This window comes from Sturnira hondurensis, unplaced genomic scaffold (genome assembly GCF_014824575.4).
Source record: "Sturnira hondurensis isolate 20B ecotype Veracruz unplaced genomic scaffold, ASM1482457v3 Scaffold0013063, whole genome shotgun sequence".
In the NCBI taxonomy this organism is placed as follows: domain Eukaryota; kingdom Metazoa; phylum Chordata; class Mammalia; order Chiroptera; family Phyllostomidae; genus Sturnira; species Sturnira hondurensis.
Genome location: NW_028085694.1, coordinates 4,878,487 through 4,950,575, shown reverse-complemented (window position 1 = coordinate 4,950,575; position 72,089 = coordinate 4,878,487).

The window sequence follows — 72,089 nt, the reverse complement described above, 5'->3', positions numbered from 1 at the left end:
TCCCAGAGAAAGGAAAAGAAATTTGCATTCATCAGGGTTAAAAAGGAGAGCATTTCGTTTTAAACTCCACAATCTGAAAGTGGTCCATGCATCTTCTGTCTCTAAAACTGGAAGTCAACTTCTCCTCCTTTCATTCATGTGTGAGCTGGAGACAAGAACTTTCTCTGTAGATGAAGAGCAAATGCACTCCTCTCTGTCCAAGTAGTAAGTAAAACTCCCACGGGGAAAGCCATGAGTCTGGCCCTTCAGATGGACAGCTCGCTAGCATGTACACACGCCACTAGGCCAATAACATGCCTTGGTTTACAGACTGAATTTCATCACTTCACTGAAAGCAAAAATATGAGGGAATGGGATATAAGACAATAAAGCTTGACTGCAGGAAGGTGGATAAAGACCTAAAATAAAAGGGTACTACCTGGAGAAAGCGGATCAAAAAGTAGAGTAGAAAAAGAGTGAAGGGAGAAAATAGCTATAAAAGTTATTCCAATCTACATTCAAAATATTTTCTCAAATGCTAGTCAGTGTTTCCTTTCTGTACAAAGGACGTATAGGTTGGAAACCTTAGCCATTCCTCATGGTAACTAAAACAACTTACTGAAAAAAACAGCTGGCCAATTAACTATTTCATTAAATTAGTTACAACAAGAAAAATTACCAAGTAACAGAATGTTATTTCATGTTTTCTTAAAAACAGTAGAAAATTTCTGGCTTTTAATCATAGTCAGTGCAGCCCAAGCGACCATTATTATATCCAATCCATAGATATTTCTTCATTTTCTCACTTTGGCCACGTGGAAAAGAGCTCTAAGAAGAGGAATCCAAAGAGGAGATATTATGCTTCTTCTTCTGCATTTCTATTTTAGTTGAGAAGAATCAGAGAAGAAATGATTGGTGAAATATAGGAAAAATGTTTATGCAAGCCTCAAAATTGTGAAAAGTTGTAATTGGGATTTTCTATTCAAATATTCTCTAACTCACATGTCCAGAACTCAGTATGGGAGTGTGACTAACCAGCTTTGGAGTTCCTGAAAGTGGTTATGCTTGAGAAGTGGGAACAATTTGCCAATCAGAATGGACACGGTTAGGTAATTGGTATGTGTGTGCATCTGTGTGTATACACGAGTTCGTGTTCTTTTGAACACAACAGAGAGTAGCAAAGAGACAACACAACAGAAGGAAAAATAAGACCAAGAAGTAGAATGCATCTGTCCACAGTGGGCAAAAGGAAAAAAAAACTGCAGTGTGGTAACCATCCACTTACTTTCTTATCCTTCCAAAGTAGTATTTAAGTGCTCATGATACATCAGACACTAAGGTTCAAGGGCAATAAGCCAGACAAACCAGTGGGGAAGCAATCCAGTGGCAAAAGAGAAAAGACTTGAACCCAATGTCAAGAGAGCTGAAAAATCTGCAAGTCCTTAGGTTTTGTAACCTCATCACTGCACCCGTGAAATAGCCACCCTTTCTTGTCCTTCCAAACACTTGACCTACTTACAATTCTCATCTACATGCCATTTCACATGTCCCGATCCCTACGGTACCTTAGTTACATAACTATTTCCTTTTAGGAATGACTTCTGCCTGATAAATTCCCACTCACCTTTTAGGACAAAATTCCAAAACAACCTTTTGGGAAGATTTCTCCTGACTTTCTAGGCAGGGGTGTCCCCTTCCTTCTCTATTGTCTGTTTCTTCAGGCAAGTAACATGCCTCTGCATCAGCAGTTTGCGCCTAGTGTGCCATGACACACTCGGGCGCTGCAAGCATTTAAAAAATATGCACTACCTGACTGTTTAGTCAGGGACACTGACCTCTTTTCCCTTAGACTGTCAAATTTAAAAAATGACAACAGTCAACACAATAGCCATCCGTGTAAACGAATCAAAATTGTGCCTATTTTTGTCATATCTGCCACAGAATTTTAATCATTAGTTTATGTGTGCTATGTGATGACAAAGGTTGACTGCCACTGGTCTGTTTGATGGTCTTTTCCCACCCTGAGCTAGAACCTTCTAAGGCACATCATGATATTTTTTGTCTTAGCATCCTGAGCACAGTTCCTGGAACAATGTAGCTCTAACAACAGGAATCCAAAGAGAAGATTCTATGCTTCAGGAGTTTACAGACTAAGTCAATGATGGTTAAGAACCAACTCCAAGCAAAAAAAAAAAAAAAGAGGACGCCACCTTCCCTAACTCTGAGAGTTATAATAATATAAAAGATGTGAAGGTGCCACAAATATACAGCACCCCACACAATGACTTAACAAGCAGGTGTATACTGTGTGCCAGCATATATTAAGTGCAAACTATGCACTATTACATATGGCCACAGTTACATGGCTTGTGCTCCCTGTGCCTTTGTTAAAAAGATTGCTAGAAAATAAAGTAATCCTATCTTCTTTATTCTAAAGGTTTCCCAGGAGTCTTCAGTTTCCCTGGAATTTCTATTAATAATTCCATTTATCCCAGCAGTACAATATGTGTCAAACCTCACAATGTCTGCGAGAGATTAATAACCTAAGTTTGTCTTGACATGAGGAAAAAAAGATTGATTAAAAAAAAAAAAAAACCTCTGGAGAGAGATTTTGATGCCAAATTAGGATTTCAAGGTGAATTGTTAAGGAGCAACTGCAGAACTGGCGTGTTGCCCTGTAAAGTTCATTTCAGACACCACACTGACACGCCACGTGGCCTTAATTCACCTGCGTAGCTTGGATTCCGACTCGGACGCCTCTTCACCCTCTCCTCACACACGCAAGACCTGCCCTGCTTCCAGTTGTCTTGGTTTTTGGCCGCACTTTGCGTTCCCATTTTCGTTTATTCATCTGCCATTTGGGTTTTGAGACATATCTTCTCACAGCAAATCTAATTCTGTCCCAGCTTGTTTTCCTCAGGCTGCTTTAGGTAACTGCTCTGCATGGGACCTTCTGCCCTCTGGATTTATCTTTGCTCAGGCAGAACCGGGCAAGTTGTGAAGTGCAACCCGCAGCGTCATCATAGTGTCTATGGCTTTGTGTCCAGTGTCTGGCATGTTGAGGGCACTCCATAAACATACATAATTACATTAATTGTGTGTCCCTTTATTACATAGTTACTGTCACACTGAGCCTGGGACAGTAGGAAGTCAGCGATACAGGGTTTTAAGTCAGGATAAGAAACACCAAACAAACAAAGACCAGAAATGAAGTATAGGAGCAAGGCAAGGCAGCAGTGTGGAACAAGGAAAGAACAAGATAAAAACAGTAAAGATAAAAGGCAGAGGTGGGTTTTTGAGGAAGCTAATGTAACTGAAGTCAAAGCCCCTTATTTGCACAGGCCCCTTTTAAGGCCCTGCACCTAATGTTACATTCATAATTTTATTTTCTACTCCTTAAAGAGGATGCTACAAATTATTTGAAGTCCCACAAAATAGGATCTCCCCTGATAAAAGATAAGAATAGCAAATTATTCATATTGTCACTTAGTAAATGTTTATTGAACATTAAGAACTTTGCTAATTACAGCAGACTCAAAGTTAAATAAGGCAGTCTAGCAATCATATTACTTATTAATATTTTATTCATATCCCATATTCATTTATTACTTTCAGGTATACAAAGTACATATACTTGTATATATACTTGTCAGTTGATCATCACTAAAAGTCAGTGAGTGGATATTCCCAACGCCACAACTGAGAGCTGTTAGCCCCATTGTACAGATGAAGAAACTGAGACAGAGACAGGTAAAATTGGTGTGGATGTCAGAATAATGACCCAGATTATGTCCAAACCATCAGTTCCTAAACCTGTGAATGCTACCTTATGGGGCAAAAGGGATACTGCAGATGTAATCAAGGTATAGACTTTGAGATAGAGAGATTATTCTAGATAGGCCAAATTTAATCACGTGAGTCGTGAGTCCTTCAAAGTGAAGAGAGACTCTTCCAGCTTATAGTTAAGCATAATTAAAACTATCACACAGAATCCTGTGACAGAGCACACACACACAGATAGATATATTTTATTTCTTTATAAACTGAAACTATGAAAACCATAGGAAGGGCTAGACATAAAGGAAGAAAACACACTGAGATAGCAGAGATAGAGAATTATGGTTATTTTATACTCCGTATGTGGAGCCAGAAAAGGGATTGAATGATGCTGAAAAAATTACTAAGTAAAAAATCTATAAATTAATAGGGAATTCCGCTTCAAACCACAGTGACCTTTGTGCTTCCAAGACCCACTTGATACAAGAAAAGAGGTCATGGGTCATTGAAAACAAACATGCTTCTTAATGTGTTGCTAGAAGTCTGAGAAAGGGGAACTTCCACAACAAAATTAATGAATTAAGGATTTTTTTCAAAATCTCAAGAAAAGTGAACTGAAATCAGATTGTGATAAATAACAAAAAAACCTAGAATTATTCTTAAGCAATGCCAAGCACCACAAAACAGAAAGTGAACCCGAAACTCATCTACTGAGCCTGGGCAACTGGGGAAGATAAAACAGACCCAGATGGATACTGGCTCACTGAAACAGCCAAATAAATAAAAACAGACACATATTGCTAAGCATAGCTTAGTGAAACTACAATGACAAACCTAAGGATCTCAAAAGCCAGCAGAAAGTAATGGCAGATTTATATAAAAGAAAAAAAATGATGGACAACTGGTATCTCAAAGTCATAATAGAAAGCAAATGTCAGCATAATAACATTCTCTAAGTGCAGAGAAATAACTGTCAACTTACAACCACGCACAACAAAATTATCTTTCAAGAACAAAGATGGAAATGATATTTTCCATGAACAGAAATTGAGACTTTATCAAAAATAAAATCAATAAAAGAAACTTTAAGCTTTAATAGTACTTCAAGTGGAAGGAATACGGCTCCAGAAAGATCCAAAGTAAGAAAGAACCTAAAGGAAAAAATTGGTCAATGTGTAAGAAATCTTTTGGTAAAACTTCAAAGACTAGCTATCGAATAATAGAAATAGAACAGATAACTTCAAAATCAGTAAACAGGAAACAGAATAAAAACAAGAAATTCATTTTTAAATAAAGATGAATACAAAAAAGAAGAGACAAAAATTGAACTGAAATGGTAGACATAATTTAAAATAAATCAGTTTAAGGGCAGAGATTATTAGTTTGGATTTTAAAATTTATTTTTAAGTAACCAACCTACTAGCTATAAACAAAAGATATACCTACTATGTAAGAACACACAGAGGCAAAGTTAAAATTTGAAAAATGTATAATATAATAACCAAAAGAAAGCTGGGCTAGCTATAGTAATGCCAGACAACTAAATTTTAAGACAATAGCATTTTAAGGACAAAGAAGATGACTATATAAGGTGAAAGTTGTAATTCACTAGGAAGGTATTATAACTATAAATTATATTTGATCGATAAATTAGCCACAAAATGTACAAAGTAAAAATTAAAAAACATACAGAAAAAATACACATATTCACATTCACAATAGAGCAGTCATTTTATTAAAGAAGAGACTGTTTCTTGTCCATCATGGTAGTCTTAGCAATCAATACCTACCTGGCTTATTACAGGTACTTAATAAATATATCTTACATAATTTGAAGTACCAGAACACCTACCAAAAAAAAAAAAAAACAACAGAAATTGGAGTGGGCAAGTTTCTGCAGCAAAAGAGTGTTTCAGAGTATGGCCAAGGAAAGATGAGTAGCAAAACTGTGTCTCCAAATCCTTGCAGAAGCAAGTCTGAATCTAAACTACCTTGCTGAGTGTGAGGTCAATGTCAACGAAAGGAGGGAAAAATGACACAGTCAAGTGCTGAATGGGAACTTGGCAGTCCAAATCTTCCTCATAGGCCCTGTAGTTTGGGTCAAGTGTTATTTTTGAGGAATAGATACCCTTCTGTTCAAATGAAAGGCACAGTTCTAGGAGCCCAGCCTCAACAAGGTGCTGCGTGATAGTTTCAATCCAAGATTTATCTGGTGGAAGATGCCCTTTTACCAGCTGGCATACACCTCTGAAATATGTAATTTTTTTTTACCTTAATGATCTGGGCACAATGAAGTTTCATGATGGAATAGGCCAGTGGGTACAATAAATTCTGAGAAAGCAAGCAATAGCTTTTTTCTGCCGCCTGAGACAAGTATCATATATAATTGGAGTATTTTTTAATGTAAAAGGCACTCCTTTGTACATGAGTTGTGACTCCAAATATTTTGAGCTACATCCCAACATGATTATTTAAAAAGCATAGTTATAAAGGAATTTAATGTTAATGTAGCCAGGAATCATGACATGCACATACTTAAATCATTAAAGAAAACAGCATTTTCCAATCTTTGCATCAGGAAAATAAACTAATTTCTCCTTATTGTCCCTGGGTACCCACTTCCTGCAGTCTGTAATGCGCAGGCCATAGACAGTGTCATTTACAAGACTAATTTGGTTGAGGTTGTAGTGAAATTTTTGCAATGGAAAGTGTTGTTTTATATCCATGCAAGATGACATGAATGATGTAGCTCACGTAGGGTTGTCTCTGAGCAACATGGAGCTGGACTTTGCTGATATAAAAGGATGTTACACGAGCCCTTTCTCCTCAGAGTAGCAGATTCCAGGTCAAAATTGGCGACACAGTGCACCTGTTTACATAGAATTACTGGATGCCGAGATTTCATTTTTCTGGTCATTGAAAACAGTGGCTTGAACGGCAGATTCAATCCTTTTGGGGGGTTGGTATGTTTTTTATCCCTCTACTCTATTGATTTGACCAAATTTATAGGTAATACTAAGGTCTTATAAACCCAGTTTATATCAATTTCAAAGCAACAAAGAACCTGGGACTGTTTATTCTCCGTGCAGCTGTTAAAAAGGGGGGAGTTAATTTGCCTTCTAATGTGAGATTCACCGTACTGTCTCGTGTGGACAAACATGATGCCAAAGGGAGAGGTGGCTTCAGAGGGGACAGATTACCTGGCTTAGACAAAAGGGACATCTGAGAAGTGGGACCTATAGTCTCTCCTGGCTCTGACGCAGTAATGCCTCCTGCTGTTGGCCAGAGAGATTCAGTGTGGCTCCAACAAGAGCAACAAGCCTCGGGCACTTTTTAAGTACCAGCATTAGAAAAGCTGTGATTTTGCATGGCTGATGCTGCTTTTGCTCTACTCTAAGTCCACACTATGTAGATATAAATAACATGTCTCTGTGAATTGAACTGTGAGATGGCAGAAAGGTGGCTATTGGGACAAAGGAAGAATAAATGACCTTAGTTTGTTTATTAAAAATACATCCAGCCATGTGGAAACCTTCCTTTTCTCTCCACCCCAGTGGGCTTTCCATCTAAGTTTCACTTGCTGCCCAAAAGAAGCACTTTAAACTTTATCATTTATAAAACTCAGCTACTTCCCTCACTTATTACCATTGTGAACATATTTTTTGAAACAATACACGGTTTTGGCTTCTAACAAGTCGACAGCTTTTGGCTCTAAACTAGATATATTTTTTTCCCCAATTTAAGAATCTTCTTGTTACTAGTGACCTCCATCTCAAATATGCTCATTACCCTGAGTACACTGTGGCATGCAGTACATTGTGATGCTGTGATTACCTCTGGCTGCTGTTTAAAAAAAAAAGACTGTTTTCAGAAACCAAAATGAATCAACAATTTCATACTTTAGAGACATGGAGAACACAAGGTGGTCCTGTCCCGGTGCCCAAATAAAAGCCTTGTAAAGCATTTAAGAAGTTTATTCCTCCCAAGACATGAAAACACAACCTACCTTAGCTTTCATTTGAGTTATGCATGCAGACTGAATGGAAGGTAGATCTCCCCCCACCAGTGAATAAATCTTTTTAAAAAGGGGGGTTGGGGTTCACATAAATATATACACTGTACATAAAAATATAAAATATATATTTGTTTTAGTTTAAGGCAGGTGTGAGAGGAACTAAGTGGTGGCCAGGATTCTGAATGAGGTGTGCAATGTGTGATGAACATATGGTAATGTGTGAAAAAAGTAAGCCTATATACAGAAGAGCTGACCTTTGTGTTTACGATGTACTCAAAAGATCATTTGTTTCTATTTTCATAGCTTTTTAATCCATATCAAGGTGCCCCTTGTGACAAGGTGTTGCAAGAGGGAAACTCAATCTCAAGTGAGTCCTGTGTGGCATGAAAACTATCGAAATTTTTTATACTAGGCCAATATACTGAGGACCCCTAATAAAGTTTGTTAATTTAGTATTCATATTACAAAGCTATTATCTTCATGTAATATCTAATTAGGAAGTTCAGCATTCAAGATTTAGACTGAGTTTATGTACCTTTGTCTGTAGGCTAAGTTACAACTCATTTCAAGCTATAGACCCACCGCCCATATACCACATCCCACCTCCTCTGACCAAACAAGGGTCTCGTGTCTTTTGTGTCAAACAACTAATACATCCTCCTTAAAAAGACCCTCAACTCATCCTCCTAAAAATTTATCAAGACAAGTTTTCTGTCATGGTGCATGGTAGATCTGTGGCTGGGAACCTACTTGTTCCCGCAATAATCTACACAGAATGCAACACAGAGGGAGAAAATGCTAAATCATTGATGCTAAACTCGCCCCAAGAAAAGAGGAGATGTGTATCACGAAGCTGAAATGAGACTACAGAAAAGTGACTTGAATCGAGGAGAGTCCTCCAAACCAGAACTCACCTAAAAAATGCTACTTTGGTTCTCATAATCAGAAAAGAATGTTAACCCCACGTATTCCACAGAAGGCATCAGATACATTCACAAAGTGTATAGGAGAAGCAAGCTTCCGGAACATAAATTTTTATAGTAACAAGGTGGGGGGGGAGAAAAACAATATTATAAATTCAGTTGCTGAAGTGAAGCTGCCAGGGAATGCACACAGTGAAAAGAGAAGCTCTAGGTCAGAATCCCAAGAAATATTAATATGGCATCAAACTGGCCAGAGAAGAAAAGTTCTGCAAAGAGAATGAGAAAGGATATCTACAGGAAAAGTGGGAGAACATACAATTACAGAAATCAACACTAGAGAACTCTTTAAGAAGGGACCAAATGGCATTGACAAGTCAAGGGCAATAAGGAGAGGGAAGAGTCCACTCAACTTAGAAATTAAAGATCAAAGGAGCAAGACCTTGAGGAAAGCAGTGTTGTGACCACAAGAAGAGGGGTGAAGGGGTGGAGACCATGAGTAGAAAAGTTTGACTCTGAAGGGAAGTAAAGAGATAGAAACGAGGAAAAGTAGAGTTTGTTTATTCACTTGTCCATTTGTTTTTTAAGTTAGAAGAACCATCCCGCACAGCATGTTTTAATAATGATGTTTTGGAATCAATAGAGAAGAGATAGTGTTTGTATTAGAAAAGAGAAGAACAAAGAGCCCTGGCTGGTGTGACTCAGTGGATTGAGTGCTGGCCTGTGAACTAAAGGGTCACTGGTTTGACTCCTAGTCAGAGCACATGCCTGGGTCGCAGGCCAGGTCCCTGGTGGGGGACATGTGAAAGGCAACCATACACTGATGCTTCTCTCCCTTTCTTTCTCCTTCCCTTCCCCTCTCTCTAAAAAAAGACTAGAAAAGGAAAAGGCAAGTTGGGTATATCAAAGTTAGTTTGGTGGAAGGAACCCAAAACAGTTTCTTTTTATGATTTCTTTTGTCAGTGTACTGTGCAAGGCAAAGTCATTTCCTAAAAGTAGGAAAACCAGACCAGGTCAGAAGGCTGAGCAGTGCAGAAAAGTTCTGAAGTCACTGCTGAGAATGGAAGAGAGATGACTAGGAGAGACTCAGAAAGACTGCTAGCAGATATGAACATCTATCAACCCTGGGCAGAATGCGATAATATTTTCAAATCTTCTAGCCTCATTCTTGACGTGTCATGTATGCCCAGTAAAGACAGTTTTTTGTCTCTTCTGTCATCTGAAGTCCTGCTACAAAAGTTGCTATCATCGATAACATTATACACATTTTCAGACACAGTAGCCCAGGCAACAAATTTTTTAAAAATCTGTGTTGAATTACTCACAGTGTAAGCTTAGTGTATGCCAGATTGAAAAAGAAAATGGTTTGTACAAAATTATTTTAAGAAGATAAATGGGAGAAAGGGTCCTCTATATTTACAGAAAACAATCACAATCGTTTCCCAGCACTCTTAGGGGATGTTAACAAGTAGTCTGTTTCTGTTTTGAATCTGTGTGCCCTCAATGACCCTGCTTTGGTTTGTGTGTTCTCAGCCATCTGCCTCCTGTCTTTCTTCCATCACGACAGAAAAAGGCTCAAAAATTCCTATTTGAAAAGATATTTATAAGTCAGATTTGTTGATGTAAACTTAATACTTTTGATTATGCCTGAAAACAATAATTATGTTTAACAGATAACCTTTGTAAGGGCTAGCATGTTAACTACCAAGACTAAGTAGGAGAGTATGAAAGAAGGTTAACCTAAGTGGTCTTTAGGCAGCAATTAGCATGTCCTAGGCTATGTCCTGAGAGCAAAAGCACAGGATGTTTGCTCATTAACCATTACTTACATTGTACCACTGCCTAAACTTATGTTGTGTTTCCCTCTTCCTTTAACTCTCACCCCATCATCGGTGCCAAAGGCTGAGGTGTAGCTGAGGAGTATGTAACAGCTAGGAAGCATCTCTCTGAGGTGAAGTGACATGACATACAGAAGAGGAGGAAGAGATACATCATCAGACTTCCTGTTTTTCCATTTCTTACATGTCATTCAGTATTTTGAGCCTGGACTAAGTGTTTGGAGGACTTTGATTTTTACTTAGAGTAACATGAGAGACCACTGAGTACAGAAGCAATAGCACTGCTGGAAGAGAACAGCACAGTGGACAAGTGTGTCAGACAAAGGAGTAGCTAGGAGGTGTTGCACTAATCCAGAGCAGAGATGGTGGTTTGGACCAAGGTGTTGATGGCAGAAGTGATGCTAAATGGTCTAATTCAGATATATTTTGAAGGTAGACAATAGAGTTTTGATGGATTAGAGGAAGGTATGAGATTCAAGAATAAATGCAAAGTTTTGGGCCTGAGAACCCAGAGAGAAGATTTGTAGTTAATGTAACAGAAATACATGGAGGAACTACTTTTGCAAGTAACTTTAGGATTTTGGTTCAGGTCATGAGAATGTTATTACACAATTAAATGGAAAAACTGATTTGGCAGCCAGACAGATAAGCCTGAAATTCAAGGGACAAGGCCAGGATCAAAATACACACTTGAGAATCATGAGGATATAAACAGTACTTAAAGCCACGAGACAAGATGAGTTGGCAATGGAAAGAGTGCAACTAGAGAAGCATTCTGGGAACTGGATCCTAAAAAATGGCCCAAATGAAGGAAAAGATCAAAGCTCCAGAAAAAATACAACTAAGTGATGAATAGATAGTCAACCTATCAGATGCACAGTTCTAAACACTGGTAATCGAGACACTCACAGAAATGGTTGAGTATGGTCACAAAATAGAGGAAAAAGTGAAGACTGAAAGTGAAGTGAAAAATGCAAAGTGAAATAAAAAAATTTACAGGGAATCAACAGTGAAAGGAAGGAACCTGGGGCTCAAATCAACAGTTTTGGAGAAGAAAAAAGAAACAGACATTCAACCAGAACAAAATGAAGAATCAAGAATTCAAAAAAAAAATGAGGAGAGGCTTAGGGACCTCTGGGACAACTTTAAACATTCCAATATCCAAATCATAGGGATGGCAGAAGGAGAAGAAGAAGAGCAAGAAATTAAAAACTTACTTGAAAACATAATAAGGAAAAGTTTCCCAAGCTGGCAAAGGAAATAGATTTCCAGGAAGTCCACCAAACTCAGGGAGTCCCAAAAACGTTGGATCCAAGGAGGAACACACCAAGGAACATCATAATGACATCACCCAAGATTAAAGATAAGGAAAGAATCTTAAAAACAGCAAGAAGAAAGGAGATAGTTACCTACAAAGGAGTTCCCATAAGAGTGTCAGCTGATTTCTCAAAAGAAACCTTGTAGGCAAGAAGGGGCTGGAAAGTATTTCAAGTCATGAAAGGCAAGGCCCTACATCCAAGATTGCTCTATCCAGCAAAGCTATCATTTAGAATGGAAGGGCAGATAAAGTACTTCTCAGATAAGATCAAGTTAAAGGAGTTCATCATCACCAAGCCCTTATTACACAAAATGTTAAAGGAGTTTGTCTAAGAAAAAGAAGATGATCAAAAATATGAACAGTAAAATGACAACATACACACAACTATCAGTAACTGAACCTAAAAAAAAAGGAACAAAAACAAAGCAAACAACTAAAACAGAAACAGAATCACAGAAATCGAGACCACAAGGAACCCTCCTACCAGTGGGGAGGGGGGAGAACGGGGGAAAAGGTACAAGGAATAAGAAGCATAAATGGTAGGTACAAAATAGACAAGGAGAGGTTTAGAATAGTATGGGAAATGGAGGAGCCAAGGAAGTTATATGTATGAGTCATGGACATGAACAAGGGTGGTGGGGGGAATACTGGCAGGAGGGGGTTACAGGGCGGAGAGGTATAAAGGGGAGAAAAATATAGGACAACTGTAATAGCATAATCAGTGAAATATATTTTCAATAATTAAATATTGGGAAGGTAGGCAAAAGTTAGCAAAAGAGATTGAGAAAGAAAAGTTAGAGAAATAGGAGGAAAACCAGAAACTTTTGAGGAAATGCATGCTAAAAGGAGAAAGCTGATCCAGGAGGAGGGAGCAAGCTTCTGCTAAGGCTGATGCCGCTAATGAGTCAACTGAGGCAAAGGCAAGCTTCTCCAGAGGGTTGAGGTACATGGAGGTCTTAGGCAACCTTGAAAAGTGCATATTCAGTGGACAATGGGGGTAAAAGTCTGGTTGGACCAAATTCAAGAAAGAAAAAAGGGAGAGGAATTTGAGAGAGTAAGTATAAATAATTATTTGAAGGAGTTCCCATAAAGAAAAGAGAAAAGTGGGTTAGTAGCTACAGGGGAATGTGGGGTCAAGAAAAGATCTTCTAAACATAGACCACTTTAAAATATTTTAATACAATCATGGGAATAATTTTAATAATGAGAAAAATAAATTCCATGATAAATGCTGAATTACTCATTTTAGGGAAACTAGATCCTTTTGGCGAACAGGGAATTCACGGGCCAATTATGGAAGTGCATGAATTACTTGAGTGTTTTATGAACCCCACTTAACAAACTATTGCATTAGAGCAGTAGTGTGGACGCTCCAGAATTTTTCCGAAAACCCCGTTCTCAGGAATATAAAGGCCACGGGGTGCTGGCAAACCATTTAAATATACCTGTTGATGAAATGATTGAGGAAATGAACCAATGACATAATTAGAGAGCATAAACTTTCAATAATAATAATAATAATAATAATAAGCACTTACTGTGTGCCAGGAATTTTTCTAAGTGCTTCAGGTACATTACCTGATTGAACCATCATCACAGCAACCTGAGAAGGTTGTTCCTGATATCTCCATTTCACATGCAGTGTCCCCAGGGAATAGAGAATTTAAGCAACTTGTTAGCGTAGTATCTGGAAACAAAGCCCCTCAGTCTAGCTGCAGTATGTGATCATCGGTGGCCTATTCTGAAATCTAAAGAGTTAGTTATGCAAAACAAGAGACAGATGACAACCTTTCTGATGGAGCTGAGTGTTTTGCAGATCCTAACCCAGGGGAGGGTCTACCTACTCATGTCATTATGCTCACAGAGGAGTGAGCCCCGGGTGTGGGGAGCATTTGCAGCCATTTCAGCCTTTTTCCTCCAGGAGTTAGGTTTACTCAAATTATCTCACTATATATATATATATATATATATATATATATATATATATATATATATAACTACCACCATTCCCACCAACAGAATCTTCCAAATATTTTTCTCCCCTATTATTTTTATTTTTCTCTCTTTGATTGAACATATATCACGTCTCCTTTATGTACTAAGGAGAAGCATTTCTCTTGACTTTGTCATATTCTCTGTTTCCAAATACTCTTCTAACTTGTACTGAAAAAAGTCTCTGAGCTATGTTACTAACCTCAACCTCAGCTTTATTTTAACGGTCTGTTTAACATCCTTCAGTCCGTCCCCTCACCAATGTATTTGAAAACACACTTTCAAAATGTACTGATGGTCTTTGAATCACCATCACCTGGTTCTCATTCCTTTTTGGCCGTTGGCATAAGAATACAGAAGACAGGAACTAGATAAGTTTATTTATAATTGGAGAAAAAAGAAAATCACAATCCATATTTATTCTCCCTTTTCCAATATCCAGCACAACACCTTGTATACAAAAAGTGAATGCTTGATGAATGAATGAATGAATGAATGAGTGATGTTAAATATGTGGCATGCTGACCCTTCTAGTTCCACTGAAGGAGTTTTGAATTTCTTTTGGTATTGTCAGAGTCCCTAAGAGAATAACTGTTTCCTAAAACATCACATTCGGCAGAGTGACTTTCGATAGCGTGTGTAAATTGATGAGAAATCTCAAGTGAAGAGTCTGCCTAAATTCTGTAGCATTGACCTAAGGTCAACTGCAGACCATTACTTTGAAATGATTACTAATATGTCTATGTTAAGCGATCAACGGAAAATACCTATTTTTCACTTGCCAGAGTGAAATTATTTTGTCTTTCATGTTTAGAGAGCAACAACAGTTAGTGTATCGACATAGACACAGACACACACACACACCAGTTTAAGGTGACAGCTAAATTTATTGTTTTTTTTCTAAATGGATTCACAGAGCTAAAGCAGGGGTGTCAAACTCATTTTCACCAGGGGTCACATCAGCCTCACAGTTGCCTTGGAAGCACTAAATGTAATTTTTAGGACAGCCTAAGTGTAACAACTCCTTAGCTGTTAGCTGAGAGTCCGGTGCTGCTGCCAGGTAGAAACAAGGTGCGGGGCTGGATAAAACAAGGTGGAGGGTGGGATTCAGCCCAAGGGCTTTGTGTTTATCACCTGTGAGCTAAAGTATGCCCAAGAAAATAATCTGAAACAGCAAAGAGAATCTGTGTATTTCTCTAAGAGTTAATAATCTTACCTTTTATTCTTGTTAATCCATTTCCTGGTAAAGAAAATAAATGTTTGTGGATATATAACCGTTACTGGGTATTGACATTGGTGTCGCCATACATTTTGTAAAACAAATTCTAAAGATGATAAAACACAGTTCCTAAATACCTAATGGATGATTTGCCTTTCTAGATTGAATTTTAAAATATCCCTTTTAGTAGACAATGAAGGGCCCTTGGTGTGTTCCCCCCCACACACCCCAATTTTGTGCTTTTCACAGAGGAGAGTTGGATTCCGTTTCAAAACATCATACGGAGCACTTGCATTGCCTGATGTTCTCTGGAAGAGAAGAGAGGGAACTTCCAACCTCTTGTTTTTCATTATTTCTTAACTGACTTACCCAAACATTCTCCTTTAAAGACAAAACAACAACAGGCACAACAAAACCAAATGAAGCCATGGGAGGTCTTCTATATTAGTAAAAAACAACTACAATCTGTCTGAGTCCTAAGCACTGGAATAATAAAATAAGCATAATTTCATTTCTGGTTTGTTTCTTTTTTCCTCTTCTTAACTTGAACAAATCATGAAGTTATGGCAGTATGGGGGGAAAATCTGCCTGTTAAGAAATAACTTAGAGATCGTTTTACATGAGACTGTTTACTGGACTATATCAAGAGATTTGTTGAAATTGCTTTAAAAGTGAAGACAAAATAATCTAGATTTATGAGTAAATGGAAATAAATGTTTAAATGCAAGAAAAGAGGGAAGCATGCCTCTGAAACCATCACCCATTTGGCTAAGCATGTAAAAACTGCTTAGCTTTCAAACTTATGCTTTCAGAAAATAAAGTTTAAAGAAGCCAAATGAATATCCTCAAGGCATAAAAGAAATTTATCCTTCTTAGAAGTGTGCCCCTATAGATTTATATGATGACTTTCTGATATAGAAATAAAAAATGTGTTTGCCACCTTTTAAAAGTGTATAAAATTGTGTCATCATCATGACTATAAATACCTGAGGTACTTATTTACTTATTCAGAAGGCAGCCATTTTTCTTGGGTGACTCTAAAAACATCACTTGTGACTATTTTGGGATTAACGCATTGAATAACTCAGTAGCACTCCATTTCTTCCAGTGTATAAAATTTTTCTTACCAAATAAGGTCACCCTTCACCTATTTTCTATACGTGATCATCCTTAGTCCCCATTTAATGAATGTCCTTGCAGAAATCCTAAATTATACAATACATTTTTTATCAAGTGATTCAACAGGAGAGAATTTACAAGCCAGCGTGCAGAATGTACTCAGAACCAGTTGAGTTGCACAGTTCAGAGGCTGCAGATGGCTTGCATGCTAAAAGAACATTCACCGTAGGAGTAACGTGGTAAGGATCTCATGTAGAAGTTACCACATGAGACTTAGCCAGTCAAGGATTAATAGTATTCAACCATCATGGGCTCGATGTTGGGCAACGTTTCAAACTGGAGATCTATCAGTAAGTAGAATAGTCTCCCAGGGGAACTAATGGGAGTATAATTGCCTTTCTCATTTAAAACTGAGCCAGACAAAGCCTTTCTGGAAAGAACCATGATATTATGCCACAGTGATGGACTGCACAACTCATGAGGTCTCTTCCATCTCTAATTTTATGACATGAAAAATAAAGAAACACATTAAAATTAATGCATTTCAGCACATATCCATATATCACCCCAAAATAATTCATAGCTGAAGGAAAAGGACAAATAACAATTTCTAAAATCCATTACTAATCATAGGAAAGCACCAGTCATCGGAAATACTCTTTTCAGAACAGCCACCACCTGCAGTGACTATAATTAACAATACTGTATTGTATACTTGAAATTTCCTGAGAGCATGGATCTTGTGCTCTTACCACGGGAAGAGAAAAAAAAGGTGATTATTTGATGTAATAAATATGTTAACCAGTTTGTAGTGATCATTTTGCAGTGGATAGGTGTATGAAAACATCAAGTTGTATAGTTTAAATATATATAATCTTTCTTTGTCAATAATACCACAATAAAACTAAAGAAACCATCACCTAACTTACAGTACTCTTGGTTAACAATGTTGAGAGAACTGCCAGACAGCAAATCTCACAGCTAGTATACCTTATAGGACTCTGTTTAAATAACAGAGCTAATGTTTTTTTGGAAGAAAAGGAATTTTGGCTTTTCATAAGGCCTCTGCCATCGCTGTTATTTAACTTTTTTTACCCTAATATCTTATGCTAAACAAAACTCAGATGTTTGGGGGTATAAAATAGAGTCATGGTTTTCTAAGTGTGGCTTAGCAACCACTGAGGGGTCCATGACCCTTTCAGGGTATCCATAGGTCAACATTACATGTTTAAAGATCCACAGACAACATGGGCATTCCTCACTCTCAGTATCTAAGGATAAGCTATATGATGTACTCCCAATGATCAGAAAAGCTTATTAAAATGCATGTCTGTATGCAGACTGATCTTTTTTATGTACTTAGCCAAAACAACACATTAATTGAATGCAGAGGCAGATCGGAGAATCCATGTTTTTTCTGTTAAGCCAAATATTAAAGGAATTTATAAAATTATGTAGAAATTTGACTCACTATTTCTTTGCTTTGGAAAATATAGTTATTTCCATTAAAATGTGTTCTTTAAGTTACCATGTGATTGCTATTATTATTCTAATCAATTTATATGTTAAATATTCCTACATTTTAATTTCTAATATAGTTATTATCTGCAACTATCTCTAATATGTATTATTATATATAAAGGCATTCTAAAACCAGAAAGTTTAACAGCCACTGACCTAGAGTCTTTGAGAACTCTAGGTTGATTCTATGTCCTTCATAGGCGTTATACTACACTGTTTTCCTTCTAATCTCTCAAACAAAATTTATAACATTTTGTCTGTATTCAGTGGCCCCACCTTCTACCATCCATCCAACTTTTTTTATATCTTAGTCCTATATCTCAGGCATTTTTCCCCAAAGAGTTTGGCCAAACCACTCTTTACAAGGCCACTAATGACCTTCACTTTACCCACATAACGATCCTCACTCCGAATTTTAATCAGCCTGTCAGTACCACTTTAGAGTGGACCTCTCCTTTCTTCACTTAGCTTCCGGCTCACCGCATTCTGCTGGTTTCCCCACTGCCTGAGAGCTCATTGCACTGCCCCCAGATCTTTGCACGTTTTCTTTAAAACCATTCACGTCCCAGCTCACGTATAGCTTCTTTGAAGGGTTTTTCTTTAACCACTCTATAAAAATACTCACCTCTAACTTTACATCCCCTTACTCTGCTTTCTTTTCTTCATAATTTTCATCACCATTTGAAGGACTATGTATTTCCTTGTTTACTGTCTTTCTAAGTCCCAAGAGGGTGGGGACCTTCTGGTTCCCTCACCGGGGCAGGAGCAGAGCCTGATTCACGGTGGGCACGCGGCGAACGGCAGTGATGGCGCTGGTGCCGGTGGAACACACCTCCTTCCACAGAACGGGAGCTTCTTCACTGCAGATCTGTGCCTGGCACATAGTTTTATAGAGGCATTGAACACTATGCCTGGGCTATGGTATAATATTAAATACATGCTTTATGAATGAAAGAAATAATAAATGTTAACAATGGCATGCTTAATATTTACAAAACACTTTCCTATCCACTATTCTAGCTGCTAATCACAAGAACTCCAAACAATAGATAAAGTTGTTTTTCCCATGTTTGCAAATACTTGCACTGCGTACTAAATCTCACATTCTTTTCTTTAGAAATAATGTAGTAAATGAGCAGATGAACATCCTAAATTTTTTAAAGCAATTAAAACTGAAAATGTGTATTTATTTTTTGATAATTATCCAGTCTTCTATATTCTGGAACAAGAATTTTTGTATTCCAATTGACTATATAATTCTAAGAATGCTGGGTCGTAATAAAAAATGGCAAAAGTGCCAACATCAAGAAACTAAAATATACTTCAAATGTTGCCAGATTTATAGTCATCACTCAGCTAGCTCAAGTGTTTTCTACTTCAGAAAAATGTATTGATTAATATCTATGAGATGTGGTTTGCTTAAAATTTGTTGACTCCGAAGGGCATCCTGGAATGTATTCGACAGTATTCAGGCATTTTTCAACTGTATGCAGACTCCTTTCATATATTAACAGGGCTGGGCAGGGTGGAATACAGGCAGTGGCGATGGCGAGCATACTAAGCCTCTGCCTATCTCATTCCATTAATGTTTGGAATTTGAGGCTATAGACACAATAGCTTCCTCAGTGGAGACATGGAATATTCCTTGCCTGTTTTCTGATCATCAAAGACATTGTATGTTCAGAATTTTAACAAATCCATTTAGTTTTTCTTTTCTAAGACCTAAAACACATCTCTGAGAGATAGCTTTGCCGGGGATGGAGTACGGTGATGCCCTCTTTGGGGGCTGGGGCTTTTGGCCTTGCCTGTATCACAGGAGTCACATACGGATGATGCAGCAGCTATAGCAGCTGCCCTTCTGCCAACTGGGCAGCCAGGAAAATGTGACCTAGGATTGAGTCAGACACGTGGTGTTAGCATGCTGAGTGTGTTGTTATGATTTTCTCCTCTCTCTCTCTCTCTCTTTTTGGTGAGTTCCTGAAAACCCAGATTTAGTTCCAGCATGTTCACATTTTGGGAAATGTAGATATGATTAAATCTCTCAGGCCTCGCTCCACGCACAGTGGACAAGTTTCTGGCTTGAGTTTTACTGTGGCATTTACTCTTGGGACATGAGCTTAGGAGCCCTTAAGCATTTGGTGCACTTAAAATAAGTCAAACAACAAGCAAATAATTTGAGTTCATCTTCCTGTTACTTAGATTCTTCAACAGTAAGTCTATGGTTTTCAAAGTAAAAGCATTAGTGTTCAAATTTGTCTTTTGCGATATGCATCTCCAGAGTCTCAAAAAGAGGATTTGAGAAGACTGTGGAAATCACGTGCTTTCCTTAATTTCTTTGGAGCCAGAGAAGAGAAACAGGAACAGGATGTGCCCTTTCACGGTGTGGAATAAATTACATTTTTATGTAACATTTTTATAAATCACAATTTAAAAATGACGCACAAACCTAGCTTACAGCTTATAAACAAGTTTTCGGAAGATATTTACAATTGGTAACACACTCCTGCAAAACACCAAGCAGAATCGGGAAGACAGGAATCTCTGACTTCAAAGCCATGGCCACTCGCCTTTCCCAAATCCTCTGCTCCGCCCAAAAGCCCATCTCTTTTTAACCTCTGCAATTTTACGCAAGCCTGGAGTCTGGCTCTGACTACAAGGCAGGCAACAGCCCATATGCAGCATCCAGGGAGGAAGAGTAAAAAAACAAAGCAAGCACAAAAGATTTTTTTAATCTGATACTTTACAAAGTTTATTTGAAGGAAGGGTTGGATTGTATTTTTTGTTTGTTTTGTTCTAAAACTGCCTGCTCCCAAGCGGACGATGAGCACTGAGTTGAGGTGAGGACAAGTTTGCTTTCAGCCTGCATGCTCTTCCTCTTGGTTACACCCAAAGGGACTTTTACAGGGAACTGGAATTCTTCAGATCTTTAGCTTGGAGGCCATGGGTGGAGCCCAGACATCCAGCATTCAGCTGACGGTTGCTGCTAAAATGCTTGCCCAGTGACCTCAAGTGGCTATACAGTTTCACAGGGGAGGAAACATACCCCATGAGGTGACTAAGAGGGAAAGAGGGATATCTGAAAAAGTTTGCTGGAACCTGGAGATGACAGTTTGGTGTACATTTTTTTCTAAAGGAAGGAGGTTAGCCAACCTGATAATCTGGGTCAAAGAAGGCATCCTTTAAGTCTACATAGTAAAAAGGCAAAATTGAGAAAATTAGTAAAATGGTTCTACCAAATTAATGAACCGCAGTCAAGTAACTCAGTGGCTAACAAAAATTTTCAAGCTGATGAGCTCCTTCAGACTGAAGTTTGCATGAATATTATTGCTAATCCCTCCAGTTAGGGGAACCATAATCCTGTTTGGTAGAGTCACTTTCTATCTACACTGGAGTAATATTAATAATAGTCCCCTCGTATACTCTCAAATGAGTTGTAATTTGGATAGTAAATAATATGGTCACTCTTTTCGTGACCCATGACTTTCAAGACTTCAGATGGTTTCTAGTACATAATATATTATAATGTCATAATTAAGGAGTCACTGACAAACAATTTGTATGAAAAACTTTTTAAAGAGACAACCAGAGTGAAGAATCACACAACGCTTCGGCAATTAGGTGTTATATACAAATTCAAAACAAATTAATGCTGTTATAAGCCTGCCAAAACAAGCTATCTTAAATTACGTAAACTGAAGTCTAATATCCGGAACCGGGGAAAACATTGGTATTTCTTTCTGTTCTTTCAGATTCTATCTCAAGCCTAGTCTTTGATTCTAAGCATACTTCCTGAGAAGGATTAATAAAATGGAGCACATTCAGAAAACAGCAATCAGGATAGAAACTGTGTGAAGCTATTGCATCAATGGTATGGTTAACAGAACTAACAAATGGTGTCCAAAAGGAAAGAAGGCTGTCAAGTCCTGCTAGATGTCCTCAAATATATAAACACATATCATGTGGAGGAGAGCAATGACTTTATACATCTTCAGGTTAGAATAATAGGTTAAAGTTAAGCACCAATAAGAATCTGTCCACAATGAGGGAAAGCTTTCTGCCTAATAAAATTTTCCCAAAAGGAAATGAGATATACATGGAGATAATAAAAATTGATAGAGGTGTTCAAGCAAAAGCTAAATGACATATTAATGGGGATATAATAGGGTAAGTCAATACATCACATAGAAGATAGGACTAACTAAACTCATAAACTCTACACACTATCATTCTAATTAAAGAGTGGGTCAATAATTCAGGAAAACCTTCTACCATGGTATTAATCACCATCACCCTGTCTGTTTTGAAGTTCTTTGAATTGGTCACACAGTCTGTTCTTTACAGTAAATATAATAGTATGTCACGATTTTTTTTTTCTCAGTCTGTCAGTTATCAGTACCATTGTCTACATCTGGGAGGTCATTAAAAATGTGAATTCCTGAACTGGCCCCCCTCCAGGAATACTTAACCAAAATCTCGGGGAGGGTGCCCATGAAGCTAGAAGATACATATTCTGGAATGATCCACAGTCTGGATCTGTCTACCTACCACCATTTAGTACCCACTGGAAACATTAGAAATATTCTTCAGTCATTATTATTCTTAAAAGCTAGAAACAGATAAGCCTTTCTCACCTGCTATAAAAATTCCTTGTTTGAACATTGTATTAGGTTCCTATAGGATGCATACACCAAAAACCTAAGCAAAAAAAAAAGAGGGAAAATAATTAGCTCAACACACTAGAAAGTCCAAGAGATGAAGCTGTATTCAAATATGAATCAACAAGTTTCCCGCCACCATGGTCTTGTTTTTCATCCTCCTTCTGCTGGCTCCATTCTGCTCGAACCCTGCCCTCAAATGGCTCTCTCAGCAGCAAGATGGCCCAGCATTCTAACAGCTTAAGTTCACCAAAAAACAGGGAGCATTACTTACCAAGAGCTCAGAGAATGGAGGAAGATTCTGATTGTCCTAACCTGAGTCACTTGCCCACCCCTGGAGACATGGGCATGAGGGTGCCAGTCCCACTCCAGCTGCATGGACTAGCAGAATGTTATGGAAGAATGACTGAGCCACCACATGCACACCACAAAGGGTAATAAACTGAACAAGAGAATAGAAGTAAACCACAGTCATTTTCTATTTTAATATCCAACAGGATGGCCTTTTCATGATAATACTTATTAGCAACTGACCCCAGCTACGGTGTCATGCTATTTTTGAAGTTATGGTCTCTGCCAGAAATGATCACAATGCATTAGGAAAATCCACACTCTCTGAACATAATGCCGTTGGCTCCTACGTATTTGCATTATAAGAATGTGGCCGTACATTAAGTATAATTCGTCGCTGGACTATACTACCCATTGCCCTAACTTGAAAAGTTCCCTAGAGAAGTGTCTCTTCATCTTGCATGATTCTGGGCTCTCCTCCAGGTGGCTCATCAACATGGTTGAGTTACTGATCTAAATTAAGATGTTCCTTCTAGCCCTGGCTGGCGTAGCTCAGTGGATTGAGCGTGGGCCTGTGAATCAGACGATCACGGTTCAATTCCCAGTCAGGGCACATGCCTGGGTTGCAGGCTGGTTCCTTGCAGGCTAACTACCAGCAGGGGACTCACAAAAGGCAACCATACATTGATGTTTCTCTCCCTCTCTCCTTCCTCTCTAAAGATAAATAAATAAATAAAATCTTTAAAAAAAAAAGAAAAGATGTTCCTTCTATAAAAGAAAAAACAATGGAAGTTTACAACACAAATATTAAGGTATGAATCACCCATAACTGAGGTAAAAAGGACTTTTCTAATAAGCCTGAAGGTTTGGGATTTAACTCCCTGGTTGAGAGCCAACAGGAGCTGAGTAAAAAGTAAGGTCAGGTTCAATTCAAATGAAATTATCACTTCTTAGAAGTTCAGTAAATTTGGTTTAATTCACTTTTTTGATTTTCACGTAACTGATTAATTCTCCTTCCAGTTGCTTTTCTGGATCCCCCATGCCTGCCACCTTGTTATAAATTCCTTTGATTGGTTCACTAAGTTAACAGCTAGTTCTTGCCCCGAATGTCAGGCTCTTAGGAGAATCATAGTTACCTTTTCCTTCAACAACTTAATTAGAGACAAGGGAATTCTCAGCTACTCTCATTTCAGGGATCTTTAAAAACCCCGAAGAAAAGAGATTTTAATGGGCTTATCTATGAGTTATCAAAGAGAAGTTAGATACCTCTGTCCCTCATAAGAAAACATCACAAATGTGTTTAAACTTCCACGTGTCCAATCCAACACAGAGTAGTTTGTCATTAAAAAACAGGAGAGCAGAAAGATATCTTTGTGCTGCAGAGGAAGAAAGAGATGGAGAGAAATAGAGGGAGAAAAAGAAATTTTCAAAATGGAGTAATAAATATTTTCATTATAAATGCTCAAAATGGAGTCTTTGCCAATATAATTATATTCAACAGAAATAATTAGCTGGATAATTTATACTTTTATATGCTATATAACCCAAAAGCCTTCCATTTGATTTTCATGGAATACCTTACCATAATCACTTGAATAGAAAGTCATAATTTATGTCACCATTCAATTTATCTTATGCAAACCTTTAACATCATTCAATGGATTTGACAAACAATTACTCTTCCTAAATAACTGATCTTAATGCAAAATCTTGGCACGGCCAGGAAAAAATGGTTTCCTGTGCACGTGGAACGTAACACTAAACCCTTTTCCCTTATGCCCCCCGCAGCTCCCAAGGGATCCGGCTTCCAAAGAGAATTCTTTTGTTTACATTGTGAATATTGTTTTAACTTTAATTTGTTTGGAAAGGGTCAAAGTTAAGGAGCAGGACTTTTTTTCATTGATCTATTTCCTGTATTTAATTATTTGACACAGTTGACTCATGACTATGTAATTATCTCTTGGAGTGTTTAACATTAATATAAAATGGTACTATATTTCCAAGCCAAATGGAATTTTTATGAGGCCATACAACCCTTTTTGGCTTTACTTGGTGTTTAACGGTCATGCTGTAGCAAACAGTGATGTGTAATATGAATGGTTAAACTATTCTCTTAATTATTGCATCTGGTTTACCGTATCCTGCCCATCTAGTATGTTTTAATTGAAGGGCAGAAAAGATCTCTGGTTGATCATTGATGGTTTTAAATTGGCACATAATGATAATACTGAGTTCTGGAGGGAGTTCTTCCTAAATCTCAGCATATGTCTTTATGTTAAACAATTAAACCACATCTGGAAAGAGAAAGCAGATCAGTACATTCCTCAGTGGACTCTGAGAAAACTGATTCAGTAGGCTGAATACTTGTTATAGGGAGAGAGAGAGAGAAACAGAGAGAGAGTGAAAGATAACCTTGAACCAGAGAGAGTTTGCAGATTTACCAAAAAAAAAAAAAAAAAGGAACAGGTGTTTGAAGGAAAACTCCCACAATGAAATAGTTTCATATCGGCAAGGGCATTTAAGCAATAATGAGAAGATTTCATGCATTTTTATGCAAGGGCACCAGGGGGAATTAGTAACAGAAGAATATAAAGATCTTATTTCAAGAATGTATATTATTATCAGGATTTGCCAAGTCTCATGTACAAGTTAGTTGAACAAGGACTTACTTAACATTTAAAAGAGAATTTAGAATATGTTTAGAAAGAGTTAATATGCTGTTCACATTGCCTGAGGCAAATCAATAGAAAAGTTATACTTGGGAGTGTATTTCCAGGTGAGGGGGAACTTCCAACAATCCCAGTCTCCTCCTTGGTAGACAGTGGCCAGCTGCTGCCTAGCCCCTCTCTGTCTCTCACCTTGAACTTCTCCTAACACACTCTTCTGGGATGCTGAAAGGAAATTCTTTCCCAAACAGGTATTGATCACATTTTTCCCCTGCTAAAAAAAACACACATTAATAGCTTCCTAGTTATTGCCTTGAAGAAAAAAACTCCAAGTTAACATATCTGACAGTCAAATTCTTCATAATCTGCCTCTACACTATTTTCCTGGGCGTATTTTTATTACAGCTCCCTATAGGAATTTTCTTTTCTAGCCAAACTGGTTTATTTTTTCCTTCTTCTCTACTCTATTTTCCATTGTTTATTCTATTATGGTTGTCCCAATTTTCTCCCCTTGTCCCCCTCCACCCAGTCTACCCCTCTTGGCCACAGTATTCCCCTAACATTTTTTGTACTTTCTTATTTTAGTGACAGAATTCTCCTCATCCATAATGTCCTCTCTTCGGCATCTCTCTGAAAAAAATTCCCAGCCAATCCAGCCTAAAGTAACTCCCCCTTTCTGGGCATCTTCAGAATACGCATATTTGTGTTATTCATTTATCATTTCTTGATTTAGATTGTATTTGTTTGCTTTATGTGCAAGTGCCTCAAGTACCTAATTGACTATAAATATTATGCATTCAAGAATTCTGTCTTATATTTTTGAGTGCCCAATCTCCCACATAAATACCACAATCTTTCACATAAGAGATAAACCTTTTTAAGTACCTGACAATTCCAAAAAAACCCCTGCAATTGCTCTTGAAATTAAAGTCTACTTCTCAGATGAACAGTAAGTGTGAGCTGTATCTTGTATTAATTTGTTAGGGTGGCCATGACAAAATACCACAGACTGGGTGGATTAAAAAACAGAAATCTATTTTCTCAGTTTTGGAGGTTGGGATTCCAAAACCAATGTTTCAGCAAGTTTGGTGTCTTCTGAGGTCTCTCTGCTTGGCTTGCAGATGACTGCCTCTTTGCTGGGTTCTCACATGGTCTTTTCTCTGTACACGCACATCCCTGGAGTCCCTTTGTGTGTTCAAATTTTCTTTTCTTATTAGGACTCTGGTCAGATTGGATTAGGGCCTACCCTATGGCCACATTTTAACTTAATTACTTCCATAAAGGTTCTATCTCCAATACAGTCACATTCAGAGGTACTAAGGGTAAGGGCTTCAATATACATACTTGTGAAGACACAACTGAGCCCATAATCTACATTATATGACCATCTCAGTTATATGTGCTATTTTTCTGCATTTCCAAATAGTTGCACTTGTCAGAAGTTACTAGCAGAGAGGTTAGATTTAATGAGTTCCAGCACAAAATCAAAAGCCTTGGACTTTGAATTTCAAATATGAACTTCTGGGGTCCCATTTTCTCCCCTTTTCTCTTCATACGATTTATCTCCATGCTTGCTCAACATCCATTGCTATTAAGTTCTTCCTTCAACTTCCCAGTATCAAATCTTACTTACAGAAAAGAAACTAATGAAAACTAAAATGTAATTGATTATTACATCAATTGTAAAATGTACCTGATTATTTACTAGTGTAAATAATCAATATTTCAATTAAGAAACACTTTTGTCACAACTAACAGTAACCCAGCCAAAACGTTCTTAAACATGAGGAAATTTTTAACTCACATAATTTAAAAATATAAATAGTGGTGGAACATTAGATTTGGATTGATCCAGGAGTTCAACTAAAGGCAACAGAACCTGGTTTCTCTTGTTCCTTCTCTCAGCTCTGCTTCCTCTGATTTGGCTGCATTCTCTGCTATGTCTCACCTTGTACTTTAAAAAATGGCTCTAGTACCTTAGCATATGCCTTTCCAAGTTCAGTGTTGTTTGTTGCCTGGTAGCTGTTCCCAAGACTTAAGAATTTTTCTTACTAGGACAGCTCAAGAAGCGTCCTCATTTCTAAACCAATCCCCAGGATGAAGGAGACATCGAATGCTCAATGGCTAGACTTGCACCACACATGTCACCCCTGAAAGTGAGTGTGGAGCCTCCACTGCCCCAAAAGACAGACAAATTAAAGAGTGAGAAAAGGAGTGACTCTGTAAAAAGAAATTAAAGTTTTGTGTACAAATGGAGGAGGGACAGAAACAGTCAAAATTTAGCAAAAACCCACACAGCAACATGTGAGCTTCAACCCACCACCTTTGGATAGTAGGGGCAGAGCAGAAAGGCCTCATTAAACCATCGATGCAAAGAACATTATTGAACAAAGGTCCTCCTTTACACCCTTGACATTACACCACATAGCAGTCAGTTCTGTTTGATTGCTCCTGATTTGGTCCACTTGTAAGAACAAATTTACTCCACTCTCTGGTGTCCCAGTTTTCTCAATGTCTCTCTAAAAGCCAGAGTTTGGGATTAAGACTGGAATTCAAGTTATTGAGGTTGCCTAATAAAAGGACAAAGCAATTTGAAAATGGAAAGCTACATTCAAGCTCTTATTAATAATTGTGTCTCTGCTGAGCACATGTAGAGACAGATAATTAGATTCATACAAAGAGTGGTCTCTAATTGCATCCAGATGTGAAGAAATTGACAGACATCCACTAAGGGAAACTGTACAAAATAACCAAGAAACAAATGGAATTGCAGTGCGGAAATTTATGAAGACTGATGAGCTGAATGACTACAAAGACTTTCAGGCAGCCTTTTAGTCACACACTGGAAGAAATTTATCGTTGCACTGAGCATTACTACAGAGCAGCATGGTCCAAAACCAACGGCATCCCCTGCAGAAAGAATACAGTACAGAACACAGAGTCCGCAGTAAGGTCATTTTAAAGAGTTTAACTGTTTTAGAGACACCACTCTTTTTATTCATCAGCTATATTTAAGGTTAACTCCATGGTATTAAAAATATTTAATTTGGGGATTAAATATTTTTAATTTTGGGATCTCCAGTTTATGCCTGTCCTACATGGGGATATTCTATAAACACTGCTAAAAACCTAATTTATCTTCACTTAATAGAAGAGATCTAACTCGATGCTTGCCCAATAGGGTTCCAAATGGGTATATTCAATTCACATGTAACCATAACCAGGTGTTAGAAGGAGGCAGTAGTCAGCATCAAAACCACCCACATATGGTATCAAAATCAATAAATGCAAATACATATATTCATAATACTTGAGGTAAAAAGGAGTTATGTAGTGCTTGTGGAGAAATAGAAACCTGAAATCTATCATCTTCATGGCCATTCAATAGCCATTTTGAGTAGGAAATAGAATGTTCCCTGCCCTGACCAATGTGACTCATTTGATTGGGAATCATCCCACAAGGAGAAATGTTGCTGGTTTGATTCCCCAACAGGGTGCATACCTGGGTTGTGGCTTTGGTTCCTGGTCGGGTTGCCTATGACAGGCAACCAATCAATGTCTCTCTCTCACATTGATGTTTCATTTCCTGTCACTCTAAATATAAATAAATAAAACACTTAAAAGAGTGCTCCTAATAGAGGAAATAGTATAAGCAGAATTTCTGAATCAGTAAACACTTTGTGAGTTTGAGAAAATGAAGAAAGCTAGGATGGATTGATTATAAAGAGAAAGAGGGGAGTAATAGAGTGGGAATAAAACAGAACCATAATTATAAAAGTATATGTTATTCTGGCTTGTGTAAGTGAACTATGGTATAATTTTCTAAGACAGAAATAACTGGGAAAGAGAAAAAGCACAGATTTAAGGGGGAAAGGGCATATTTTGGACATATAGAGTTTGACACATATGTGAACCACCCAGCTAGAAATGTTAAGTAGGATGCAAAAAATCTGGAGATGAGGGGAAAAGTTTAGGCTAAAGACATAAATGTAGAAGTCATCACTGTAAAGATGGCATTTAAATGTGGGAAAATTGATGAGGTTATCTACTGAGAAATGCAATGCCAGAAAGGATGGAACAGGATGAAGTCGAAATCACAAAGGAGGCTGAGATGGAGTGGCCTGTGGGGTGGATGAAAAGGCAAAAGAAGGTGACAACAGAAGCCCAAAGAAGAAGCAAGACAAGAGGGGACTGACTGGCAAAATGCTGCCCTCTGCATGACAAAGATGAGGCCGTAGAATTGTACCTGGATTTAGCAATGTGGGAGTCACTGGCCAGAGCAATTCTCGTGGAGTAGTAACTTCAACTGCAGAGAGCCAATGAGTGAAATTGGACGTGAAGGAAAGAGAAGAGACTCTAACATGACAGCTCCGTGATGGCTGGACTCATATTTGCTGCTTCTTATGGTTCTCCAAGGTCTAAAATATTACCTGACATAAATAAAATAGATGCTGAATAAATAATTGTTGAAAGAGGAGTAAGTTATAAATTTAAACTAAAATTATTCCACTCAGTAAAGAGATTTTTCCAGCACAGTTACCTTCTCATATATTAGCATTACAAAAGAATTCATTCCACATTGGAGTTTGGTCAGGAGAATGACAGAGAAGAGATGGCAAGTCCACTGAGGGTATTTTCCATGAGCAATCATGATGATGGGATATGGAAACTGGGCATCCAGAAAGGGAAATAAGGCAAGGAGGAGGCTAACGGAGAGAAAGGAAGTGATGGGCAACAACAGACTAACTGTGTTAAGGCTGTCAGAGAATAGCAGCACTGGGGGAAGTCAAATACATGATAGAGAAAATAAAAAATGTTTATGACAAAGTGAGGTGTTTGAAACCAACCTTTTAAAAGTGGAACATTTTCAGGTATGGCTCTGGGGAGCTGAGGTGAGGCCACATATGAGCAGATCAAAGAATACAGGATATTAAGCAGTTTTCTATTTGGATGCTCAACTTGCCAAGAAAAATCACAAAATCTGGGGAGAGTAAAATATTTTGAGCCAGGAAGTAAGGCTTTTGATAAATGAAGGGAACTGAGGTCAGTAGATGAAAGCAATGAGCCTAGGAAAAGGACGTATATCTAAATACCACAGACCTCAGTGAAGTAATGTGTGTGTGTGTGTGTGTGTGTGTGTGTGTGTGTGTGTGTGTGAGAGAGAGAGAGAGAGAGCATCATGGTCTGAAAACAGGGATGGAGAGTAAGATGTACACCAATGTCACTTCCTCTCCCAGAAGTATGTGAGTATGAGAGAGAAAACCAGATTTGCCCCAAGACAACTGCAAGAAAGTCATGACCTCAAGAGAGAGCCGATCTTTAGTTAGATTGAAATGTTAAAGGAAGGATACTTATAAGAAGAGTTTGAGGACAGAGGAGTGTTAAACTAAGAGCAGAAATCCCAGAAGGCAGAGTAATAGGTTTACAGAAGAGGGAGGGAGAAAGGTGGTTGGTGCAAAGCCAGACAGGAGTACAATTCTCCTAATGATAAGTAAGCAGGGAGGACAGGAATACAGCAGTAACTGAAACAAGGAAGCATGGAAATATCCTGGTTACCTCTGAGAGGAAGTGCAAATTGGGGTCCTATTTGGTTTTTTCCTGACTGTGATATAAGTGAAATGTTGTGGGAGCACTGGCAGGAGCTTTGAAGGCAGCTGTGTGCAACAGCATGGCGTCCCAGGGCAACCATTTTCAATGCATTCCTTTGGAGGAATGTTTTGGCAACACTTCATAAAGCTGTGATTCATGACTTCTATAGGTAAGGAATCAAGGAGGGCTTTAGTTTGGTGGTTCTGTCTTGGAAGTTCTTTAAAGAGTTCCATCAGGCTGTCAGCAAGCGCTGTAGTCCTCTGTTGTCTACACTAAAGGATGATGTAATTCCAAGTTCACTGCAGTTGTTGGGAGTTATCAGTTCCTCCTGGTTTGGGCAAGCTGCTCTGTTCATGTGGGCCTCTCTGTAGGACTCCTGAGTGTGCTCATGGACATCTCCATAGCAGATGATAGTCTCCCAGAGAGTGATCTAAGAGACAAAGACCAAGACAGAGGTCATCATCTTTAATTACCTAATCTCAGAAGTGATACACCATCACTTTTGCCATAGTCTATTGGTCAAAGTGCAAAGCTGCTGCAATGTGAGAGGGGACTACCCAAGAGTATGTGTACCAGGATGCAGAAAGGATTAGGGGCTTTCTTGGAGTTTGTAGCTTTCTTGGAGCTACAACTTCAAGGTAGGGGAAAGGGTTCATTTGTTAAGAAAGAAAAAACACACTCCATATTGGATAGCCAGACATGAAGTCAGATGACAAGCACAGTGATAAAAACAGCACTGGCTTACATGGGCGTTCTTTATTTAGATAGCACCTACCAGCACCTCATTTTCTCAGTCCCAGAACAATTTAGGATCCATTGTAAAAAAAAAAAAAACATAACAAAAGAGGCACAGACATTATCTGTCATCCAAGTGTAGTTGCTAATACCAGAACCTTAGGCAAAATGACAAGGTCAATCTCTGGTTCTCCAACATTTAGGAAAATTTTTATACTCAAATAACAATTTGTTCTTCTAACCTTTGGCTCTTCTTTACTCCTCAAGAAAATAAGTTTTTTATTTCTGTGTCCAGATATCCAAACTCTTCCTTACCTACATCATTGTTTCAACCCTTCCAATGACCTCTCTCAATTAGCCCCATATTTGCCACTTCTGATGGATTTTTATGCATGTTATTTAATGTTAATTTAATAAATTTATCCATCTAATGGACAAAATTTTGAAACTCATCTTTTTTGGCATTTAAACAAGTGTAAGTTTATTAAATAATTTATCTTGATTTCAATTGTTATAATATATGTGACATGGTTTTCTCTCATGTGGGCATGAGAGAAAATTAAGTGATAGCTGATTTTTTAAAATATTGCAGACATTTGAAATAACAAATAAAACATACAAATAATACAGTCACAATGACAATTAATTATTTTAACTGTCAACATCATGGGTATAAATCATTATTATTTATTTACTTTTATATTCATACCTTTCTAGAGCTACCACTCTGCATATTTTTATTTCATTGCAGGGTTGCAGCCCTCAAAATAAAAAAGAAAACCTTCTTTGACAAGTTGAGTTAAGGTAGTTTGGTTATAGATAAATTGATTGTTGACACAGCTAGATTCAGGTTGTTGTTTTCAAAACAAATCAAATTCAAGCTACTAAAAATCAAATTAAGTTTGCTTTTGTAAGTAAATTTTATTTGCTGCATCACTGACTGTAAAGTCCGTACCCTTTACACAGGCTCTAATTTTTACAACTTTGTTACTCCAGCTAAAATGATGAATTTTTAAGTCTTGTTTATGTTTATTACCTAATTATTTTATTTAAAAGGAATAATTACTTAAAACTTGTTATTATGACATACTGACTTCATCTAGTATAACTATTGAAAATTTATGTTTGCCACTCTGGCTGGTGTGGCTCAGTGGACTGAGTGCCGGCCTATGAACCAAAGGGTTGCTGGTTCAATTCCCAGTCAGGGCACATGCCTGGGTTGCATGCCAGGTCCTCAGTGGGTGCGTGCAAGAGATAACCACACATTCATGTTCCTCTGTCTCTAAAAATAAATTAATTGATTAATTTAAAAATGTTTTTAAATTTATATTTGCCTGATTAGTATTTCATTGACATAATCAGGCTCACATAGAAATTTTATCTTCAAAAACTGAGGGATTAGATGGGATCTTCTCTTGATAAGAATATTAGATTTATTTACTGTTAATTAATGGATTGTTGACTGCCCCTTCCCCTCCTCTGTCTCCATATTTTTCTATTTTAAATCAATTTTTTAAGGTTATATATAGTAAAATTTACATTTTTTGTTGTCATTGTTTCATTACCTAAAATGTTACCTCATATTATTCCCCTGTAGCCAACCCTTTTCCTCAACCCGAAGTCCCTGGAAATCACTGATGTGTTTTCTTTCTTTTTTTTTAAGATTTTCTTTATTTATCTTTAGAGGGCAAGGGAAGGAGAGAGGGAGAGAAACATCAATGTATGGTTGCCTTTCATGCGTCCCCTGCTGGGAGTTGGCCTGCAGGGAACTGGCCTGCAACCCAGGCATGTGCCCTGACTGGGAATCAAACCGCGACTGTCTGAGTCACAGGCCCGCGCTCAATCCACTGAGCTACACCAGCCTGGGCTACTGATGTGTTTTCTGATCTGGTATGTCAAATAAATGAACTCATACAGTGCGTACGTCTGTTGAGTCCTGGCTTTTTTGTGCAATGTTATGCATTAAAGACTCACCCACAGCACTCCATGTATTAGTACTGTCTTCTTTTTATTGATCCCCAGTGTTCCAATATATGGATGTACCACAGCTTGCTTATCCATTTATCAGTTGAAAGACATTTAGATAGTGTCCACATTTTAGCAATTATTATAACAAAGTTATTTTAATTTTTCATAGATTGTTGTATAAGTTTAAACTTGTATTTCTTTGTGTAAATACCTGGGATTAAGTTTGATGGGTCATATACTAAGTATACATTTAACTGTAAAAGAAATTGCTATAGTGTTTTTGAAAAATCACTATACTATTCTGCATTCTCACCAGCTGTATATGAGAGTTTCAGTTGCTGTAGCATTATGTACTTTTAGTATGATTTTTAAAAGTATTATTTTAGTCATTCTAGTAGTTGCATAGTAATAGGTCAGTAGTAATATACTAGTAAGGTAGTAATAGGTTAATAGTAATAGGTTGTATTTTGTTATTTAATTTGCATTTCCCTAATGACTAATGACATTTAGCATCTTTCCATGTGAACCTCCATTGAATTTTCAGCTCCACTACTACAGAGTTTACATGTTAATATTCACAATTGAATCCTCACCACTCACTGCCTGGCATATAATAATTTGCAATAAATATTTGTTAAGTGAAAGAATGACAGAATGCTTATGTTAAAAAAAAGTTACAGAATCTCATCTTTACTTCAGATCTTGCTAACTAAGCCTCCATAAAAGTTGAAGAAAATAAAAATACAGGTAACAAAAGGGATGAATAAATTACAAGGATCTGTTGCTTCAAGGCAGCATCAGGGACAAGAATAGAACCTTGGAGCCAGGGTACATCACTGCTGCCACACCCAGAGGGCCAGCCTGGGCTGGAGATAAGCAGTAGTACTTAGTAGTCCTGAGCAGCTGAAACACAGAGGTGCACATGGCAATCAACCTTGCTTCATTTTAGTAACATTAATATAACTCCCTCACAGACCAATCAAGTTCAAGTCCTTCCTGTCCTCTTCCTTCCCCTTTCTTCATGTCCTTCTCCTTCTCTTCTTTATCAGCAATCACAAACATTTATGGAGCAAGTATGGTATACCAGCACTGTCTTGGCATAGTCATATAGCCTTCACAACAACTCCAAGAAGCATATACTACTATTCTCACTGTATAGACAAGTTACTAAGGATTATAGCTTGCTGAAAGTCATAGATGACCTTCACAACTCATTTCACAACTGAGCCTCAAAGTCTACGCAGTCTAACAGCAAAGCCCCCACCTTGTTACTTTACATGATGACCTGTTCGGTGAGATTTCTTTGCTAGCCTCTTCTCAGACATTCCATTTTAAAGTAATTTGCTTCTGGTTTGCCTGTTCCCTTCAACATGAGGGCCTAAGGCCAACCTACTGCATAGATCAATTAGGTAATGTGATTTTGGGGAGACTGAGAAGGCCCAGATGTCCTAAATTCACAATGATTGATATGTACTTCATTCTCTAACTTAAGATTTTGGATTACAAGTTTAATTGCCAGGTTGCCAAAGACAGCTAACATCTCAATTACTTAAAAAGTTAATACGAGTGAGGAAAAAAATCTGAAAGTTTTGATGAGCAGTAGAAAAAGGAACACAAGAGAAGATAAAGATATAAGAGAAAACATGAAAAATGATCTAAAGTCACCAAAGACAGAGTGTTTGATATGTATTTACTGAATAAATGAATAAATAAAAGATAACCTTGAGTCACTTCTCAAGTTTTCGTCCACTGGTTTTTCTTGTGATCAACATTCTTTCCGGCAGAGTGACAGGCTAAGGAGTCTCCCTGCCATCTGCACCGCCCTTCAACTTAATGAACTGGGGAAACGCTGATGAGTGGTGATTCTCGCCCAGTATGAAAGCTCAGGAAGTAATTGCCAGGTGATCCACTGCTTGCATCGCCTTTGATTCCACTGCGTTTAACATTGTGCTGTTCAAAGAGATTATCAAATGATTTTTAGTAGTTTGAGGTTCAATAAAGGGAAATACAATTTTTCCTACAGCATTTCTTCCTTAGTTTTTGTGATCAAATATGCCAAAGTAAAACTAATTTGTGGAACTTATTAAAACAGAGGGCCAAAGAAACAGAACAGCTGGCTTTATCAAGTTCCTCACCCACCACAGTCCCAGGAGTTTGAGGGTCAAGTTCAGATACCAGAAGACACAGACGTGCAATCTGTAATGATTTGGAGACTATGATGACAGTGGATTATGGCTGAGGGACCAGGAACCACAGCAAGAAAGCCTGAAAATGGACTGGAGACAAACTAGGGGCATCCACATCTCCCTCTAAAGGGAGGGAGTCTACTCCAAGTAAACTACTCCAAGACTTTGGAGTCTACTCCAAAGTCTCTCTAAACTGGAATTCAAAAGCTGCTCACTCAGACTCTTTCATGTGAGGGTGACTATGTTCATGCCCTGTATAATCATGACAGGGACAAATAGTAATAATGCAACAATGCAATTAACCAAGACTGGAAATTGAATGATGAAGTTTGAAGAAGAATATTTATTTCACACCTTATCATATTAATTTTTGATTGAGCATTCACATAAAGATGTCCAGTGGGTCTAGAGATTAAATCCACTGGACATCTGGTGCTTGGGATGGACATAAAGATTTGGAAATTATGATTATATAAATAATTAAAACAAAAATTGTAAGTGAAATCACGGTAGTCCAGCTCTCTCAGACTCAGAATCCAGTCAATTCAGCCACTAGACCTGGTTATGCTCCGTTTCCTGCATCTGGATCCCTGCCTTACTCATGGGGCCTGAGCTCCTCCTTTAGCACCTTACCTCATCTATTTTAAAACTGGTGTTTCTACCCTTGGTGGTGGTGGTTGTCATTGTTGTGGTTCTTCTTCTTCCTTTTCTTCTTCTTCTTCTTGGTCCTTTTCTAATTGCCCCTTAGCTCTGCCCTGTGTGAGATGATGACTGACTACCCTGCCTGTGCCTGTTATGTCTGCCCATCCCAACAGTGTGGGCCCTGTATGGCCCTTGCTACTTTAGAGGAGAGCCATTCATTCATTTCTATTCCACACACAGGAGTCTCATTGGTCATCAGGACATCACTACTAGTGAGACCACTCCTAAGATCCATCCCTAGAGTTGCCTGACCTCCAATTCTATGTTCACCAAACTGCCACACAAGAAACATATTAACTGTCTTATAAGAAGTCAATCCACAGTATCTCGCCCAGCCAAGGCCTTCACATAATACACTATAATAATATAGGCTCATCCTATATTTGATTCGTCTCATCCAGTCTGGTTCTTTTCTGCCTCTCTGTATGACACTCTGTAGCTGCTATTCAAATTCATTTATTTTCATTGCCTGTTCTTTGACTCTGCCTCCCAAAGTGTGTGTGACTGTAGAGCTACTTCTTCCCCTGGGGGCTTCTGATAAGCCCACTTAGCTCTTTAGTGGATGGCTACAGCTTTAGTTTGGAATTCCCAGGAAACAGACTCTCAGAGGGAAATCTGCATGCATGGAGTTTATTGAGAGCACTTTATAGAACAACCCTTGTAAGGAAGTGAGGGGAGCAGGATTGGCTGAGCAGAGGAAGAAACTGAATTATGATACTTTTGCACCAGGGGCCTCAGCGAGTCCCCCAGAAGCTCTGAAGCTGGGTGGGCACATCATTTATATCCAACTGGGACAAAAGAGCTAAGCCTTTTAAGACCCTATACTAACTAGTCACTGGACAAAGGCTACTTCCAGCAAGGGGGAAACCACTCTGACAAAGCAGCTCCTTTCAGCCCAGAGCTGCTGAAGGGAGAGCAACTCTCCATTGCCAGGGAGAGATACCAGCACCTAGGAGAATGAGCACACAGTCTTGAAGGGGAATCTGGGGACAACACTACATCCAGCATATCTATCACTAACCTGATGAACCCGGTCTCATTGCCCTTGTATTGTAAATAAATCATATTAGCTTCATACTAAAAATAAAAACCTCTCGTTCTTCCTCCTTGAGTATTGCCTCCCTCAAACACGAATATGTAACCAGCTGGGTATTACAGCCCTCATGACCGCTGTGCTCAGAGCAGCACCTACAGTATGCCAACTGGATTCCATGGATATGGAAATCGGTAAGCTGTGACACTATTATGGCTACCTCATTCTAAATCTAAACTAGTCTAGTCCACCGAGAACTGCAGGTGCTTTTAACGTACTAGACTATAACTGATACATGGAATGCATTATGTACAATTTCAGTACATGGTTAATATACTGTAAAAATAAGAAAACTTCAGGGACCCTGACAGGATGGGGCGTGTTCAGGGTGGTGTAGCCACAGCCAGGGACAACGAAACCCCATCCAGTGAATGAGTTGATATATCTGCATCTTAAAAATTTAAATTAACTCTTTAACTAGCTTTTTACATTTTAAAAATTAACTTTTTAATATAAAAATGTTTGTGTTCTCTATGGAACAACTACTTATGCAATTTTTGATTAATATATACTATGTAATATGTACTCAAATGTGCACTACGGTTATCAGGGAAAAAATGTACTGGGTTTATTGTTAGGAAACCTAGCTTTCAGACCAAGCTCAGCACACTCACTAGTTGTGTGATCCCACACAAGTTAGAACCTATTTTGAACCTAAACATTTCTCATCCGTAAAATGATCATGACAATAATAACAAATCTATTTTTAAATGGTAACCAGAAAATCGAACAGTACCAAAAATTAATATTGACTCATTATTCTGCTAATTGTGTTACATATATTTTCTTATTTTAAGTCTTAAAATAATCCAAAGAGTATGTACTATTATTGCTTCTACTTTAAGGAATGAGCAATGTGAAACTCACACAGATTAGGTAGCATCTCCAAGGTCACACAGCTAATCACCCTCAGGTCTGTCCAACTCCTGAGGGAGCTACGTTTTACCTCTCTTCTGCGTTCTCTCAGTAATGTACCTGAAAGTACTTTAAAGTTGGAAAAACCTCCTTTTAAAGGTTTCTTTGTTTTGTCTTTTGTCTTTGTGGAGCCTATTCTGCCCATCCCCACGGCGAGAAAGTAGTTAGTATATGTTCCACGTAAGTCAGTCCACCTGTGCAGACAGTTCATCCTGCAGCTTTACCCCCCTGAGTGGGGGAGGTGGTGGGAGCACTTTGGGCACTGAAAGCATGTGCAGGTCAAATTCACATCTGCTGTCACTCCCAGATCGCAAAGTCACTCCCAAGTCCAACGATTCAAGTACAAATAGAAGTTTCAGCACCACTTAGTAATTCTAATAAGGCTGAAGGCTCACTATAAGCTATCCAGCTCACTGGTTTATTTGTAGGTTTGTAAACACTCAGTCATGTTAATATCTTTGTCCTCTTTGTAAATTCAAACAGGCTCCACTCTCTAAATATACTTTATTATTCCAGTGATGTAACAGGTAAGCCAGTCTAGTTCTTTTTTTAATTATTCTATTTCACTGTGCCAAAAATTTTAAAAATCTGCTTCAAAATATATTATAACTCTGTCCAAAAAATAAGCTATTCACCTGTAAAAATAGGGTTTAGTGGATTTTGGAAAAAAATGCAATTACATTTTTTTAAACACAAAAACTTTAATTGCTCACTTTATTTTTCTAAGGTCTCTGAAAACTCAAAAGAAGGGCTAAACAGATTCTGGACTTTATAAAAGAAATTAACTTCCCAGATTAATATACTGTTTGCCAAGTTTCAGTTTAGAGTGAATTTTTACAACCAAGTTATAAAACTCCTGAAAATACCATGGGGACTGAGAATGGAAACGCTCAGAGCACTCTAATATATCTGATGATAACCTAAGAGCCAAAACCACATGGCGAGATTGCTATCCCAAATGGTGAAAAAGGGATAGAGTCAGTTCATATGGTGAAATAAATGATATATTTTATGGCGTTCATATATTTTGAAAGGCATGCCATAGGGTATTCTGTAAAACTTTATTTGGATCTGTGGGAGACTGAATGACTCATTGGCTGGTAATGGGATACAGAGCTCTCTGCTTCAGGGCCACCAATACAAATCTTCCCTGGGAAGAGAGTTATAAAATTGTTACAGTGGATCAACTTTTGTGTAATCCTCACTCACCATCCACTCCTGCACTCCACACTCTCCACACCTTCCCCAGGCATCCAACTATGGGGCTGAAAGATACATTAGTATTTAATAAAGTAAAAATTGATGCTTCTCATTTATCTTACCTCTAAGTTGATCAACAAATAATCTGTGTAAACTTTAACGAAGACATCAAGAAACCAATGTCACATATCACAGCTTATTAACAAATATTTGATGGACTTCTTTTTAAAAAAATTATTTATTTATCTTTAGAGGGGAAGGAAAAGAGAGAGGGAGAGAAATATCAATGTGTGGTTGCCTCTCATGCATCCCCTGATGGGAACTGGCCTACAACCCAGGCATGTGCCCTGACTGGGAATTGAACCGCAATTGTTTGATTCACAGGCCCACACTCAATCCACTGAGCTACACCAGCCAGGGCTGATGGACTTCCTTAGCTCTTAAAAATCAGTACAGAGCCCTAGCTGGTGTGACTCAGTGGATTGAGCACTGTCCTGCAAACCTAAGTGTCACCAGTCCAATTCCCAGTCAGGGCACATGCCTGGGTTGCAGACCAGGTCCCCAGTAGGGGGCGTGTGAGAGGCAACCACACATTGATGTTTCTCTTCCTTCCCCTCTGTCTAAAAAACTAAAATAAATAAAATCTTTTTTAAAAATCGGCACACAATACAAGGAAAAGATACAAGGAAAACTTATACAGGGATGAAGTAATAACTGAACTGAGAAAGAAGTAGAGGAAAGAAAATTTATTCACTGGACACATCCTATAAATACGATTGAGCATCAGCTACGTACTCCCACTTATATTACACAATTCTCATGACTCTCCAAGATACATGTTTTCTTATCTACAGGTTGACAGTTGAGGATGCTGAGGCTTAAGTGGATCAAGACTACGCAGCTTGGGTACTCTGACTGTTGCTGCTAAAGCTGCGGTTTTTAAAAGCCAATCCAAAATAAGAACAAGTTCATTTTGAGAAAAGGTATAAGTTTAAAAGTATAACTTTTAAATGTCTAGAACTAATGTTATATGGACCATATAAGAGCATGAGTATATACATACAAACTTTATAACTATATGTGCATTTTTAACATGCACATATTTTTGTAACTTGAAAAAAATAAAATAAAATTCACCTTGAAAAGCCTTCTCAAAAAAAAATCTTCACAACTTGGAAGAGATAGGGCTTAAAATCAAAGATCTATATGATTCTGAAGCTTGTCTCTTTGTTTTGTCCTTTGGCCTCCAAGTGTGTGCTGAAGACATAAAACTCACTCCGTATGCCCCCAACAAACTAAAAATCTACACTGCTAATGAATCTCCACTATCTAACTTTCCAAATAAATTGTTTCTGATCTTCTAGAGACTCTCTTCAACAAAAAATTGAAGTCTTTTAGCAACCCGATTCTAAATCTCCCCCAGGAACACATTTCGTAATGATGAAAACATGCATCTCCATTCTGTTAATGGCGATGTTCCACTTGGTGACAAATCGAGCATATATGTCACCCAGAGTAGATCATTTTTAACAACTCTTTCCCCCATGACAAAGTTATTTTCAGGAATAACTAAGAGTGAACAAATAATAATAATGGAAAGAAAAGAATTGCAAACAGAGAAAGGTTTTCTTTATTGAAAATCATATATAAAAATTATACAGGTAATTGTCCAATAACTACTAAGTAGAATTTAATAAAATCAAAATACCTGCAAAAAGTATAACTTAGGTTAAGTACTAAATTGTACTACTGATTAGCATTGTATTTTTTATTCAGTCCTTTGGTTTAAAACAATTAGCAATTTTAAAAGAATTAAATGATGTTTTAAAGATACTATTCAAATGCAGCGAAAATTTTTTACTTACAAACTATTCACTTCCAATGAAAGCTTCATACTTGGTGTTTTACATTTTAAACACGGACATGAAACTCCAAGTGGTCACATGGCATGATAGAACTGAAGGCACTCGAGTTCTGTTTCTTCATTTTTGTACTTTATCCTGGTTTATTCCGAATCTGTTGTTCACAACACGGGCACATGGGGTGCCACAGAGTTGAAGACTCAAACAGCGCCTACACATTTTGAATTCTCAACAAACTTCTCAAAACCAGCACGTACAGCTGAGCTCTTACATGGTGGGCAACAAGCTGATCAACTGTGAGTGCAACGAGAAACTTCCAGACGGAAAACAATGTGTATTAAAGGACAAGCAATAGAAATATGCTAATTTAATTAATATATACATATATATTATTAAAATTCACCACTATGATTACATAAAAAGTAGACAAAAATTTTTGAGAGAGTATTTTATAACTGACAGTCTAGAATTGCCACTGCATGGTTATAATAAAAACCAGCCACTTTTAGTGAGTTTTATTATTGGGTGTAAGTTCTTCATAGTTCGTGAGCCCAGGGCAGCTCACACTCATTGCCCCCTACCCTTAATGTGCCACTAACTCAAGTGCCTCATCAACCCTGAGTTAACAAAAATATCTGCAATGGGCTGACATCTCTTCGAAGGCATGAGATAATTGTCTTCCCCAAGAGTAACAAGTAAATTTTTGTGGCAATCTCTCTTCGAAAGAGAAATATCAATCTTTCTAACACGATGTAGTATTTCTATCAAATAGTCATTTGAAACTGCGTGTCTTTAATCATCACTCCCAATATCAAAAGATAAAAACATGTAGCTGCTTTGTGGGTTTATTGTCATCTTGGTGGTATATCCAAATTGCAACCGAGACAACACAGCTACCTAACATGCTTAGGGCAATAAGTATCATATGACATAGCCAGTCACATGACACAAGCACAGGCTGAGCAATTGTCCATCCAGAAAGGTCTCGTGGAAGTCCGAACCCTTATATTAACAGGTCACTTTAAATAAAGCTTATACCTTAATGTGGACAGGTTTGTCAGCTACTTTTCTGGAAATCATGCCTAGTACAATTAATAGTAGGGAAAGGGGGGACAAAAAAAGTTTGTAATATAAATCAACAAATGAAGAAAGATTAATTCTATTATCTGTAGAACATAGCCACGCATCTTTTACCAATATCAACACTGACTGTGACTACAAGTTCCAAAACGTGAGCAAGATGCGTAGAAAACTATAATACCATGTGAAAACCTATGATTAGGAAACTGCAGGTGGGAAATTAACAATAGTCAGTCAATCAGAGAGGAAACCTAGCTAAATTTATCCAACACTGCATTTCTTGCATTAGCTTTAAAACTCCACACTTGAATTTTTTTTGTCCTGTTATATGGGGAAAGTGCAATATTGTGTCTACCCATTAGAAGCTAGATTCATCTTGACAGAAGCAAGAACCAATGAAAATGAGCTAGACCCCTCTTATTCCAGCCTTCTAGTCTCCAACCAGAAATTTATTATAATATTACAGTTATTTGTTTACTATTGGTCCTCTCCACGAGCCTTTGAGTTACATTACTATTTGGTCCACCTTTAAATCTTCAAGTCTGGCACACAGTGAGGATAGATTCAGAAACAAATGAGTGGCACCCATTCATTTAACTAAACCACCTGAGAATTAGAGAAGTTGTTGGAAGGTAAGAAAAGCCTGCACCCTAAAAAGGCAATAGTTTTAGGGTAAACAAGGGTTTTCCCAATGGATCATTACTAATCATGTGCAAGTAAATTTTGTAATAATTTTATTATGGTAGACTTATAGATATATTTGAACCTAAAAGCAAGTTTGTTTCCATATTTTCTCAGCTTTGTTTGAAGTCCTCCTGTGAGCACAAAACTGAAATCTTTTTTTTTTAAGACTTTTATTTATTTATCTTTAGAGATGGAAGGGAAGGAGAGAAGGAGAGAAACATCAATGTATGGTTGCCTCTCAAGTTCCCTCCTGTTGGGAACTGGCCCGCAACCCAGGCATGTGGCCTGACTGGGAATCGAACCGCAATCGTGTGGTTCGCAGGCTTGCGCTCAATCCACTGAGCTACACCAGCCAGGAGAAATCTTTGGAAAATAAAACCCATATCAAAGTACATTGTTGTAGGCACAATATTCTTGGAGTAGTCTCCTTCTCAGATTTATATACTTCATGAATGAGTTTGCTTCACAGTAGTCCTCCTTGGTTGTTGACTATAGGCCAAAATAATGCAACTTAAATGCCCTGGCTTCTTTTGAACACTCCCATCTTGAAACTTTATCAGAGCCTTCTAACTCTGCCTCTCAAAAGAACTTCTTACTTCTTAATTCCTTATTTGACCTTCATATTTATATCTTATTTGTTACATTCTAAAATCAGATAGGATCCAAAGAAACAGAATTTTCTTCTTTCTCTAACAGAACACCAAACGGAAGGATATGGTGGTCCCCAAAACAGGACCAAGGACAGAATCAAAGGATGTCAGTTAGTGAATCATGTTGACGGGAAGAAGTGGCCTGACAAACGCATGCATTGTGTCTTACTATCTTTAAGCCTGATTATACAAAAGGCAAAGGAAATGTATGAGGCCAAGTTACACAATGCAATTAGGGAAAGGTGTCTTATTCAGGGATCATCTAAATATATAACACAGGAAGATAACTAGTCAAGTTCAAAATAATGGAAGGAAAGGATCATTTGAAAGTAAATTGCTCACTTTAAAAAAAACATATTTGACCAGATTTTCCAATGACTCACTCTACAACTTTTCTGTTTTTCCTAAATGCCAGTTTCCTGGAATAAACCAATTCTGTTCGATAAGCTTTAAAAAAGAGACCTGTAATATGTACAAAAGCATTAAACATGATTTAAAATTCAAACTGTGTTCCAAAGAAATTGTGGTGCATTAGATTTGTTCAACATTTACTGCTGTTAGTTGGTCAATTTACATATAGCAATAAAACAGTTAAACCATTAAATTTCATGACTTTCTCAGAACTCCTCTTCAATTGTGATATAAACAGAATGCAAAATTAAGCTTAATTTTGTATCTTATTTAGAAACATAGGTAATTAGCCCATTAGCCCACACATTGCAGATATTAACATATTATAACCACTTTTAATGCCTAATCATTTTTTAGGGCTTTGGTCATTTACTAATATTGACCGATAAAATCATGTGTGTGTCTGTGTGTCTATAAGCTGTGTCAAAATTATCTCTAAGAGGAGAAAAACCATAGAACTTTTTGAAAAATACAAAACAGAATAGCACTTAACAATTATATAAAATATGAATTACTTTTGAGGAAAGAAAACATTTTAACTAACCACAAGGAAAATGTAAAAGAAGGGAATTCTCAGAAAACAGTACTGATTTTCTTTAGTGTGAGTTTTTTTATAGAAATAAAGAATTTATTACTTAGGGAAGATTTCAACTCAGTAAACTTTAAAGGATTTTTCAGCCATCTTTAAACCTAAAAAATCCTGGACTCCATGTTCTAGGAAAATGTGTGTGATGGGAAAAGTCAGATTTTACAATTGCCCCAACATAACTTCTTACTTGGTTCTTCTGGCTATTTATGTTGTCGGAACACACCAGGTGAACAATAAAGTCTTCACTAAATCTAGGCTATAATCTCATTAGGATTAATCTCCCTTAACTCCAAATTCCTGCCTTTACCAATTAAAAAACTCAGAAAGTAAATAGTGAGCAATAAAAACAAAATCCAATTGTAACTGATATTTACTATCACAGGTCAATCCAGAGAATACCAGTAATGATAATTGTGCCGAACTTGTAAAGTTACTTCTTTCATTCTTCTGATTTAGCAAGTTTATTTCCACAGCTACACAGCCCACAATGGAGTAGAGTGTTGACAACTGGTGAAATTGCAGAGCACATGTAAACCAACTGGGAAAATTCAGGCTAAAAGGACTGCCTTGTTTGCATTCAGCTAGGAATCCTGGGGCAGTCCTGGCTAAAGCAAGTTTATGGCTCAGTACACACAGAAAGATGATGTACTGGTGTCTGCAATTATTACCAGTAAGACAAAAGTGCATTTTAATTTATGATTCTCATCTGTGTCATTTGAAGCAAGAACTCTGGCCCATGTGGAGATGTGCATCTGCCATGTCCAACCCAGCCTGCTCATTACTCCCAAGGAAAGGCTGGCAAAGAGGAGAGAAGCACCTCAGTTGAAGATTTGGACACCACCATCAACACCTGTTTCCAGTTGAAACCCACTGAAGCAATTTCTATTCTCAAAACTGATTGAAGAAGTAAAGAAGTTCTGCAGCAGATTAAGAGACTCAGTGACTGTCTTGCTTGAGGGAAAGTTGGGTACTGTATCTTATGAAAATACCATCTAAAAGAAAGAAGAGTCATTTGCCAAAATGGCTGCCAGGCGATGGCAGCCAAAATTCCAAAGGTGCCTCAATTTACAGTGTGTTCCCAGACTAGAGGGGAATGACTGATGAACTTGGTCACCCAGAGAAGCTGTCCGCTATGGCACAAGGAAGCTAAGGTTTGGCAAAATGGAGGACCTACAGGTTCTCAGGCAAAGTGCTAATCTTAATGAGAGAGTAGAGATGCTTCTGACTAATGCTTAAGACACACAGACTTCGAACAAAAGTGGAGACAAAATGTCCACAGGCATTTTGATCACTAGTCTCACTGGCAGCTCTCCATTCTCTTCTAACTTTAGAGACCTGATAAGGAACTGTAGAAGGAAGGAAATAATCAAGATCAGAGAAGAATTAAACAACATAGAGACTAAAAGAACAATTCAAAGGATCAATAAATCCAGGAGCTGGTTCTTTGAAAAGATGAATACAATTGACAAACCTTTAACCAGACTCATAAAAAAGAGAGGACCTAAATAAATAAAATCAGAAATGAAAGAGGAGAAATTACAACTGATACCACAGAAATACAAAGGATTGTAAGAAATTGCTGTGAACAACTATATGCCAAGAAATTGGACAACCTGTACAAAATGGATAAATTTCTAGAAAAATACAATCTTCCAAAATGGAATCAAGAAGAAGCTAAAGCCTGAATAGTCTGACAACAGCTAGAGAAACTGAAGCAATAATCAAAAACACTCCAGGAACACAAAAGTCCTGGACCAGATGGCTTCACAGGCAAATTCTACCAAACATTTAAAGAACTAACTCTTATCCTTCTCAATTATTCCAAAAAATTCAAGAAGAGAGAAGACTCCCTAACTCTTTATGAGGCCCAGTATTATCCTAACTCCAAAACCAGGTAAAGACATAACAAAGAAAGAAAATGACAGGCCAATATCTTTGATGAACATAGATGCTAAAATCCTCAACAAAATATTGGCTATCCAGATCCAGCAACACATGAAGAAGAACATACACCATGATCAAGAGTAATTTATCCTAGAGATGCAAGGATGGTACCAATATTCCCAAATCAATAAATGCAATACATCACAAAAACAATATGGAGGACAAATATCACATGATTGTACCAATAGATGCTCAAAAAACATTTGATAAAACCCAGCACCATTTATGGGGAAAAAAACACTTAGAAAAGTGGAAATAGAAGGCATATACCTCAACATAATAAAGGCCATATGTGAGAAACCGACTGACATCATACTCAATGGGCACAAAACATTCCCCTTAAGATCAGGAACAAGACAAAGGGGTCCTCTTTCACCACCCTTATTCAACATACTACTGAAAGTTCTAACCACAGTGATGAGACAAGAAAAAGCAATGAAGTCATACAAACTGGAAAGGAAGAAGTAAAACTGTGATTATTCACAAACATCATGATAGTGTACATAGAAAACCCTAGAGTTTCCACCAAAAACCAAATAAGTGTATTGGCAAAATGACAGACAAAATAGATGGCAAAATGATTTTGCTCATCAATATTCAGAAACAAGGGACATTTTTGTACACTAACAATGAGATGTCAGAAAAATAAACTAGGAAAAAATTGCATTTACTATAGCAACAAACAAGTACCTAGGAATAAATGTAACCAAGGAGGTAAAAGATCTGTACTCAGAAAACTATGGAACAATAAAGAAAGAAACTGAGGAAGATACAAATAAATGGAAGCACATATCGTGTTCATGGGCAGAAAACTTAACATTACTAAAATGTCCATACTACCCAAAGCAATCTATAAATTCAATGCAATTCCTATTAAAATACCAATGGCAAGACTTCTGGCCAAGATGGAAGTGTAGGTAGACACACCGTGTCTCCTTACACAACCAAAATAAGGACAACAACAATTTAGAAACAAAATAACAACCAGAACTGACAGAACATTGAACTGTGTGGAAGTCCAACAACCAAGGAGTTAAAATAGACACATTCATCCAGACTGGTAGGAGGGGTGGGGTTGGGCAGCCGAGCGGAGAAGGGTTGCAGCAAAATAAAAGCAGTGGCACCGGGTGTGCAAGTCAGTAGTAGATGGACCCTGGGCATGCAGGCAGCGGGCTGGTGGACCCCAGACTCGGGGTGGCAATGGGCAGACCCAGTGAGGCAGCAATTGTGAAGCCAGGCACAGCACACAAGGTGGCTGACCGGGCAGTCCCACATTCCTGTGCAGATAAACTAGGAAAAACTGAAGAACAAGACAGACCATGTAACCCAGGGCTCTAGCATGAGGAAATAAAGCCTCAAAATGCCAATTGAAAACACCTGTGGGGGTTCAGGTGCCAGGAGAGACTCCCAGCCTCGCAGGAGAGTTTGTTGGAGAGACCCATGGGGTCCTAGAATGTATATGAGCCAACTCACATGGGAATCAGCACCAGAAAGGCCCAGTTTGCTCGGGGGAAGTGGCGGCAGGGACTGAGATCCAGCAGAGAGCAGAGCAAGCACCATTGTTCCCTTTCTGACCCCGCCCCCACATACAGTGTCACAACCCAGCCATTGGGTTGCCTTGCCCCGGTGAACACCTAAGGCTTCGTCCCTCATACGTAACAGGCACCACAAGACAAAAAAAAAAAAAAAAAAAAAGGCCCAAACAAAAGAACAGATCAAAGCTCCATAGCAAATACAACTAAACAATGAAGAGATAGCCAACCTATACACAGTTCAAAGCACTGGTGATTAGGACGCTCACAGAATTAGTTGAATTTGGTCACAAATTAGATGAAAAAATGAAGGCTACACCAAGTGAAATGAAGGAAAATGCATAGGGAACCAATAGTCATGGGAAGAAAAATGGGACTCAAATCAATGGAGTGGACCAGAAGGAAGAAAGAAACAACCAAACAGAAAAGAATGAAGAAATAATAATTCAAAAAAAATGAGGAGAGGCTTAGGAACCTCCAGGACATCTTTAAACATTCGAACATCCGAATTATAGGGGTACCAGAAGGGGAAGAGGAACAGCAACAAGTGGAAAACTTTTTTGAACAAATAATAAAGGAGAACTTCCCAATCTGGCAAAGGAAATAGACTCCCAGGAAGTCCAGGAAGCTCAGAGAGTCCCAAAGAAGTGAGACCCAAGGAGGAACACACCAAAGCACATCATAATTACATTACCCAAGATTAAAATTAAGGAGAGAATTCTAGAAGCAGCAAGAGATAGGCAGACAGTTACCTACAAAGGAGTTCCCATCAGAATGTCAGGTGATTTCTCAACAGACACCTTGCAGGCAAGAAGGAGCTGGAAAGAAGTATTCCAAATCATGAAATGCAAGGACCAACATCCAAGATTGCTCTATCCAGCAAAGCTTTCATTTAGAATGGAAGGGCAGACAAAGTGCTTCTCAGATAAGGTCAAGTTCAAGGAGTTCATCACCACCAAGCCCTTATTATATGAAATGTTAAAGGGATTTAACTAAGAAAAAGAAGATAAAAAACGTGTATAATAAAATGACAGCAAACTCACAATTATTAACAACCACACCTAAAACAAAAACAAACTAAGCAAACAATAGAACAGGAACAGAACCACAGAAATGGAGATCACATGGAGGGTTAGCAACAGGAGAGTGGGAGGAGGAGAGAGGGGGAAAAGGTACAGAGAATAAGTAGCATAGATGATAGGTAGAAAATAGGGGAAAAGCAAGAATAGTATAGGAAATGTAGAAGCTAAAGAACTTATGACACATGTACATGAACTAAAGTGGGGGAAAGTGGGTGGGAGAGGATGTGCAGGGTGGAGGGGAATGAAGGGGGTGAAATGGGACAACTGTAATAGCATAGTCAATAAAATATATATTTTTTAAAAGTGCAAACATGTTCTAAAAATACCAATGGCATATTTTGCAGATCTAGAACAAATATTTCAAAAACTTATATGGAACCAAAAAAGACCCCAAATAGCTTCAGCAGTCCTGAGAAAGAACAAAGTTGGAGGGATCACAATACCTGATTTCAAACTGCACTACAAAACCACTGTCATCAAGACAGTCTGGTGCTGGCATAAGAACTGATACATAGATCAATGGAAAGAATAGAGAGCCCAGAAATAAACTGGTGTCTCTATGGTTAATTACCACTCAACAAAGGCAGGCATGGACATCAATGGAGTAAAAAGAATCTCTTCAGTAACTGGTGTTTGGGAGAACTGGACTGGTCCATGCAAAATAAAATAAAACTATATACCAGAATAAACTCAAAATAAGATAAAGACTTAAACATAAGTCTTTATGTTTATAAAGACTTTATGTCTTCAAGTTTAAACATAAAGACTTATGTTTATAAAGATTATCTAAACATAAATGACATTATAAAAATCCTAGCAGAGGTGTCCAACCCACTGCCTGGAGGCTGCATGTAGCCCAGGATGGCTATGAATGAGGCCCAATGTAAAATCATTAATTTACTTAAAATCTCTTTTTTGCTCATCAGTTTTCATTAGTGTGTGTGTATTTAATATGTGGCCCAAGACAACTTTTCTTCTTCCAGTGTGGCCCAGAGCTACCAAAAGTTTGGATACCACTGTTAAAGAAAAACAGAAAGTAAAATTTCAGATATCCCACATGGTAATATTTTTGCTGATATATCTCCTAAAGCAAGGAAATAAAGGAAAAATAAACAATTAGGGCTACATCAAATTTAAAACCTTCTATACAGCTAAAGGAGCCATAATCAAAATGAAAAGGGAAATGACTGTATGGGAGAACATACTTGTCAATGATACGTCAGAATATGGTTTAGTATCCAAAATATATAAAGTACTTACATGACTAACACCAGGAAGACAATCCAATTAATAAATGGGCAAAGGACCTGAATAGATGCTTCTCTAAGGAGGGCACGCAAATGGCGCACAGACATATGAAAAGATGTCCAACCTCACTAGCCATCAGAGAGATGCAAATTAAAACCACAATGAGATACCACTTTCACACCAGTCAGAATGTCCATCATAGACCAAACAAGTGTTGGAGAGGATGTGGAGAAAAGGGAACCCTAGTGCACTGCTGGTGGGAATGCAGACTGGTGCAGCCACTGTGGAACAGTATGAAATTTCCTCAGAAAACTGAAAATGAAACTGCCTTTTGACCTGGCAATTCCACTGCTGGGGATATCTATACCCTGAGAACCCTGAATCACTGATTCAAAAGAACTTCTGTACCCCTATGTTCACAGGAGCTCTATTTATAACCAAGTGCTTGACGGCATGGGTGGAACTGGAGAATATTATGCTAAGTGAAGTAAGCCAGGCGCTGAAAAACAAATACCATGTGATCTCACCTATAGGAGGAATCTACTGAACACAGTGAACTAATGAGCAAAATAGAACCACAGGCATGGAAACAGGAACAGACTGACAGTGACCATAGATGACAGGGGAGGGGGACAATGGTAGAAAGAAGGGGAAGGGACTAGTCAACTTGTATGAACATGTATGGAACATGTCAACCTGGAAGGAACATGTATGAATGACCCATGGCCATGGACAATGGTGTGAGGATTGATTGTGGAAGCAGGAGGTAGGCTAGATAGAGAAGGGCAAAGGGGGAAAATTGGGACAACCATAGGAGAACAACAATAAAAAATTTCAAAACATTCAAATCACACAAATGCCCATTAAAAAACAAAGGAGAAGAAATCCAATAGAGTTCTCAATGGGCTAAAATCAAGGACGATCTCACCAGGGCTGTTTCTTTCTGGGTTTTCTAGGCGAGGATCTGCTTCCTTGCCTTCTTCACCGTGTAGAGGCCTCCCGCTCCCTGGTCCACGAACCCCCTCATCCATCTTCTCAGTCAGCAACGTTGCATCTCCCTGACCCTTTCTCCACGGTCGCTTCTCCTGATTCCAGCCCCAGCTTGAAAAGATTCTCTGATTTTAAAGACTCACGTGATTAGATTGAGCCTACCTGGGTAATGTAGGCTACTGTCTCCATCTCAAGGTCAGTGGCCTCAATCTCAGTTCTTTCTGCCATGTAAACCCAACATATTCAGAGGTTCCAGCAATTCGGATGTGAACATCTTTGGAGAACCATCATTCTTCCTCCTACCGCAGAATTGCCGTGGCTTTATATCATGTTGTTTTTAAATGCTCTCTTGGATGAGTAAAATTTCCCCACTCCTTAAAATCTAGCATAAACTCCTTGTTTTATAAAACCTTTTTTTCATGGTTCAAGTCTTATAGAAATTATTGTAAAATTTCATCTAATTATGCCTGCCCATGTCACCTAGTAATTGATAATTCATAAGTAGTTAACCAAATTGACCCCTGGTACAGAAAATAGTGATTCTATGCTGACTTTTGAAATTTTCCCATTGTTTCCTCTTATGATTTATGTACAAACATTGTACCCAATTCCCTCAGAACTTTAGTAGGTTTTTAAAGTCACCAGGTCCCTTCCCATTGTAACAAATAGCATTTTATTTCTGCAGATCTCAAACACCTTGTCAAATCCCCACCCCAAAAAAAGTTGCTTGAGCAAACGTAAGTCATGAGATCCCATCAGGGTTGGTCACATTTCCAGACACTATTCACACCTCTCTGGATAAGCCATCATTTCTTTGCAGCACCAATTGACCCTGAAAAGTCTGGGCAAGTTCTCAGAGACCTGTGAGCCCGGCCCACACATTTTATCAGAGGGCGTGGGTATTAACAACCTGGAAAGGCTTGTCTGAGCAAATGTCCTCCTGCCATACAAAGCCTCACCTTAAAAATGTACACTTTAAGATTTCTCCTTGGCCCTGTCATCTGCACATGCTGTTCAGAAAGGCTAGCTTGGCCACACCATCAAGTTCAGGGTTGCTACACAATTATATCGCAGTCCTTCTTTGTCTAATGCAGCTGGGACGCAGTAGAATCACTCATGTCCTCCTCTCTCCTCCCATGGCTTCTATCCTCTTTAGTCTGCAAAGTGATTGACAATGGTCCATCTTTCCCCCACTCCTGGAGGTGCAGAGTTGGGAGTCAGGGCCCACGTAGTCTTATCGTGGTGGAGGGATAACTGGAAGATAAGGCTTGTAGGTAAAGCAGGGTCAGATGATGGACGGCTCTGAATACTGGGCTGAGGCATTTGAGCTTGATTCATTAAATGATAGGGAGGCATCACAGGCTCCTGTGTAGAGGAGTGACATAAAGATAGTGATATTTTCAGTAGAACAATCTGACAGTGCCATGTGCATTAACTTAGAAGCAGAGAGAAGTAGAAGGGAACACTGTTAGGAGATTATCAGAAAAACCAAGTCCAAGTTGATAAGAGCCTGCAATGGTATGACTGTTCGTGAAGCAGAAGCAAGGCTAAATTCAAGAGACTTCAGGAAGGAGGAACACATTGGGTTTAGTGATCAATCTTATATGGGTGATAAATTTGAGAGAAACCTCAAAGATGACTGTAAATGTAAAGCTAAGGCAGGAGGAAAATGATGCTTCTGACACAGGTGAAGGAACTGGAAAGGGAATTTTATATGAAACTGTGGATTGAGTTAATAGTAATTAACAGTGCATGTGTTACTCCTTGATAAAACCCAGCAGTAGTTTCTCATTGCAGTTAGTGTAAATTCCAAATGCCTAACCTTACTCACAAGACTCTGCTTTAAATCGCTATGTTTTTACTGCTCACAATTCTTCCAATACTAAATGTCTTTCACTATTTGCACAAATAAAATTATTTTCTGCCTGTAGAATTGGATTCAAGTCTGTCCAAACACAAAACTCCATTATTGTGATTATTCCAAGGAATGAGAGAATGTGGGGTGTCATATATCGATGCTAGTTAAAATATATACATATATATGAAAGCTTCTCTTTTTTCTCTGGGACAGGAACTCTAAGAATGATGCAGCTTTGTGATTGTTAATGGCCAACTTGCCAGCCAATGAAGGAAGTTTCTTTGAGGCCAAGTAGAGACAAGCAGAACTAATGATGGAGAGAGAGATAGGAACCTGAGGCCTCATATAAATCCCTGGAGCTAGCCATGCCTTACTAGCTCCACATCTTAGACTCTCCAGTTATATATACTAATCAACTCTTGTTTTCAGCTTAAGCGTAGGCTTCTGTCACATTCAGCCCAGAGTCTTGACTATTCTATCATCTCAGGCTGCTCATCTGAACGCAGTGATTTTTCTCTATACCTTTTGCTTTGCTACCTTCCACTTGTCTTCAGAACTTGGCTGAAATATTACTTTCTCAGAGAGATATGTCATAAAGCACCAAATCAGGCCCTTCTTTACTTCTTAAATAATCTTATTATTTTCCTCTATAGTTTTTTCTATAATTTATACTGATATATTGATATATGTTTATCTGCTAAAGATCTACCTTCTTTATTATCACCCTACACATTACTCTCAGTACCCTCCTGAAGTCCCACGAGAATAACAATAATGAATTTTTTAAGACATAAATCTAAATTAAAATGCAACAAAGCATTGGAAGCTACAACACAGATGAATAAGTAGCAACTGACCTAGCCGACCCAAGAAAACTGAACTCTAAGCCTAGGGAAGGCTGAGAAACAGCCTAATCTAAACCACAGAAGCATTAAAGGACCTGAGGATTCTTGGTATCAGATTGTTTTAATGTAGAAGGACTAAAACCATACCTATTTAAGAAAAAGTCCCTTCCAAGTGGGTGGGTGACTTTTCCTCCCTCACCTGACAGAAGGCTGAAGTTCCTCTGTCTGGGGTGAAGTGACAGATCTCTCGTTAGAAGGCTGCAGGAATAATTAGCAACAAGTGCAGGACTATAAGCAGGTGATTGAATGCAAGTTTTCAAAATAAATGTTCACACAGGCTCCTTCCTGCATCTAGAAAGAGGAACTACATTACGCAGATAGAAAGTTCAACCCTTCTCGGAGGACTTTGATCAGCCCAGGCAAAACATCTACAGATACTGACCTTCGGACGTGTGTAACCTAACAGCCCAGCGTGAATCACCCCTCAGCAAAGTGCACCCATAGGCCCAGACTCTCAGTGTCTCTCAGTGTCTCCCTCTTAAACAAAAGCCAATATCCAAGGGTCATAAGGCCTCTGAAGAAAGCCTCCAAAGTAAAAGATAACTGTCACACCGAATGGAAACTCTTTAAAACTTGGAGAGAACAGAAAATACAGAGATAGGAAACAATTTAATATATTCATAATTACTAAAATTATCAAAAAGTAAAAAATATATACATTGCATTAATGAAAGGAAAACAAGGCACAATTCTGGAGGGAAAAGGACATTCAGAGACTGAATTTAACAACAAATTTGTAAATCACAACTAGATTACTAGAGCTCTGGTTGGATGACTCCGTTGTTTGGAGCATCATCCCACGCACCAAAGTGTTACAAGTTCCATTCCCTGTCAGGGCACATAGCTAGGCTGTGGGTACCACCCCTGGTCGAGGAGCACATGGGAGGCAACCAATCAGTGTTTCTCTCTCTTCTTCTCTCTCTCTGTCTCTCCCATCCTCTCTAACATCAATAAAAATATACTCACATGAGGATTTTTAAAAAATAGAAATAAAAAAACTCTGCAGACTGATTGGAATAAAATGTTATTAATTCTTACAGATAGTTGAGGAAAAAATGAAAAGTAGTAGATAAAGGTATTAAATTAAGAAGGCCATTCCACATCCAAATAATAGGAATTCCAGGAAGAAACAAAGAAAATGGAGAAGAAACCATTAGAGAAATAATTCAAGATAATTTCCCAAATGAAGCCCCATCAAGTTCTCAACATAACAGATGGACACCAATCTACAGGAAAACACATTAAGAGGAAATCCCAGAACACTGAGGATGAAGAGAAAGTTCAAAAAGTTTCCAGATAAAAAGAACTGTATACACACAAAAGATCAAAATTACAACACAGAACTTTTCAGTAGCAACATGGAAGCTAGAGAGTGAAGTAATATCTTCAAAATTCTGAGAGAACATGGCTCTAATCTAGAACTATACAGATGGCAGTAAGTGTGAAGATAGAATAGGACCTTCTCGGGCATGCAGATCTCCAAAAATATTTTACTTTCATCTTTTCTCAAGATGACAGATTCTGCCTAAATGAGGAGCTAAACCAAGTAAGAGAGGAAAAAAAGATGTAGGAAACAGGTGATCAAACCCCAAAGAGAGCAGAAGGCACTCCTCAGACGACAGTGCAGAGGAAGGGAGAGTGGCCCCTCTGCAGCCTCGAGGCCTCCCAGCGTGAGTTAGTGCAGACCTAAGAACTGTAGGAAAGACTTCATAAAAACGGGATGGATGACTATACCACCAACTGCATTTGAATATAATCGAGAAGAGATTTACTGGAGAGACATTACAGATAAATTAGCTATAAGTACATGGAAAACTGTGCAAATAAAAATGGAAATTATGATTATGGCAGTTATGATTGTTGTTATTAATCCGAGAAAAAATGAAAATTTGCACAAAGATAATAATAAAACGAACATTTCTAACACTTTTTAATGCTTACTACATGACATGCATTATTGTAACTTCGTATACCTATTAAATTATTAACTATTAATCACAAAAACAATGTGTAGTTACTATGATAACCTCATTTTGAAGTTGAGGAAGTTGAGACACAGAAATATTAAGGAGCTTACCCAAGCTCACTCTGAATTTAGTGCCTTCCCTGGGATTTGAATCCAGGTAATGGGGCTTTAGAAGCTGTTCTCATTGTCTCTCAAAATAAGTGTAGGATATTATATATCTCCATTGCATGTACCATTTTAATGGCCAAATACAAACCATAAATATTCATTTATTCCAGATTACAAAATGATGGCTGAATAACTAGGGAGAAAAGAGTTAGAGGTATAACGCGGTCTGTTCAAAAGGAAGGTAAATCTTCAGCATCTATGCTGGAAATAGATAAGACCTTTAAAAGAATAGAAAGAAAGAAATAGTAATATAAAGATCATTTTTAAAGATTTAGAGATAAGTGCTCCCCTAAAAAATCACTTGCAAGAATTGAATATGGTTGCCATAAACAGAAAATCCAGGGTACAAAGAATTTCTGTCAGGGAGCTAGTTTGATCAAGCCTTGTAGAAATAGTTTACTTCTTAACACTGTAAGTCTATATAACTTTAATATTTTTCAAAGTCACTGACACAGGTTTAAGTATCAATAAACTATATTTAAAGCCTCTCAGTATATGGGTCACCTCTCGGTGTATGTAGAGAGCGAAGGTCCCAAGGACAGAATGCTAGAAGGTCTACATAGCCCAAGACAGGAGGCCAAAGGAGCAAGAGGAAACGGAGAAGATACTGGGAAAAACCACAGAGAAGAGGCAAAGAACTAAAGAGAAAAGCAAAAGAGGGAGCATCAGGAGGGAGGAAGCCATTAACAATAGGAAAGGAGGGGGGGGAAGACAATGAAAGTAGCAACTAAGCCAGAGTGGCTCTTCAATATTGGTTGGGAGCTAAGTGGTTGTGGGGGATTATGGGAGGAGCGGTTGGTAAGCCATCGGATGCAGTGAGTACAGACCGTAACTGTCAGTGTAGCAACGAATCCTAACGAAGTCATTTCCTCTGGCGTAGGAGCTGGCTACCTCAAGAGCCCCCAGCTGATTTGATTTTTTCCTGAACTGAGCTGCCAATGGAGTAGCTGCCCCTTCACAAACACGGTAGGAACGACAGGAAATCATTATTGGCAAGAAGACTTTTGACATAAGGAAATTGACACAGTTAGTTTCTGGTGGTGGCAGCGTGCCATTCTCTGCAACGCCAAAGCAAAGAAATCATAATATCTAGAAAATAATATTTCCATGCCCACCATATAAATTCTAGCCAGATGTTGCCCTGAGGAAAGTGAGCTCCTTTAGCTTTGATGACGAGTACAGAAGAGCAAAGGCCTCCTTCCCACTATTGACGAGGCCCCGATTGTTGGTTAGATGAATCAAGAAACAAGCTTTGGGGCAGGATCATAGCCAGCCCAGCGTTAGACCTGAAGACAAGTGAGAGGTCACCGTTTAATTTCAAGAAGAGCGCCAAGTACATGCTGAAGAAGAGAGAAGCCACCTGGCAGATTAAAGAGGAGCCTCTGGAATGCGATTGTGTTCCGGGGCAGGCAGGTGAGAGCTTGTTCAGTGTTCCAACAAAGTAGGCGTGTGGACAGGGGGAGATGAAAGCATCCCCCCGACCTCCTCCAGCAGCTAAGGAGGCTTCCTGTGCCTTTCATCTACCAGCCATGTGACATCTCAGTTACCTGTAGGGGTGTCCGCAGGTTTCGCCATTCTGAAGGGGGTTAGTCGTGTGTCAGAGTGCTGTTTACTTGAAGTAGAGGATGTCAGAAAAGTGTAAGTTGGCCTCCAGTTGTACATTGATACATAAGTTTCAATTATTCATTGAAGCTGCAGGGTTCCTTCCTTTCAATGAGACACAGTTCAAGAGAATGAAGGTTCTTTACATATATTTGTTCTGCATGCAGATAAGAAGTTATCAGCGTTGGTGTAAAATAAGCATCACTTCTGAGAGCTACACAGCAGGTAAAAAATATTTTGGTGAATCCTGTATCCATTCTCTCTGTATTTCCATACTTCTCGAAGGCAAAATAAACACACGCACGGGTGACCCTTACATGAGATTAAGTCTAACATTAAACCCACATACTCGGTTATTCAGTTGGATTCTCCTCACTGCCTCCAGAGGGATGGTAGAGAAGCAGGAGATTGGAAGAGGTGGGTGTGGGGACACAGCCCAACCCCCACTACTATCCTGGAGGAAGGATCAAGGAGCGCCTGCCGGATCACCTGGCCCTCCTCCCAAACCGCACCAGACCCAAGGAAATAGGAACATACCTCTCTTCTCCAGCACAGTCTCAATTGCAGGTGATTCCAAGGAAACAGCCATGTTAGGGAATAGACATTCCAGAACTCTCCCCACCTGTATTGCACCCACCCACACCTCTGGAAAATGAAAAGCTAATGGTACACCAGAGGATATCTGTCTGCAGGAAACCATGTCTGAGTGATAGCAGCTCTGAGCTGGAGCTCACTCCAGATGAGGCAGGAAAGCCTCAGAGCTATTAGGATGAGAAGGGCACTGAGTACCAGGGAAGCGTGTGGGCGGTGGAGCCAGGCTGTTTCCACTAAATGCCCATGTGCCTTTGTTTACTAGCCTTGGGACTTTAGTCAAGTTCTGTAAATTCTCGGTGCCTCTGTTTCCTCAAGTCTAAAATGGAGCAACGGATAATATTTACCACCTAGGGTTATTTTGTCAGAATGAAATGAATTAAATTATTTATCACAAGCTCAATAAATATGAACTACTATTATGAGTGCTAACTTGTCCCTGGATTCCAAACAACCTTTTCCACCAGCGTGTTCTGTACCCCAAATTCTACCTTTGGAAAGTTAGTCCTTAGATAGAGAATTTAGAGTACACAAGAGTCTCCAGCCTTATTAAAAGGTAAACCCTTCTTATGATGCAAAAAATCATCTAAGAATCTCGTATTTATGAAATAGTAGCTCTAATTTTTGTCTATGGCCACACCCAAAAGCAAGGTTCCATTAAATCACCTCCGTTTATGTTTTGCCTTTTCTTTTAATCTGCTTCATTGCTGGCCTTACAGGATTCGTGGTGTTCCCCAGTGACTCCAGTTTTCCTGCAAACCCCCCAATCTACTTTTCTATATGCAAGGTCATGAGAAACTGGCGTTTTCTGCAGCTTTACTACCTTTTTCTCAGAACACTTGTCCAGTCTGTCTTAACTTCTGATCCACTTTTCCCCATTATCTGCTCTGTAACAATGTCTCTGACATCTCAAGTTTATCTTACCCAAAATTTAGTTTTTCACCCTCCTTCCTCCTGCACAGAACACCTCTTCCCATAGCTGTTCCTCAGCCCATTTCTGTTAAAAGCACAGCACATTTCCCAGACTAGAAACTTGTAATTAACTGGCAACCTTGTTTGTACACAGCCAGTCATTACGGGCTTCAGGTTCTAGATCTAAAATGTGTACCTGTGTGCTCACTTCGGCGGCCCCTGCCCTGCATTAGGTGCTTACACTTCTCATTTGGGCTTTGGCTATAGCTCCTACCTGGTCTCCCCACATCCTACCTTTTTCCCTTCTAACCTAACGTGTACACTGCCTCCAGTTTTTGAGCAAACACTTTCTTATTAAAAATAATGTAATGCCGGCCCTGGCTGGCGTAGCTCAGTGGATTGAGCGCAAGCCTGCGAATCACACGATCGCGGTTCGATTCCCAGTCAGGGCACATTCCTGGGTTGTAGGCCACTTCCCAGCAGGGGACTCATGGGAGGCAACCATACATTGATACTTCTCTCCTTCCCTTCCCCTCTAAAGATAAATAAATAAAATTTTTTAAAAAATAATAATGTAATGCACCCCTAAAGTCTGGTGAAATAAACTCAATATTTCATCTCTGAACTACCTTTCCAGCCCCAAATCCTACTCTTCTCTGTATCCACCCATGATTGCAGCGGAGCTGAGTTACACCATGATATCATCACAAGCCATTCTTACTCCATGTGTTTCCTTGTGCACCACACACCTAAGTTGTCCTTCCTCCTGGCTCTCATGTCTGGCCCACAGACCATGTTGGTTCACACTCTTTGCTTTTTAGAGCTCTATGACCTTAAACAAGTAAACTCCCTGTATTTAGGAGAAAGTTAAAATCATAAAATGCTTTGTTTTAAGGACAGTTGGAAGTTTCAAAGAGCTGCTATAACAAGAGAAGCTGCCATTCATCAAATGGTACCTATGATGGACAACCCCCCCCACCAAAAAGCAAACTTATCTTCTGGAGGGTGGGCCCCTTGTAGTACAGACTTCTCCTGCTAGGTGAGTGTCCTAGGGACCCACCTGTATCCGTGTACCAGCTGACATTGTTGTGACAGCCTGAATTCAGCCTCAGTGAATTTTTTTAAGACTCTCTCAGTGTGTTTGCCCATTTCATGATGTGTGATTTGTGAGCACACCTGCCCACAGGCACTAAGTGTGCAGCAGTTTTTGACCAAAAAAACTGTATGCCGTGACCCCCATACCCCATCCTCCCTATTCACCCAGTCCTACCCTGAGTGACTTTTTCTTGTTCCCCTGATGAAAAAAGGCCTCAGGAGGAAATGTTTTATTGATGTGAAAGAGGTGAAAAAACAAAAACAGCAGAAGCACTAAAGGCATCAAAATTGACAAGTTTAATAACTTTTAAGCAGTGGGAAAAAGTCTCAATAGGTATATTGAATCACATGGAGAATATTTTTAAAGTGACTGAAATGTAAAAATATAAAAATAAATAGACCATTTTGATCAATAAATTCCATTTTGGAAGGCCCTCTGTCATATTTTTAAAGATTGACACAAATAGAATTCCCTATAGGGAGCTTTCTCTTATTTCGCTCTAAGACAGTCCTTTTCCCTTCTCCTTCCTTCCTTCCTTCCTTCCTTCCTTCCTTCCTTCCTTCCTTCCTTCCTTCCTTTTTTCCTTTTTTCCTTCTTTTGATGCAACAGGCAACCATGGAGCTACTGCTTAGTGTAGATGCCAGGCCAATCACCCGTCCTGGGCACATACACGGGAGTGATGTGTCTGTAACCCTCAGGAAGCTCACAGTCTAGTGGAAGAGGTGGCAGGTGTAGAACCAGAGGTACTCAGGGGTGTCAAATATGCACAAAGAGAGAAGTTTTAACTGCCTGCTCAGCCCAAGAGGAGCTTGCTGGCGATGGGGAATTGAAAGCTTCAGTTATGAGTGAATGGGAAGGAGCTCTCCAGGCTACTGTGTGAGGAGGAGGCGTCCTCTGGGCAGAGGACCACCAGGTGTAGCGGCCAAGAGGCTTCAGGGAGTCTGGCTGCTCTTGGGCAGTGTTGCTGACAGCGTGGTATAAGAAGAATGCTGAAGAAAAGTCATTTCAGGTATTCTTAAAAACCCAGAACCCCACTTCAGAATCACTGAATGAAAATAACTGAGGTTAGAACTTGAAAAATAAACTTCAGAAAGTGCCAGGGATGATTCTTCTATTCACTTTGTGTCAGTCATTATGGTGGGGTCACAAAGGCCCATGATAAGGCTTTAGACAGAGGAACTGGCAAAAATAGATGAGCTAATAAAGGCAATAATGTATCACAAGATATACTTCTTGAATTTTGGATTTTAAAAACATAAAGAAAATTAGAATAGGAAGCAACACTCCCAAGAACATTGAAGAGTGTATTTTTATATTGAACTACTTTCATGCAAGAAAAGAAAAAACACATATTTAGGTTGTAAAACTATATATAGTATACGTATTATATATATATGTATATATAATCTCATTTTGTAAGAAAAGTAAGTTTTTTTATTAATATGCTGAGAAAAAAATTCTTGAAGGATAATCCTCAAAACATTAGTGGTAGTTTTCACTAGGCAGTGGGAGTTTGCATCATTGGGGGGGGATGTTCTGATTTTCCTGAACGAATATGTATTTCATGTTTAAGTTTTAAAAAGCACAGTAAGTTCCTCTTCTTTAAGGCACATGGCCAGAACCAAACAGGAATTCTAATTTAGACATGCAGCCAGCAGAACAAGGAGGGCGCGACCTCAGGACAGAAGGTGATGACACAGTGCAGGCTCTTCCCAGGGCGCCGGGCCCCGTCTGGCCTGGGAAAACGTCTAGCAGCAAGGCCAGCGGGGAGAGCAGATCTGAGGCGAAGGCCTCCCAGCTCGGGCAGCATTAGGTCAAGAAATCAGTGACCCAGCTGTGAGGACCTGGAAGCGCAGAGAAGGGGAAATGAAGCCGAGGCCGGGGCAGGCGGCCCTCCCAGGACATCTGGCACAGGCCAGATCCAGAAAGTGCCCTGTAACCCGCAGAGTCCCTGGCCATATGCGGTCCTCCTCCCTTCAGAGAGAGGAAGATTCTTCAAACCAGAGGTTAGATCAAGGCTCCCCTTAACCCAGGTGGTCACCAGGGGCCAGTGTTATAAAAAAGAAGATTCCTAACATATTAAACTGCCTTCAAAGGGGCTGAAAACATCTCCCAAGTCTGGGATCCTTTCTAGTTTCGTATTCTATTTGTGAAGTAATGGCATTCTGTCCCACAACCGTGACATTATGTTCTTCTACAATGTTTCTTTAAAGTGAACATAATTAAAGGAGTTGCCTGAGACCCAGTGTTTGGAATCTGTGCTCCATATTCTATGCCCCAGACTACACTATCATTCTGTGCCGTGCAGTTGCTCTGTGAATGTCATCATGAATAAATAATGACATACGAGACACTATTCTTTTACATAAAGTTATATGTATAATGCAGCTGATACTGGAGGTCGGAAAACTTTTCTCTGGTCTTATATCATAGTCTATAAACCATGCACATTGAATTAACCCAATAAAAGTGACAATTCTGACCCTGGGCTATACCCATTGCTCTAAGGTTACAGCTTGCAAGCCAACTCAAATTGTTCTCAGTGTGGTACTTTACTGAAATGCTTATCATCTGGAAACCGTATGTAGTGCCTATTCTTAATAAATAATAACACATTTTATTTTGATTTACTGAAAATTAACAGGGCATTGGGGAAATTGCTGCTATTGTGGTAGCCTGTTTCACATTTGCCTTGGCAGTACAATAGCTGTTTCGGTGGAAAACAGGAGAGCCAATGGCGTTGAGGGTGGGTTTTCCCTCTGCTGTCGGTATTCAGACAAAACCATGCAGCTGGTAACATTAATGACATCCCACCTACAAGAGATGAAAGAAGTCAACGTTTTAATGGGCTTACCCATATGAAATTCTCATTCTGAGTTGATTAGTTTTGCATTTAGACACACTAAATCTGTTTCTTTGCAACTATATTCCAATCTGTAGTCCAAATGGTCTGCAAAGCTTCAAGGCTTTCTAACGATTGTCTGAGACAGCTTCATGAACATGCTGAATGGGAAGGCAGAAAGCAGTGAGCTTTGGAATGCTAGTCCTATGACAAGGACTATGACAATGCTAGTCCTTCAGTTATTGTGCCAGCCTCCGATAGTCCTGACTCCTCTCTACCCCAACTTTCAGAAGCTTCCCCTATAAGGTTCTACCGCACTCTAATGTAACAATTAGCAGATCAACCCCAATATGACTTGTTTTAATTGGAGAAAATACGTTTGCGCAATTAGAGAGTGAAGGGTAAGAATGAGATTCAGGAAGGGGAGGGCACTGGAACTAAGACAACTAACAAAAGCAGCTTTTTCAGTGGCTTTGGTTAGAGATGGAAAAACAGCACCAGGGCTTAACTGGATTCAGCAACCTCAGTTCTTGAGTTCTGGCTAAGAGAAGAATTTGGAGCCAAGAGAAAGTCATAGAGGCAGAAGAAGTGAGCCGTAGAAGAAATGGGCTCAGGAAATTAGTTACAGAAGCAAAATAAAGGCCCTTGAAACTTAGAAGAGGGAGTGAGGGGGCAAGGGGAGGGGAAAAAGGGAAGAGAGGGAGGGGGAGAGGGGGAGGGGGAGCAGGAGAGAGGGAGAGAGAGCCCCAGGGAAAGAAGTGGGGAAGGAAGAGTGTGCTCCATAGAGGCAGAGCCCTGGGTCCGCCATCCTAAGGGCTGTTGTCAGCAGAATACCAAGAGAATATTCATCAGGTGTCCAGGTGCGTCTCCTCTGGATCATGGTCTCCACTGATTGGTCATTGCCACAGCATGGTGTCATTAGTCATTGCAACTTGTCCTGATATCAGCTATAGTGTCACTCCACCTGGTTTTCTTGTTTCTCTGGGCCTGGAGCTGTAATAGAGTTGAGGCCTAGATGTCATCTCCAGGGGTTAGTGCTTAAGGGACTGGTCATTCAAGGGCTTGTAGTTTTGCCCATTGCTAGGCACCCGGGGCTCTCCGCCCTACTAACCCTCTGCATCTGACCCATCGTTCCTGCTCTGCTCACACCTATCTTACTGCCTGCCACAGTTTCTTTGGATGCTTTTTCTTCTCCTTGCCAGTTCTAACAGAGTGGCAACTGTGGGCAAGGAGGGCCATCCTGCAAGCATAGTCTTTCAGCCTGGCTTCAGCCTTGCCAGACCTCCCACCCTCTGCCCATTTTTTTGCCACCTCCCCTCCTTGCTACATTAAAATACTACAAATTGTTCCTTTTTCATGGTAAGAGAGACATATTTCCAAACAAGTTTATCTGTTTCTGCTGACCTTTGTTTTTTGTTTTAGATTAAATATGTGTTCTCTTTCATTCAATCCTATCGCCTCTGTGGGTGTTTGGGTAGAAGTTGAAACAAGCATACTGAGAAACCATATAATTATATATAGCTAATGGTGCATTTTATATTTCCTGGATTTAGAAGATTGTGCTTTTTGTTAACTAATCCCTCTTTTTCCACATGGCTGATTCTTGAGTTTTAATGGTTCAACCATCTACTCAGATACCTAAATTGGAAGCCAAAGTGACCTTTACCTTCTCTTCCCTCCTCTCCTTCCTTACCACCCCACTGTCTGCCTTCAGACTGACCCTCCAAAATCAGAAGGGCCAACCATGGCAGGCTTGGCCTTTATGATTTTTCTCCTAGGTTATTAAACCCTCCTCACGAATCTGTCTGCCTGTAGTCCCCCTGCCCCCATCCAGATCACCATACCATGCCACCACAACAATCTTTCTGAAGGTCAAAAAGAATCACATTCCGGATCCATCTGACATCCATGACTAGATTTCCACTTTCTCAGGGTCTGATCCACATTTGCAAAGCAGCACCCTGAGCAAAGTGGTTAAGCAAGGGCTCCAGAGCCAAACTGCCTGGGTTCAAATCCCAGCTGTGCCAGTAACTAACTGGGTGACTTGAGCTGCACCTCAGTTTTTCCATCTGTAAAGTGGAGTAATGACAATATTCACCTCACAGAGTTATTATGAGAATTAGATGAGTCATTACTAGTAAATGGCATAAAACAGTGACACACTGAGGACACACCTTTTGCTAACCTCCACATAAGGTACTGAGACCCTTCACTGCCTGTTTTTCTATTGTCTGCCTTACCTCCCCCCCCTCTGCTGACTACACCCTGCAGGCTCTTCACCGCCTCGTGACACTGCCACATGTTTTTGCACATGCTGTTCCTACCACTCCAAACACCCTTCTCATCTACTTCTCCACCTGAGAAAAGCCTACTCGACAACCAGTTTATCTCATATTTTTACACATTGTGTATCCCATCACTATACAATTTATTGGCAAGCTTAAGGGTTTAAGATCTTTTGGTTTCAAGGTATCCCTTTTGTTTATATCTGCTAACTTCATATCTAGAATAGTGCACAATAAGCATTTATTAAATACTCAATAAATGATTGGTGTTGAAAAGAAGGGAGGGAGGCAGAGAAAGAGAATAAGAGTTGCTTACACATTTTTCTCTGTGCCGGGTGCTAAATCGTTTACATGGATAATTCAATCCTAAAAACAGCCCTACAAGTGGATACTGTCGTTATCCCCATTTTACAGATTCAAAACAAAACAAAACAAAACAAAACAGCACCTCAGGGAAAGAGGTTAGATGGTTCTTCTAATATCAACCTGACCCTGAAGTCTGTATAAATTCAAATGCCTGCTTCTCTTGGTCTCCGACATAATTCTTCTTCTCCCACCTCCCTCTGCCCAACTGCTGGCCCTCACAGACTCAAGGAGGGTCCCTCAAAGTTGCTTAGGTGGCAGGGGGCGGGGTGAGAGGAGCACAGGGAGCCAGGGAGGGTGTGAATCCTAGCTGTAATCTCCCTAAGACTCCCATGAGCAAGGTTTTTTTTTTTTTTACCATCTCTGATGCTCAGTTTCCTTAACTGTAAAATATACATGAACAGTGCCTACCTCCCAACTTCTAGAATTATTGTGAGGACCAAAAAAAGATAATTATGTAAATCTACAACTTCAGTGCTTTGCCTGTAATAGGATGTAAATATGAAGCACTTATGACTAAGATTACCCCACTAGCTTTTTAGCTTGGGAAAGAAAGCTAATTAGTCATAAGCACTATTTTTGGTGGGTTTTTTAAACCCAGTTTTAATTCACTTTCGTCATACACCAGTTTGACTATCTGTGAACCTTGCTTCAAAGAAAACGTTCCATGCGTATTTGAAACAAAGGCATTAAGGAATGTTCGAGTGGGTGGCAGGATAAGGGAATCTCCTGAAAGCGTAAGGAGCAAAGAAAATGTAGCTTATCATTAAGGAAAAAGCAAAACACTGTCATTCATATTGCACAAATAAAACAATGATCTCTCCAGAATCAAAGTACCAATGACCCAGAGTTCTGGAGTTTCAACCCGAGAAATTGAGAGCAAGCAACTTGAATAGGCTCAACGATACCTCTCTACACATAGTGTGGAAAGCTAAAAGGAAACCTTGCAACCCAATAGAAGGGTTAGGAGAGTTTTGTGTTAATCTTAATATAATTTTAAATACCTAATCGGTTTGTAACTGAAGAAGCTGCGAATTCGTGAAAAATGAAACTCTCTAAAACTGAACCTTTGTTTGACAGGCTTTCACCTCGTCTATTTTTCTTGCGGTGTTTTGACATTTCTGTACTTCATGATCAAAGACCAGCCCAAGTCTTTACCCCCGAAATTTAGAAGCAGTTACGAGAAGCAACTTAATTTATGGCTGCAAAGACCAAGCACATTTTTCACATGGCATAATTAAAAGTAGGTCAGTGAGAGAAAGGAATGAGAGACAGAGAGGTTGTCTAAATATTACACTGATGAATGACAAATCCACCTTGAAACAATTCATCTACCATTTCTGTCTTTATTTAGCAATCTCCTCAGTTTTTGCATTTAGAGAATATTCAGTTTCCTAGATACCAGGTTTTCTAGCCATTTTCTTAGAGTGCCAAATATTGCAGATAGGGCTAAAATGAGCCAAGATAATTTACTGTTCTCTGCAGTCAAAGGGCAAACTTGTCTCCTGCCTTTACTCTCCTGAGCCCTCTGGAACATACCCTGCACTTACTCTCCTGTTGGAGTCTCCACTGGTCACCAGGGAGAGCTTGCTGGTGGAATGCAGGTACAAAAGAGTCCATGCTTCAGATCAGAGAGGAGACTTCAGTTCAAGCCCAACTGGACGTTCCAGAGAGACAAAAAGGAATCAGCAAACATAATATCAACAACCAGAGGAAATGCTATGACTCTGCAGGTTCACGGTTTTCAGATCTAACAGGAATTGTATAAAATATTCTCTGATGTGCTATATGGTGGATGAAGCAAGGCAAAGTAGCAACTAAGGGAATAGGGTCCACAGGCAAAAGAAAACTAAGTCAAGGAAATTATAGAAACATTTGATTTGGTTCCAGAAAGTCACTCTTGCGAAACTCACAGGGCATTAAGAAGAATGTTTTGAGTGCTCAGCTTGGGTTGGCTTAGCTGCATGGGGGAATGAGGAACTAATTGTATAAACTCTACCAAGTGTCTGGCAGCCTGTTGTGTTTTTCTCCCCTGTTCTTCCCACACTCGCCCCTTTTTATAGCCACAGTTTCAAACCCAAGCCTTTTATAATCTCTTTAAGCTCCCTTCTGGAGTGCAGAATGACATTCATGCTGACTGTGTGACTACTTGGCCATAACACCCAGGCTTTACCATAACTGATTGTCTTCCCATCAACACTTTCAGCTGTAGGAGAAGCATACTCTGAGGTGTGGGCCTGAACCCTGTCAGGGGAGTGTGATTGCTATGGTACACCTACTAGATGGATGTACCCCAACAAACTAAATTCTCTAGCACACCATTTATCAGTTCCAACCATTTCTATAGCCAAGAGTAAAGAAAGCCATTTCCAAGTGAATGATTCGGTTATACATGTCTTTCAACACGTTACATTTTGAATGGTCCATTTTGGTAGGGTCAGTGTGGCATTTAATGACCTTAAAACCACGAACACCTGAAGTACTTTTCTTTGAAATAATTTAGACACTTTATTCCTAGCAGGCTGCAGAAAGTACAGTTGCAAATCATGCCTAAGGAATAGATCCTTCTAGGCATATAAAAATGACTATTTCTCCCCTAAATCATCTTTACACACACTCCGTCCAGCCTCAGGAAACAATGCTTTAGGCTGTCACAACCATTAGGGTCTGAGGGCCTTATTGTTCCTGACGTACTTACCTACCCCTAGAGTTCCCTCATACCCTCTGATTTCATGCCTTTCTCTTGTTTAGAATCCCTCCTGAGGTCTAAGAATCACATTTCTAAACTTGGCCTCAGGAGTCTGTGCTTATCTCTCTCCATTGCCAGCTAAGTTCTGTCACGCTGGCCACGTCCCAGGGTATCAAAATAGTCCTATGGCCTCTCCTGCCATCAGGCTCTCTCATGGACTATTGCCACTACCTTGACTGACCTTCCCTAATCCCAGCCTTCATTAACTTTGAACTTCTACTTGAAAATTAAAAAATAAATCTGCAGACTTTTCCTGACTTCTAAAATAAACCATATTCCTTCCATAAATTCTCCACAGATAACTCTATTTTCTGCTCTGAAAAAATTCATTACACTTAACCTTCCTCCACTAGAAAGAAATCCTTTGAGAACAGGAACCATGCATGTTGTGTTCAGTGCTGCACCCTCAGCACTGAGCCCAGTGCCCGGCATGTAATAGGTCCTGTGTTGGTCTGTTCATTGGCCATATAGTTCTGGAGGTTATGATAGTAAGTTGATTTCTAGTAAGACTTGCCTTTTTTGCTTTTCATTATGTCCTCACGCAGACTCTGTGCCGTGGAGAGGGGGAGAGAGGGAGAGAGAGTGCTCTGCTGTCTCTTTCTAAGGAAGGCAGTTCTATTGAATTAGTGTCCCATGCTTATGACCTCATCTAGCTTGAATTACCACCCTAAAGACTCTATCCCCAAATGCTGTCACATTAGAAGTCAGAGCTTCAACAACATGTGAATGGGGGAGAACACAGTTCAGCCCTTAACAGGCCTCTTGCACATATATGTTGAGTGAATCCTTAAGTGAATGAATTGATTTCTTATTCTGAGTTATTTTCTTACAGAAGAGACCGTTCACCCATGAGGGCATGAACCGCATCTTTCTTTTACCTGAACATCCATCACAGTATCTGGCACATAGCGTATATTTGACACATATTTGCTGGATTGAGTTTAGGTTCAATCTTCAAGGCAAAGGTGGTCTGTGACTAGAGATGTGTGTGTGTGTGTGTGTTTTCATCACAAACAAAATGTAACTTAATTATTCCTGTGATCATACACAGGAAGCTAGTTCTAAACTTCTAGGCAGAAAGTTAGCAAGTGAGCTCCAGTTCAAAAATCAATTAAAGAACAGAAGCAAGTGAGTGGCTTGCAAATTCAGTGCTGTTTAATTCCTATCCTGCTTATGATGACAGCACATTCTCTGTGAAGTAATTTCCTTTTGATGAAAGGAGACCAGGTTCCCTGACCCCAGAAAGAAATGAATTAGTGATTTCTCTGCCTGAGAGTTGACAAACAGTTCTTACATCTTGCTCCCCTGATCTCCAGCAGTGAAACAAATAGACTCTGAAAATAATCTTTTTTTAAGAGGTTGGGGCACCACAGAATTCCTGTAGAGTCAGACCTCTAAATAATTCTTCATACTTTTTTTCATGGAAACAAGAGCGCCCAGTTGTCCATGTGGACCTTCTCCAACACAGGAATTTGTTCAACCAGCAAAGCCAGACTCAGCAGCAAAGCAAGCACCTCATCTTCAGAGGCCCTCTCACCATGTCACTCTGCTTTGTCACCTGCAGTTCTCATCAGCAGTCCTATTTTCTATGCCTGTGAGAATTCTGCTCAAATTTGCTGCCTCCGACTCTAACCTGATTCATAGTTAGCTGTCATGAGAAGGCATTTTCCTTTGCTTCATCTGAATGCACCTCTTTCTACATTCAGAGAATGAGTGAAGGATAAGCCTACCTGGTGATAATAGATCAACCAAACACAAAAATGTCATTCGTTTCTGGTCCCCTCCAACCTACCCTTTTCTACAATGGGTGTTTTTAATAAGATTGGGTCTTGTGATTGGCATTAAGCAAAACTTCTAATGTGGTAGGTGCCAATCTCAGAATGTTTGGATTCTTTCCAGTAGATAACCGTGCATTTTGTCCTTGATTAATTAATTTTTCTCAGGAAAAGGTGCATCAAAATCGTAATTAGCATATATTTATTGGACATCTGACTGAATGAATGGAGTAAATGAATGCTATAAATTGTAACAATAACAATAAAGTGACCCTTGTCAAAGCATTAAAAGTAATGTGCCGTGACCATTAGTATATAATAACGATGTATAAGACTATTTACAAAAGGCATGTGGAGTCTGAGATGCACATAACCTAGGTGACTCTTGTTGACAGCAATCACAAGGGCCTAGTTTAGCTTTTGGGGTTCATGCACATTTGCAGTGGAGCTTTAGTCCACATACCTGAAACCCCCAAAGTAATAACTTTATAGGAAACCTACAACACAGTATCAGAAGCCCATCATACTTCAGGTACCTCCAATTCCCATTTGAGCTGTGGGAGAGTTTGGTGAGGGTTTCCATGGCAGTGTGCTACATCTCATGCGTGACAGGGACCTTGAGCTTTCTGCCCTGGATTCTCGAGTTCTAAAGGTTTTCCAGTGTTAGTGTATAGACATTGGTGTAGTCCAGGTGGCTGGCACAACCCATATGCCACCAGATATGGAGGGTGCTTAACATCCCTAGCAGATGAGCCTCAACCCGTGGGGAACGGAAAGCAGTGGATACATGCTGTACTTATCGATCCTCAGGTGGACCACTCCAAGAACGTGTGTCTGCCGCTTAAAATGGTCTAGCAGGATCAAACTCCAAAGACGAAACCAAGTACTAACATGCCCTTGCATGGGCCGTGCCCACTCCTTGTTTCCCTCTTCCCTGTACTGCACTCCTGTCCCCAGATCAGCATCTCTGTTCTTCCACTTTTTAGGCATGTAGCCTTTGTCAAGTTCCTTAAATTCTTTGTATTTCAGTTTTCTCATGTGTAAAATGGGAATAATACTAGCACTTACTACTTGGAGTGTAACGAAGCATTTGAATGTAAAGAATACAATAATAAGTGCTTAACAAATATTGGCTAACATACAAGGACATTCAAATGAAAACAAGGAACCATGAGAAGTCACCGCATGCAAAGACCTGTAAGTACTC